Genomic DNA, 70,504 nt, shown 5'->3' on the forward strand with positions numbered 1-70,504 from the left:
AAATGGTACTTTATTTCGTTTCTGTGCAATACGCCAATACGGTAGATAGTTGAATCTGTCATGTGACTTCCATCACCACGTGACTAAAATGTAGGCATCGTCACTTCCAACACATGTTGAGCTAACAGGTGAAACAGTTGTGATTTTATACTGCACGAAATATTTGGGAAATTAAAATCTAATAAGTTGGTCACCCTCCCTTCAGTCGTACGGGAATTAAGATTACGTACTTACGGAACATAAATTATTTTTAGACTACCCTGCAGAATGACGATTCTGAAATTTCTTGAAACTTTTAATAGAGCAGGGATACAGGCGCGCCTTCTATCTGGTTAATGACGTCATAAAGGCGTGCGAAATTGACGATCTTTTCCGTTGAAAGACATGATTCGAGAAATGGCCTATAACTTGATAACTGTGTTCAACCGATGCTTGTTATTTTTTAGGGAATTGAAATCTAGAGTGTAATTCCGGAACGAGGCATAAGAGCAAAAGGCCTGTAAAAATATGATTTGCCAACTTTCCGCACAAAACATAAACAGTTAGGTTTGGGATAATTTCTTTTCAGATCTGATGAATGTATCAACACAGGTTGTTCGGTTACTAGAGGAATACGTTGTTATGTAAATTTCTGACTGTCGAGTTTTTGGATAGCGCTGCATGGTAAAATTTACCTTTAAAAGAATCAAAATTTATTTGCAACTGTTTGTGAAACATACTATAAATACTGTGTCAGGAGTTTTATCTACATTTAAAATTTATTACGCAAAAGATACTGACCGTCGGACTGAAAATCAACACACATAATAATAAAGTATACAACCTTATAAAAACCTGATGAAAAAGTTCAAATATATCAACAGTACACAATAATATAACTTAACATAAATAATTCATAACCCATCGATTTATTCAGTATTTAAAGTTCTAAAGTTTTCTTTTAATGACAGTTTTACGAAATCAAAGCTTTTAACTAATGTATAAGCTGCATTATAAAGGATGTCAAATGGTATACGTGATTTTATCTTTTAATACTGATAGTTTGGCAAGTTTATAAAACAACTGGTAGTATAGTTAATGTACGTCAATCCAAGGTAAGTTTTTACATAAAATTATATTTATAATGTTATAGGAGTGACTTCTTTTCTGATATTTTCTCATCAAATTTTGACAAAGATTATCCGGTTGTATAGAAATTATATAACTTATTTCCCTTCCAATTATCCTCAAACAGATGATTTTTTTTTACTTTCTTTTAAATGTTTGTATGTATGTAAATGTGTATGTTTATTTTTGTTCATCCATTGTTTCTAAAAGATTGTATTTGTAGACAAGGTACTTTTCCTCGTGTATAAGAAATTGTTGATATATATTTTTAAGACCGCGTTTGTTTATAACTATCTTGGACTACCTAGGATCGCAAGGGTAAAACCGTAGGCTTAACATGATCTTCTATTTTCAAGTTAAAATCATTCTACTCTATAGACTACGCGTAATGTTCAAGTATAGATGATAAATGTTTCCCACAGTAAATAACAATCTCACAATAAATATTTGACTGTTGTTGACAAAATAATACAAACAACTGTTGATCATAACGAACTCCGTCTATTTAGAATGTATGATTGATACTAATATATACAAGATTTCTGTAAATTAAGGTAACAGTATTTAACCGATGTTCACATCTCGTAAATAGATTAAAAAGAGTAAAATAAATTTTAAGGTAACAAACAAAGCAGTGTGTCTTGCAAAAAAAGTGAAACCGGGTGCGTCGATAGGATAAGCATGTCCTGTTTTGCATGGATCACCCAACTGGTCATTTCACAATCCCGTCAAAATGTCTCAATCGAGAATAGGACAAATTCGATAATAGTATACCAATTCGAGATGGTGACCGTAAAACTTATGTTATGTTGATTTTCAGTCGTTCTTTCTCATAACTCTGTATGAGCAGGGTTTTTTTTTGTGCAAGGAGCAAACTCATGTTTATAACGTTCTTAATAAATTTATTCCATTGCTATCATATATTGAATCATTGTAAGTACTGATATTGGTTTGAACACAAGTGTTCCTGAATAATAATCGTCTTGTGGTGTTGATAATGAATGCCAAGAACAGAATACTATAGCCTCAATGATTTTTTGCTTTTTTTGTATCCAGTGGGATGATAATGAGAGTAATTGAAAAATACAGACTGAAATATTTTAAAACAGATTTGACCGGCGTATTTTCAAGAATTATTTAGTTTAAACGAGAGGCAAATGATTTAGTTTAGATTGCATAAATATGCCATGCCAGGCGAGCACTTGTGAATAAAGAAAGAGAAACAACTGTAAATTAGTTACCTGAATTCAATTAAAAAAAAATGACATATAAAATCTTCAAAAATATTTCTAAAATTAAAATTTAAGTAAAGTTACAGAAAATTTAATTGATTGACTTTCTTTATTTTACCTGTTCTTTTAAACTTATTAGATTCAGAACGAAAAGTAATGACGTTGATATCAAAGTAAACACTGAAGAAGCTGACAATAAAACCATGTTTGATTACCCTTCTTGGTTTCATTTATTTGCATAAAGGAAATAAAGTAGAAATAAAAGGGAGGAAACAGTTCTAATACTGAAGAGGAAGTAAAGTTTGCTTGTCATTAAAGGTATATATATAACTTCTGTCGAGCATGGATTATATTCTTGTATGAAAAACTAATCCAAAATACAAAATAATGAAGAGTTTAAAATAGGCTGTAAAAAGTTCTTTTCATCCGATGTTTTCGTTTAATTTGTTATTTTATCTTTATTTTGGTAATTTTGGTAATAACGTTTTGAGAGCCCTTTAATATGCTTTCTTTGCTCACAAAATACATTAATGGCAACGTAAGCAGTTTGTTGACATCTTATGTCATAGATAAAGACTTCAATAATAACCAAGAGGGACATATGCTGGCAGACAAAATTAGATGAGATGATGTTTTACGTAACTGTTTTACTTGAATTATTCTTTCAGCATAATTTTTAATTGAAAGTCACATTAAACCCAATACCATTGAAATTTCTTACATTTGAAATAAACACTTCTGTGTTGCTAAGTTTTGAATTTCGGTAGAGAATACACTGTTAATATATTAATAGAAAATGATACGTTAATTCTGATAAATTACAAAGAAACGCTTTTTCAAAACTCATATTTATTTTATTTAAGTTTTTGTATGTTAAAATATATTTAAAAATTATAACATATTAGGTTGAATAAATGAACATTTATTGTCAATACGTTGATTATCATATGTTTCAGGGTTGCCTTTGATAATATTAATTGACGTTTCTTATTGTTTGTGAGGTAGAACTTTCACAGCATGCAGATTGTTCGTATGTTCATGTATACTTAGACCCGAGAACATAGTAACTAAGTACAGTATTTCTTTAAAACAAAAATGCAAATTAAAAAAATCTTGAGAACAGTGTACTCTAACTTTTAATATAAACAATTTTATGCAACGAAAGTCTATAATTCAGTTTGACAGCTTTAGACGTACTTATTGTTTACCTTTTTCATCTGGACTAAATCACTACAGTAAAGTCAATGATCCATTTTTTTTACATGTTAATTCATCCCTTACTTACTATTTTATGCATAATATATGAAAAAAAAAATAATTAAGGAAGGTGTATAAAACAATTGCAAGTTATACACTTTCAGCACTGGGGCGTATATTATGTACACAACAAAATATCAAAAAACGATAAATGTGTCCCAGACCATAAAGGGAAAATACATGTAGTACTATTACATTTTCCCAGCATTAGATTGGTCTTTTGTGTACCCAAGGCAGGTGAAGAAAGTCAACTTAGGAGCGCTGTGATTGGATGTAAGGGTACAATATATTTTTTTATTTATCAATGAATAACTGCATTGTGTATATTTACAATATAAATTTTGAAACCCATTGAAATACTTTCCAGAGAATTATTCGAAAAGACTTCTAAAATTTCATAAATTTGGTGTAAAATGACGGTGGGTAAGGACAACATAAACAAGCTCCGTTGGAAGTTGGTCATGATACTATTTGGCTTCAATTTTTAAAACAGAATAATAAACTACCAACACCACACATAACTGTTTTGTCCAGGTTTTTATTATAAAAGTGGTAAATTCAGAAAATATTAGTATTGTCGCCTATGGCAGAATAAATAGTACCGTTTTCCCTATAAGTTTGCATATATTCAAGATTTAGATTTTCCGAAAATGACTGTATGTTGATATTCATAATTTGCTAATGGAATAATGCATGATTTGTATAATTTAATGGTTTGTCCGGCTTACTTCTCCTACAGTTTTCAAGCCAGAACTTTTATATTATATAGATTCCTTGGAATTATATATGTTGGGTACATGGATTCTCTGGTGTACTCCTTTTCAAAGCTACATCGTTTATTGTGCCGATTGTTCGAACGTATATAAAGAGTTGTATTTTTTCGAGATTTGTTTTCCGTAAATTTTTGACAAATTGTAAAATAATGTATGCTGTGTAAATGATTTGTCTAGCTTCTACTAACTCCTCTTATAGTTTTAAACCCAAAATTTTAATATCAATTCTAAGAAATAACATATGCGGGGTTAATGATTTTGACCTAAGTTTGATTGGAAAAAATATTCTCATATATAACATTTTCATTTTTTTTGAGGGGCCTCGATCGCCCAGTGATCTAAGTAGTTATTACTGTAATCACTAGCCAGTCAACACTGAGGTTGTGAGTTCGAACCCCGTTCGTGCGGGTGCACTCGACTCTAATCTTAATTGATTAGGATTGTTATTTTTCCTATCGAAGGTCGGTGGTTTTCTCCGGGCACTCCGGCTTCCTCCACCAATACAAACTGGCCGCCACGAAATAGCCCAAAAGCGGTGCTAAAAAGTGGCGTTAAAACACCAAAAATCAAATCAAAATCAAATATTTTTTTAATTGTTTTGATTGATCAAAAGGCGATGACCAAGGTTTCATATGAATAATTCAAACATCCTTTCCGAATACGACAAAAGTATGTGGTCACGTTGAACGTTAGGGGTCTTATTTTATCTGATGGGTGACAATAAGAGCTGTTCGTTTTATCTAACATGCAATGTTATTTTAAATATTCAAATAATACACTAATGGATAATGGAATGAAATTGAACTTGAAATTTTCATTTAAGCTAATCTGTATGAAATACAAGAAATGCATAAATCATGTTCAGTCTATTATATTATCTTCAGAAATTTCAAATGTAGTATCTCCACTCCTAGTCCGACATTTTACTGGCGATCAATAATATGTGTTCAGTCTGTGTACGATAATTTGTGTATTGGTAAAAAACAGTTATCTTAATTTTAGGAATGTTACAACGCATATAGAAAATTTCTGTATCAAAATTGTTTCTGGAATATCAAACTGAAATAGGTGAGCTGGCGACCAATACATCCGAAAGGAAGCGTAGTACTATCATAGCATTTGCTAGCTTAAAATCAAAGGGACTTCAAAGGTCAACTTTAACATATGTAATTCTATATGCACGTGTACAACTACCGCATTTAAATAGGAAAATAACGGGGAAATGCATTTTTTTCACCATTTCAATTATGCCATCGATTTTGACTTTTGTGTCATTTATTTCGATGCGAAAAAAAAATCAAGGTAGATAGATACTTTTTGCAATATTACCACAACAAAAGTATAAGGTATCCAATTTTACTGTTGACTCTTTTAATAAAGCTCGATATAGAAATTAAAGAGAATACTCTATGATATTTGCATTTGCTTCTGTCCATTTATCTACTTGCTGGAATCGTTCAAATAAAAATTATGATTTGATATGACAAATTTTGGAAACATCATTTGCCCATCGATTTAAACGATATTTCAAAAGTGCCAATTTCAAAACATAACGGACTTTTATTATAATTTTTTTTATGTATTGTAAAAGATGTAAAATAGGCAGTTATGCATCTTTAATGATAGAAATTTTAAATGATAATAACACTTTATAAATAAATTTCATCAATCCGAGTCGCTTTTCATGATCAGGAACGTTCGAGCCTAATGACAACCAGAGATGTATGAAAACCGTACACACATTACGAGCTTTAATACCAAATTGACGGGAAAAGAATAGCCTAATTCATCTAAGGTCAACTTTGCCTGCGTGATTCAGAAAACTAGTTTATTAATTATTCTTTGTTTATCATAGGAAGTTTTAAATAGCTGTTAAAAAAACATGTCAATGATTCCGTAATGACTACAGAGATGAAGATTTGAGAGTTTAGAGACGTAAAAATCAATTGAAATCTTATAGATCGACTAACGGTACTGCAATAATAAGTTACTGTAACAATACGAAAATGCAAGTTAAGGTTATATACACCTAAGTAACTATACTATATTTTACAATGATGAATGATAAGGACTTTTGACCAATGAACATACGAATATTGTATTGTACTTGGTAAACATTTTAAAAAGTTATTTAGTGTATCTTATTCGATATTGAATTATTATAAACCATGAAAAAAAGGGAGAAGATAGTAAGTTTGCATCTTCGGTATTTGTTGTATCGCACAATTTTGACGACACTGAGACTTCCTTTGTGATTTTTCCTATCCCAATTTGAATATAATTATTTATTTATTTCATATTATAGCTAAAACAAGATTCAGTGGCATTAATGCTGAAAAAAGTGAAGTTTGTAGTATATTTTACTTCAAAACATTTCGCATCAATTAATGAAATAAAAAAAAAATTCTTTTGAATTTATAAGTATATATAGTCATTCTTAAACAATACTATTTATCATATTCATATCAAAAAGTTATAACACAGAATTGAACTTAAACAATGAAATATAACTAAACTTTAAAAGAGAGGCGAAAGATACCAAAGGGACATTCAAACTCATAAGTCGAAAGTAAACTGACAAAGCCATGGCTACAAAAGAAAAAAGACAAACAGACAAACACCAGTACACAAAACACAACATAGAAAACTAAAGACTCATCAACACGAACCCCATAAAAATACTGGGGTAATCTCAGGTGTTACGGAATGGTAAGCAGATACTGCTCCACATTTGGCACCCTTCGTGTTGATCATTTTAGTACAAACCCGGTGATAAGTCTAATTCGACAGGTCACATTCGGGGGAAAGGGGACAGGATTGTAGTTACTATAAATGGAACATATCCGTTTGTCATCTTTGAAACAGATATTCTATAACGGTCACCACATCGTGATGGTGTATGTAAAATTTACGAAGGGATGAATGCAACTTCACCACTTTGAACTCTTGGTTTAACAGCTTCCTTGTGAGCAGCAAACCTCTAATAAGGAAATCATGATCGGAAATACAAGCCCTAGAATATCGTATCAAAAGGGAGATATATGCTCAGTATGCAGGCGCTGCAGGAATGTTGCTACATAGAAATGGAAAGTTTATAATTGGGAAGCTAAAATCTTCTCTTTTGTCTTAAGTTTTGTTTTCAACCGACACTCATTGTCAATTTTTAGATGTAAGTCAAGATATGAGACAGACTTAACTGTATCTGTTGTATCCTATATCTCAAGTTCGATGGAATAGATGCGTTCAACATAGTCACCAAATTTTGAATTATTTAGTGAGAGAACATCATCTATATAGCAGCAGGTGGAGTTAAAAGATACTGCAAACTTCTAATCTTTCTTCTTAAGAATTTCCTGTGTGAATTCATCCGCATATGAATAAAGGTACAAGTCGACAAGAAGAGGAGCACAGTTGGTTTCCATGGGATTGTCAATTTTTTGTTGAAAAACACGTCCTCCAAACGTAACAAATATGTTGTCGATAAAAAAATCAAGCATCTTGATAATGTCAGTTTCAGAGTGTTTTTTTTTTTTACAAAGCAAGATTTATCCCTCCCTAAGACAAGATATTTGTATCTACGTTAGCCATTCTTTTTTATGAAACAAAGCAGGACCAATTCTTTCCAAAAGGTGATAAAGCCATTTAAAATGAACTTTGAACTGTTCTTTCTTTTTATTGCATTGTTGATATATATTGAACTTAGAAATGAATACGTAAAATTCTATAAACATAAACAAGTGTTAATCTTTCTTTTCTATGATACCGTGTCTCCAAAATCTATACTGTATTACACTGTATGATAACTTTTACTCGATTGAGAACTCACAAAATGTGACTTTTCCATGAATTATTGTTGCATTGTGTGACTAGACAAAAGAGAAAGAACTTCTTGTCCCTGGTTTTGATTAGTCTCGTGTTGGTCAATCTGTTGTTGTTTTGACAATGTTTGATCAGTTTTTTGGTTGGTATTGATGTTGTCAGTTTGTCTCCAACTACTGGTGTTTGATTGCCTCCTCTTAGGACAAAAGTTTGCATACTTTTGTTTCAGAAATCAAAATATTATCAAGAAAAAGCAGCGCTTTTTAGAACTAAATATAATATTTCGTATCGTAGAAGTAAACGTCCGACTTAACAAAAAGGTAATATTATGACAAGGAGCAATTCAAACCCTTAAATACACAATGGCAGAAGGACAAAAAAGACTAACAGAAAAACAGCATTCCACAAAAGACTACATAGACAATTAAAGATTCCCAACAACCAGAGATAATCTCATGTGCCCAAGAGGATAAGCAATAACCGTTTTATGGTATAATAGCAAATTTAAATTACTTAAACCTAATTTTGTCACTAATAACGTCAATAATTGCATTAATACAATATCGTTGAATAGTGTACGCTAACTGTTCGTTACATTCTGTGGGGAATATTATGTTGCTATACAATTATACCACTTCTTATTTATATTTATTAGTTAGCTCTAATTTATAAGTTCACATGTTCTATTGTTGAAAGCTGTTTATTAGTCAACATGTGCTATTGTTGAAAGCTACAATGTATTCTTCCACGTGTTCATTGTTGCAAACTGTTTTGTAAGATCCACCAGTGCTGTTTTTGAAGGTCTTCCTGTGTTATTGTTAAAAGCGTTGCATTAGTCCACGTATCTCTTTTTGAAGGATGTGTATTAGTCAACCTGTTTATTGTTGAAAGCTGTGTATTATTCAACCTGTCTAGTGTTGAAAGCTGTGTATTAGTCCACCTGTCTATTGTTGAAAGCTGTGTATATGTCCACATATTCATTGTTGAAAGCTGTGTAGAAATCCACGTGTCTATTGTTCAAAGCTGTGTATTTGTCCATCTGTTTATTGATTAAAGCTGTGTATTAGTCCATGTGTCTATTGTTGAAAGCTGTGTATAAGTCCACAAATTCATTGTTGAAAGCTGTGTATAAGTTCACAAATTCATTGTTGAAAGCTGTTTAGATGTTCACGTGTTTATTGTTAAAAACTCTGTATTAGTCAACCTCTCTATTGTTGGAATCTATGTATTTGTCCCCCTGCCTATATATGAAGGCTGTGTATTAGTCAACCTGTCTATTGTTGAAGGCTGTGTACTTTCCACCTGTTTATTGTTGAAAGATGTGTACAAGTTCACATGTCTATATTTGAAGGCTGTGTATTAGTCAATCTATCTATTGTTAAAAGCAGTATATTTGTTCACCTGTTTATTGTTGAAGGCTGTTTTTAAGTTCACCTTTGCTATTGTTGAGAGCTGTGTATATGTCCACATATTCATTGTTAAAAGATGTTTAGAAGTCCAGGTGTCTATTGTTGAAAACTGTGTATTTGTCAACCTCTCTATTGTTGGAATCTATGTATTTGTCCCCTGTCTATATTTAAAGGCTGTGTATTAGTCAACCTGTATTGTTGAAAGCAGTGTACTTTCCACCTTTTTATTGTTGAAAGATGTGTACAAGTCCACATGTCTATATTTAAAGTCTGTTTATTAGTCAACATGTCTATTGTTGAAAGACGTTTATTTATTTTACCTGTTTATTGTTGAAGGCTGTTTTGAGTTCACCTTTGCTATTGTTGACATCTGTTTATAAATCCACCTGTCTATTGTTGGAATCTGTGTACATGTCAACCTGTTTATTGTTGAAAACTGTGTATTAGTATACCTGTCTATTGTTGAAAGTTGTGCATTTGTCCAGCTGTCTATAGCTGAAGACTGTGTATTAGTCAACCTGTCTATAGTAAAAAAATATGTATTTAAGTCACCTTTGCTATTGTTAAAGGCTATGTTTAAGTTAACCTTTCTATTGTTGAAAGCTGTTTTTTTGTTCACCAGTCTAACAGACTAATGTTAAAAGATGTGTATAGGTAGATATGTCTATTGTTGAAAGCTGTGTATCATAACTATTGTTGAAGGCTGATAATTAGCCTCCTATGCTATTGTTGAAAGCTGTGTATTAGTCCAACCGTATTGTTGAAAGCTGTTTATTAGTTCACCTGTTTGTTGTTGAAAACTAATTTTACGACACTGAGATGTCTTTTGGTTTATGTAGTCTTTGTGTTCTTTCTCATTGACTTGTACTTTAAATCGCCTTTTACATATATTTATTTTATTACTATAAAAATCCATCACGTAATTTATGACATGTTTAAAGTATAGAGTCGTTTATTTCTTCAAAGTTTTTAATTCTAATTCCGTAAATAATATATGAAAAATTAAAACAAATTAGCATCCTTTTTTAAGTTTGTTAAATGTTACTTATATTTTGTATTTATGCTGTACTAAATACTTAAAGATGAATTCGTATTTATAACAGTATTATCATACTTAATGTCTATAGATTTTCTTTGTGAAATGTCAACTACATCAAATGTGTTTATCAATTTTAAGTTTTGTATATAATTGTATAAAAATCTAAGTATCATTGTCAAAAAATGTCCTTAATCATTGAGACTGAATGATTGATAATCTCAATTTTAACAATTAATTAATATAGGGGAGTCGTTTAGATATATTCTCACGCTTCGGTAACCAAGAATGAACATCCTTATCAACATTATGTTTGCATGTGTGAAAACATACCATATAGAAACGAGATTATATGCTCTTTTCATTGCATCATTTAAATAACTATATTGAAGTTGTATAACTTTTATGTCCTTTTTTAGCCTACAACTGATTATATAATCCGGTTAAATTTCAATGTGAAAGTTTAAGTTGTCTAAAACAGAGTCCATATCCTGATTTCGATAACCTTAAACGAAACAGCAATATGTGTGCATGGTTTTCTAATGTATAGTTCCAGATTGAAATTTCGGTTTAAGGAAGGTTTTTTCTTACTTAATCTCCATTATTTTTATTCTTAAAAATGCTGAGTTAACCCACGAGCTACAGTAGCAGGGACAAATAACAACGCATCCCAAATTAACGCGTTGTAATCCCGAAGATACTAATACTTGGTATCCAAATTTCGAAGAAAATAAAACTGACGTCATCAAATAGGTTGCGTGATTTTGAAAGCAGTTGAAAATATAAACTGACATGTTGTTTATCAAAGAATTGAGGTACTGTGAAGCATAGAGAAAAAAGGAAAATTGAGACTGGTTACTTTTCTATCATGAATAAGTTTATCCTGCAATCAGCCAACTATTCTATAAATAACAGGTAAACAAAAAATGTATACATATAATTGTGTGCTTTATTCATATTTGTTCAATTTGTACTTGTTCAAATAGGTCATCTAGATCAAACGGTTATGTTTTCGTTTTCGAAACAGTTCAATTTGGTGTCCTCACAAAAAACACGTATTCATTTAGTTCGGTGTTAAATTCGTTCACTCGCTGTATTGTGGTTCTTGGCTAAACTTATAGTGTATTGTTTGTCTTTTTTGTTGCATTTTTTCTGTCGTGGTCGCAATCGTCGACTTATGTTGTATGATTGCCCCTTGCAATCTGCTTCTCTTGTTTACCACCGATTGCACTGAAGCGAGAACATCTCAACTTGAGTACGGTTACTATAATAACAGTATATATAACGTCTAAATATGTGACAAAAGCTTGTAGTACACCTCATCTTCTGGATATACTTTGATCGTTTAAACGGGGTCTTTCTTATTAAATAAATAGTGTTAGAATATAATTTTGACAGTTGGTTCTAATTTATGAGACTAGAACAGCAATGGAATTATCATGTGTTATGAAACCCCAAATAAAAATAAGACTTCAATAGTCAAATGTCTCTCATGTGACATGTAACATGTAACATTTTGAAATCCACAAAAAAAAAACATTAGCAGCATGATGATCTCAAGTGGTTGCGTCTATTCAAATATAATTTTGTATAGTTTTGATAGCATATAAACCAGTTGTGTCCAACCTAATTATTCTAATGTAGGGACCTCAGCACATTGCTGGCTTACTTTCTTCTAAGCCTCTAATCTTATTGTTTGATCTTTCACTTAGACGGCATTTAAAAAGTTCAGTATTTAATTTTGTCATGATGACATAATGGTTACAAAAAATGGGACAGAAAACAGCGTATTAGTTTTGATATTTTCCTTTGTACAAATTTAAATGGATTTTATACAAAACTTTTATTAATTAGTATGACAGTTACTTTCAGTTGCCTTGTTTATTTTTTGTATGTTTACAGGCTTCGTGTGTAGCTGTCAAAGTTTCCATGTTAATGAATACATTTAAAGGTACGTTGAGATATATGTCAGTGCTATGCATTGTACCATTAAATATATGTGATAAGTGGACTTTCGTTTCATAATCCATAAGCTGAACTACTGGTTTATAAAAGCATTAGGAACTTCTTTTTCGTTATATCATACTCCCGGGCGACTTGGTTTGTTGTAATTAATGATTGAAATATAAATGTATAGTAAAGGCATATTTGTATACGTCTTACGTTTAAAATTATATTTCTAATTGGAAACTTATTGTCAGTAGAATTTGGTTGTTTTTAAACCATTTGGATCAAATGTGTACAACAGCTACCTAAAAGGTAAGACATTTTGCTGTATTTAAATTTCTCAGTTACAATTTCTCAAAGAAGCTGTCGATAATGAAAGTACCTTGCCACTGGTGAAGAATCTTGATTTTCTTAATATATTTTCGCTTATATCTTTGATTATTTCATCATATCTAATCTTCTCAAAATTTATGACATTGTTTCATAATTTACTAACATTTGCTGTTTCTACTCGATCTAAGCACGTGGTATTTATGGCTAAAAACAAAGACTGGTGGGCACGGAGTCATAATAATGTGTCTGGATACAGTAACATATTTTCCGGTGGACTTTCAATTTTGAGCGGGCACGTTAAAAATCAAACTCAGCGAGTCGGTTTAGAACAAAGCAGGGTTTATAGTCTGCTCATATAACATTAACATGTTGTCGTTCAAAATATTCCTTTAATTTGCCAACGGACATTAACCAGCCATCCATTATCATCTATAATTACAATTCTAATAAGTTCTTATTCATACTTTTGCATTTGATTTGTAAGTAAATCATTTTCACGATTCAGTAGTTGATTTTTTATTCGTAAGAATAAAAAGAAGAAAAACATATAAAACATCATTGTAGGAAATATTGATAGTCAAATCTAGTTGCAATTAAAAATTATATGAAAGAAAAATAATTATGGAAATATTAATATGCATACGTAGCTTTAAATATTTGACTGCTTTTTATAATGTGTACATGTGAATTTACTTTCTTTTCGGAATCTCGTATTCCCATTGCTCATTATATTGGAATATTGATAAACACTATATAAGTAAATACTAGTTAAATTCAAAAGTTTTCATACACACATCTACTGATGATGCATGTATGTTGATTTGTAAAGAATGCAATGAACGTTTCATAGGAGGAGAATGATTTTTCAAATTATTTAAGTGTGTAAATTTAAAAATGATTATATAAATCTACTCGTGTTGCATTTATGTTGATTTGTAAAGAATGCAATGAATTTTCATAGGAATATATTTATTTTTTAAATTATATTTTTATATTCAGTACTGGTAATTGATAAACAACAACGTATTTGAGATTTTATCATGTTTGTGATTGCATTGATCATATCTACCATCAGTGTTATAGCATCTGACAATAATACAAGGTAAGATTTTCCCCGTTGATCGGAAAGTCCATGTATCTATCTTACTTTGAATATACTTATTGTTACATCAAGAAAAATGAAAACGGACAGGAAATGTACTATGCTAAACCCAAAGAGTATCTAATTGGTCCTGTTGATATTGGCTGCTACTATGTTTGCCAGAAGTTTGTTAATACATGTAACAACCATAATTGTTTTGACAATATTTGTTCAGTTTTTTGGTTGGTATTGATGTTGTCAGTTTGTCTCCAACTACTGGTGTTCGATTGCCTCCTCTTAAGACAAAAGTTTACATACTTTGGTTTCAAAAATCAAAATATTATCAAGAAAAAGTAGTGCTTTTTAGAACTAAATATAATATTTCGTATCGTAGAAGTAAACGTCCGACTTAACAAAAAGGTAATATTATGACAAAGAGCAATTCAGACCCTTAAATACACAATGGCAGAAGGACAAAAAAGACTAACAGAAAAACAGCATTCCACAAAACACTACATAGACAGCTAAAGATTCCCAACAACCAGAGATAATCTCATGTGCCCCAGAAGGATAAGCAATAAGCGTTTTATGGTATAATAGCAAATTTAAATTACTTAAACCTAATTTTGTCACTAATAGCGTCAATAATTGCATTAATACAATATCGTTGAATAGTGTACGCTAACTGTTCGTTACATTCTGTTGGGAATATTATGTTGCTATACAATTATACCACTTCTTATTTATATTTATTAGTTACCTCTAATTTATAAGTTCATATGTTCTATTGTTGAAAGCTGTTTATTAGTCAACATGTGCTATTGTTGAAAGCTACAATGTATTCTTCCACGTGTTCATTGTTGCAAACTGTTTTGTAAGATCCACCAGTGCTGTTTTTGAAGGTCTTCCTGTGTTATTGTTAAAAGCGTTGCATTAGTCCACGTATCTCTTTTTGAAGGATGTGTATTAGTCAACCTGTTTATTGTTGAAAGCTGTGTATTAGTCCACCTGTCTATTGTTGAAAGCTGTGTATATGTCCACATATTCATTGTTGAAAGCTGTGAAGAAATCCACGTGTCTATTGTTCAAAGCTGTTAATTTGTCCATCTGACACCTGGACTTTTAAACATTGATTAAAGCTGTGTATTAGTACATGTGTCTATTGTTGAAAGCTGTGTATAAGTCCACAAATTCATTGTTGAAAGCTGTTTAGATGTTCACGTGTTTATTGTTAAAAACTCTGTATTAGTCAACCTCTCTATTGTTGGAATCTATGTATTTGTCCCCCTGCCTATATATGAAGGCTGTGTATTAGTCAACCTGTCTATTGTTGAAAGCTGTGTACTTTCCACCTGTTTATTGTTGAAAGATGTGTACAAGTTCACATGTCTATATTTGAAGGCTGTGTATTAGTCAATCTGTCTATTGTTAAAAGCAGTATGTTTGTTCACCTGTTTATTGCTGAAGGCTGTTTTTAAGTTCACATTTGCTATTGTTGAGAGCTGTGTTTATGTCCACATATTCATTGTTAAAAGATGTTGAGAAGTCCAGGTGTCTATTGTTGAAAACTGTGTATTTGTCAACCTCTCTATTGTTGGAATCTATGTATTTGTTCCCTGTCTATATTTAAAGGCTGTGTATTAGTCAACCTGTATTGTTAAAAGCTGTGTACTTTCCACCTTTTTATTGTTGAAAGATGTGTACAAGTCCACATGTCTATATTTAAAGTCTGTCTATTAGTCAACCTGTCTATTGTTGAAAGCTGTATATTTATTTTACCTGTTTATTGTTGAAGGCTTTTTTTAAGTTCACCTTTGCTATTGTTGACATCTGTTTATAAGTCCACCTGTCTATTGTTGGAATCTGTGTACATGTCAACCTGTTTATTGTTGAAAACTGTGTATTAGTATACCTGTCTATTGTAAAAAATTATGTATTTAAGTCACCTTTGCTATTGTTGAAGGCTATGTTTAAGTTAACCTTTCTATTGTTGAAAGCGGTATATTTGTTCACCAGTCTCACAGACTTATGTTAAAAGATGTGTATAAGTACATCTGTCTTTTTTTGAAAGCTGTGTATTTGTTCACCTGGTTTTTTTTTTGTTGGAATCTGTGTATTTGTCCACCAGTCTATTGTTGAAAACTGTGTATTAGTCAATCTGTATTTTGTTAGAAGCTGTGTATATGTCCACATATTCATTGTTGAAAGCTGTTTAAAAGTCCACATGTCTATTGTTATAAACTGTGTATTAGTCAACCACCTGTCTATTGTTGAAATCTATGTAATTAAGTCACCTTTGCTATTGTTGAAGACTGTGTTTGAGTTCACCTTTCTATTGTCACCTTTCTATTGTTGAAAGCTGTGTATTTGTTCACCAGTCTAACAGACTAATGTTAAAAGATGTGTATAAGTAGATCTGTCTATTGTTGAAAGCTGTGTATCATAACTATTGTTGAAGGCTGATAATTAGCCTCCTATGCTATTGTTGAAAGCTGTGTATTAGTCCAACTGTATTGTTGAAAGCTGTTTATTAGTTCACCTGTTTGTTGTTGAAAACTAATTTTACGACACTGAGATGTCTTTTGGTTTATGTAGTCTTTGTGTTCTTTCTCATTTACTTGTACTTTAAATCGACTTTAACATATATTTATTTTATTATTATAGATATCCATCACGTAATTTATGACATGTTTAAAGTATAGAGTCGTTTATTTCTTCAAAGTTTTTAATTCTAATTCCGTAAATAATATATGAAAAATTAAAACAAATAAACATCCTTTTTTAAGTTTGTTAAATGTTACTTATATTTTGTATTTATGCTGTACTAAATACTTTAAGATGAATTCGTATTTATAACAGTATTATCATACTTAATGTCTATAGATTTTCTTTTTGAAATGTCAATACATCATATGTGTTTATTAATTTTAAGTTTTGTATATAATTGTATAAAAATTTAAGTATCATTGTCAAAAAATGTCCTTAATCATTGAGACTGAATGATTGATAATCTCAATTTTAACAATTAATTAATATAGGGGAGTCGTTTAGATATATTCCCACGCTTCAATAACCAAGAATAAACATCCTTATCAACAGTATGTCTACATGTATGAAAACATACCATATAGAAACGAGATTATATGCTCTTTTCATTGCATCATTTAAATAACTATATTGAAGTTGTATAACTTTTATGTCCTTTTTTAGCCTACACCTGATGATATAATCGGGTTAAATTTTAATGTGAAAGTTTAAGTTGTCTAAAACAGAGTAGATATCCTGATTTCGATAACCTAAAACGAAACAGCAATACGTGTTTTGTATTGTTCAAGAGTGAAATTGCGGTTTCCTTAGTTTTTTCTTACTTAATCTCCATTATTTTTCTTCTGAAAAATGTTGAGTTAACCCGCGAGTTACAGTAGCAGGGACAAATAACAACGCATCTCAAATTAACGCGTTGTAATCCCAAAGATATTAGTACTTGGTATCCAAATTTCGAAGTAATAAACTGACGTCATCAAATAGGTTGCGTGATTTTGAAAGCAGTTGAAAATATAAACTGACATGTTGTTTATCAAAGAATTGAGGTACTGTGGAGCATAGAGGAAAAGGAACATTGAGACTGGTTACTTTTCTATCATGAATACGTTTATCCTGCAATCAGCATTCTATAAATAACATGTAAAAAGGTAAAAAATAATGTATACATATAATTGTGTGCTTTATTCATATTTGTACAACTTGTACTTGTTAAAATAGGCCATCTAGATCAAATGGTAATGTTTTCGTTTTCGAAACAGTTCAATTTGGTGTCCTCACAACTAACACGTATTCATTTAGTTCGGTGTTAAATTTGTTCACTCGCTGTATTGTGGTTCTTGGCTTAATTTATAGTGTATTGTTTGTCTTTTTTGTTGTATTTTTTTAACGTCTAAATATGTGACAAAGCTTGTAGTACACCTCATCTTCTGGATATACTTTGATCGTTACTCTGAACAACGGGGTCTTTCTAATTAAATAAATAGTGTTAGAATTAAATTTTAACAGTTGGCTCTCATTTATGAGACTAGAACAGCAATGGAATTATCACGTGTTATGAAACCCCAAATAAAAATAAGACTTCAATAGTCAAATGTCTCTCATGTGACATGTAACATGTAACATTTTGAAATCCACAAAAAAAACATTAGCAGCATGATGATATCAGGTGGTTGCGTCTATTAAAATATAATTTTATATAGTTTTGATAGCATATAAGCCAGTTGTGACCAACCTAATTATTCTAATGTAGGGACCTGGGCACATTGCTGGCTTGCTTTCTTCTAAGCCTCTAATCTTATTGTTTGACCTTTCACTTAAACGGCATTTAAATAGTTCAGTATTTGATTTTGTCATGATGACATAATGGTTACAGAAATAGGACAGAAAACAGCGTATTAGTTTTGATATTTTCTTTTGTACAAATTTAAATGGATTTTATACAAAATTTTATTAATTAGTATGAAAGTTACTTTCAGTTGCCTTGTATATTTTTTGTATGTCTACAGGCTTCGTGTGTAGCTGTCAAAGTTTCCATGTTAATGAATACATTTAAAGGTACTTTATGATATATGCCAGTGCTATGCATTGTACCATAAAATATATGTGATAAGTGGACTTTCGTTTCATAATTAATAAGCTAAACTACTGGTTTATAAAAGCATTAGGAACTTCATTTTCGTTATATCATACTCCCGGGCGACTTAGTTTGTTGTAATTAATGATTGAATTATAAGTGTATAGTAAAGGCATATATGTAAACGTCTTACGTTGAAATTATATTTCTAATTGGAAACTTATTGAAAGTAGAATTTGGTTGTTTCTAAACTATTTGGATCAAATGTGTACAACGGCTACCTAAAGGGTAAGACATTTTGCTGTATTTATGTTTCTCAGTTACAATTTCTCAAAAAAACTGTTGATAATGAAAGTACCTTGCCACTGGTGAAGAATCTTGATTTTCTTAATATATTTTCACTTATATCTTTGATCATTTCATCATATCTAATCTTCTCAAAATTTATAACATTGTTTCATAATTTACTAATATTTGCTGTGTCTACTCGATTTAAGCACGTGGTATTTATGGGTAAAAACAAAGATTGGTGGGCACGGAGTCATAATAATGTGTCTGGATACAGTAACATATTTTCCGGTGGACTTTTAATTTTGAACGGACACGTTGAAAATCAAACTCAGCGAGTCGGTTTAGTACAAAGCAGGGTTTATAGTCTGCTCATATAACATTGACATATTGTCGTTCAGAATATTCCTTTAATTTGCCAACGGACATTAACAAGCCATCGATTATCATCTATAATTACAAGTCTAATACGTTCTTATTCATACTTTTGCATTTGATTTGTAAGTAAATCTTTTTCACGCTTTGGTAGTTGATTTTTTATCCGTAAGAATAAAAAGAAGAAAAACACATAAAACGTCATTTTAGGAAATATTGATAGTCAAATCTAGTTGCAATTAATAATTATATGAAAGAAAAATAATTATAGAAATATCAATAGGCATACGTAGCTTTAAATATTTGACTGCTTTTTATAATGTGTACATGTGAATTTACTTTCTTTTCGGAATCTCGTATTCCCATTGCTCATTATATTGGAATATTGATAAACACTATATAAGTAAATACTAGTTAAATTCAAAAGTTTTCATACATAAATCTACTGATGATGCATGTATGTTGATTTGTAAAGAATGCAATGAACGTTTTATAGGAGGAGGTTTATATCTTAAATTATTTTCAGTGTGTAAATTTTAAAATGATTATATACATCTACTCGTGTTGCGTTTATGTTGATTTGTAAGGAATGCAATGAACATTTCATAGGAATATATTTATATTTTAAATTATATTTTTATATTCAGTACTGGTAATTGATCAACGACAAAGTATTTGAGATTTAATCATGTTTGTGATTGCATTGATCATATCTACCATCAGTGTTAAAGCATCTGACAATAATACAAGGTAAGATTTTCCCCGTTTATCGGAAAGTCCATGTATCTATCTTACTTTGAATATACTTATTGTTACAACAAGAAAAATGAAAATGGACAGGAAATGTACTATGATAAACCCAAAGAGTATCTAATTGGTCCTGTTGATATTGGCTGCTACTATGTTTGCCAGAAGTTTGATAATACATGTAACAACCATAATTGTTTTGACAATGTTTGTTCAGTTTTTTGGTTGGTATTGATGTTGTCAGTTTGTCTCCAACTACTGGTGTTCGATTGCCTCCTCTTAAGACAAAAGTTTACATACTTTTGTTTCAAAAATCAAAATATTATCAAGAAAAAGCAGTGCTTTTTAGAACTAAATATAATATTTCGTATCGTAGAAGTAAACGTCCGACTTAACAAAAAGGTAATATTATGACAAGGAGCAGTTCAAACCCTTAAATACACAATGGCAAAAAGACAAAAAAGACTAACAGAAAACCGTAGACAGCAAAAGATTCCCAACAACCAGAGATAATTTCATGTGCCCCAGAAGGATAAACAATAACCGTTTTATGACATAATAGCAAATTTAAATTACTTAAACCTAATTTTGTCACTTATAACGTCAATAATTGCATTAATACAATATCGTTGAATAGTGTACGCTAACTGTTCGTTACATTCTGTGGGGAATATTATGTTGCTATACAATTATACCACTTCTTATTTATATTTATTAGTTACCTCTAATTTATAAGTTCACATGTTCTATTGTTGAAAGCTGTTTATTAGTCAACATGTGCTATTGTTGAAAGCTACAATGTATTCTTCCACGTGTTCATTGTTGCAAACTGTTTTATAAGATCCACCAGTGCTGTTTTTGAAGGTCTTCCTGTGTTATTGTTAAAAGCGTTGCATTAGTCCACGTATCTCTTTTTGAAGGATGTGTATTAGTCAACCTGTTTATTGTTGAAAGCTGTGTATTAGTCAACCTGTCTAGTGTTGAAAGCTGTGTATATGTCCACATATTCATTGTTGAAAGCTGTGTAGAAATCCACGTGTCTCTTGTTCAAAGCTGTGTATTTGTCCATCTGTTTATTGATTAAAGCTGTGTATTAGTCCATGTGTCTATTGTTGAAAGCTGTGTATAAGTCCACAAATTCATTGTTGAAAGCTGTTTAGATGTTCACGTGTTTATTGTTAAAAACTCTGTATTAGCCACCCTCTCTACTGTTGGAATCCATGTATTTGTCCCCCTGCCTATATATGAAGGATGTGTATAAGTATTAGTCAACCTGTCTATTGTTGAAAGCTGTGTACTTTCCACCTGTTTATTGTTAAAAGATGTGAACAAGTTCACATGTCTATATTTGAAGGCTGTGTATTAGTCAATCTGTCTATTGTTAAAAGCAGTATATTTGTTCACCTGTTTATTGTTGAAGGCTGTTTTTAAGTTCACCTTTGCTATTGTTGAGAGCTGTGTATATGTCCACATATTCATTGATAAAAGATGTTTAGAAGTCCAGGTGTCTATTGTTGAAAACTGTGTACATGTCAACCTTTTTATTGTTGAAATATGTGTACAAGTCCACATGTCTATATTTAAAGTATGTCTATTAGTCAACCTGTCTATTGTTGAAAGCTGTATATTTATTTTACCTGTTTATTGTTGAAGGTTGTTTTTAAGTTCACCTTTGCTATTGTTGACATCTGTTTATAAGTCCACCTGTCTTTTGTTGGAATCTGTGTACATGTCAACCTGTTTATTGTCGAAAACTGTGTATTAGTATACCTGTCTATTGTAACAAATTATGTATTTAAGTCACCTTTCTATTGTTGAAAGCGGTTTATTTGTTCACCAGTCTCACAGACTAATGTTAAAAGATGTGTATTGGTACATCTGTCTATTTTTGAAAGCTGTGTATTTGTTCACCTGGTTTTTTGTTGTTGGAATCTGTGTATTTGTCCACCAGTCTATTGTTGTAAACTGTGTATTAGTCAATCTGTGTTTCGTTGGGAGCTGTGTATATGTCCACATATTCATTGTTGAAAGCTGTTTAAAAGTCCACATGTCTATTGTTATAAACTGTGTATTAGTCAACCACCTGTCTATTGTTGGAATCTATGTATTTAAGTCACCTTTGCTATTGTTGAAGAATGTGTTTGAGTTCACCTTTCTATTGTTGAAAGCTGTGTATCATAAATATTGTTGAAGGCTGATAATTAGCCTCCTATGCTATTGATGAAGGCTGTGAATAAGTCCAACTGTATTGTTGAAAGCTGTTTATAAGTCCACCTGTCTATTGTTGGAATCTGTGTACATGTCAACCTGTTTATTGTTGAAAACTATGTATTAGTATACCTGTCTATTGTAACAAATTATTTATTTAAGTCACCTTTGCTATTGTTGAAGGCTATGTTTAAGTTAACCTTTCTATTGTTGAAAGCGGTTTATTTGTTCACCAATCTCACAGACTAATGTTAAAAGATGTGTATAAGTACATCTGTCTATTTTTGAAAGCTGTGTATTTGTTCACCTGGTTTTTTGTTGTTCGAATCTGTGTATTTGTCCACCAGTCTATTGTTGTAAACTGTGTATTAGTCAATCTGTGTTTTATTGGGAGCTGTGTATATGTCCACATATTCATTGTTGAAAGCTGTTTAAAAGTCCACATGTCTATTGTTATAAACTGTGTATTAGTCAACCACCTGTCTATTGTTGAAATCTATGTATTTAAGTCACCTTTGCTATTGTTGAAGACTGTGTTTGAGTTCACCTTTCTATTGTCACCTTTCTATTGTTGAAAGCTGTGTATTTGTTCACCAGTCTAACAGACTTATGTTAAAAGATGTGTATAAGTAGATCTGTCTATTGCTGAAAGCTGTGTATCATAACTATTGTTGAAGGCTGATAATTAGCCTCCTATGCTATTGGTGAAGGCTGTGTATTAGTCCAACAGTATTGTTGAAAGCTGATTATAAGTCCACCTGTCTATTGTTGGAATCTGTGTACATGTCAACCTGTTTATTGTTGAAAACTGTGTATTAGTATACCTGTCTATTGTAACAAATTATTTATTTAAGTTACCTTTGCTATTGTTGAAGGCTATGTTTAAGTTAACCTGTCTATTGTTGAAAGCGGTTTATTTGTTCACCAATCTCACAGACTAATGTTAAAAGATGTGTATAAGTACATCTGTCTATTTTTGAAAGCTGTGTATTTGTTCACCTGGTTTTTTGTTGTTCGAATCTGTGTATTTGTCCATCAGTCAATTCTTGTAAACTGTGTATTAGTCAATCTGTCTTTTCTTGGGAGCTGTGTATATGTCCACATATTCATTGTTGAAAGCTGTTTAAAAGTCCACATGTCTATTGTTATAAACTGTGTATTAGTCAACCACCTGTCTATTGTTGAAAGCTGTGTATTTGTTCACCAGTCTAACAGACTAATGTTAAAAGATGTGTATAAGTAGATCTGTCTATTGTTGGAATCTGTGTACATGTCAACCTGTTTATTGTTGAAAACTGTGTATTAGTATACCTGTCTATTGTAAAAAATTATGTATTTAAGTCACCTTTGCTATTGTTGAAGGCTATGTTTAAGTTAACCTTTCTATTGTTGAAAGCGGTTTATTTGTTCACCAGTCTCACAGACTAATATTAAAAGATGTGTATAAGTACATCTGTCTATTTTTGAAAGCTGTGTATTTGTTCACCTGTTTTTTTTTTGTTGGAATCTGTGTATTTGTCCACCAGTCTATTGTTGTAAACTGTGTATTAGTCAATCTGTGTTTCGTTGGGAGCTGTGTATATGTCCACATATTCATTGTTGAAAGCTGTTTAAAAGTCCACATGTCTATTGTTATAAACTGTGTATTAGTCAACCACCTATCTATTGTTGTAAACTGTGTATTAGTCAACCACCTGTCTATTGTTGGAATCTATGTATTTATGTCACCTTTCTATTGTCACCTTTCTGTTGTTGAAAGCTGTGTATTTGTTCACCAGTCTAACAGACTAATGTTAAAAGATGTGTATAAGTAGATCTGTCTATTGCTGAAAGCTGTGTATCATAACTATTGTTGAAGGCTGATAATTAGCCTCCAATGCTTTTCGTGAAGGCTGTGTATTAGTCCAACTGTATTGTTGAAAGCTGTTTATAAGTCCACCTGTCTATTGTTGAAATCTATGTATTTAAGTCACCTTTGCTATTGTTGAAGACTGTGTTTGAGTTCACCTTTCTATTGTCACCTTTCTATTGTTGAAAGCTGTGTGTTTGTTCACCAGTTTAACAGACTAATGTTAAAAGATGTGTATAAGTAGATCTGTCTATTGTTGAAAGCTGTGTATTTGTTCACCAGTCTAACAGACTAATGTTAAAAGATGTGTATAAGTAGATCTGTCTATTGTTGAAAGCTGTGTATCATAACTATTCTTGAAGGCTGATAATTAGCCTCCTATGCTATTGTTGAATGCTGTGTATTAGTCCAACTGTATTGTTGAAAGCTGTTTATTAGTTCACCTGTTTGTTGTTGAAAACTAATTTTACGACACTGAGATGTCTTTTGGTTTATGTAGTCTTTGTGCTCTTTCTTATTGACTTGTACTTTAAATCGCCTTTTACATATATTTATTTTATTATTATAAAAATCCATCACGTAATGTATGACATGTTTAAAGTATAGAGTCGTTTATTTCTTCAAAGTTTTTAATTCTAATTCCGTAAATAATATATGAAAAATTAAAACAAATTAACATCCTTTTTTAAGTTTGTTTAATGTTACTTATATTTTGTATTTATGCTGTACTAAATACTCAAAGATGAATTCGTATTTATAACAGTTTTATCATACTTAATGTCTATAGATTTTCTTTTTGAAATGTCAACTACATCAAATGTATTTATTAATTTTAAGTTTTGTATATAATTGTATAAAAATCTAAGTATCATTGTCAAAAAATGTCCTTAATCATTGAGACTGAATGATTGATAATCTCAATTTTAACAATTAATTAATATAGGGGAGTCGTTTAGATATATTCTCACGCTTCGGTAACCAAGAATGAACATCCTTATCAACATTATGTTTTCATGTGTGAAAACATACCATATAGAAACGAGATTATATGCTCTTTTCATTGCATCATTAAATAACTATATTGCAGTTATATAACTTTTATGTCATTTTCTATCTTACGCCTGATAATATAATCCGGTAAAATTTCAATGTGAAAGTTTAAGCAGTCTTTATGGCATTTCATAAAACAAAGTCCATATTCTGATTTCGATAACCTAAAACAAAACAGCAATATTTGTGCATGGTTTTCTAAGGTGTAGTTCCAGAGTGAAATTGCGGTTTTAGGAAGGTTTTTTCTTACTTAATCTCCATTATTTTTCTTCTGGAAACTGTTGAGTTAACCCGCGAGTTACAGTAGCAGGGACAAATAACAGCGTATCTCAAATTAACGCGTTGTAATCCCAAAGATATTAGTACTTGGTATCCAAATTTCGATGAGAAAAAACTGACGTCATCAAATAGGTTGCGTGATTTTGAAAGCAGTTGAAAATATAAACTGACATGTTGTTTATCAAAGAATGTGATGTACTGTGGAAAAAGAAAATTGAGACTGGTTATTTATCTATCATGAATAAGTTTGTCCTACAATCAGCCAACTATTCTATAAATAACAGGTAAACAAAAAATGTATACAGATAGTTGTGTGCTTTATTCATATTTGTACAATTTGTACTTGTTCAAATAGGTCATCTAGATCAAACGGTAATGTTTTCGTTTTAGAAACAGTTCAATTTGGTGTCCTCACAAAAACGCGTATTCGTTTAGTTCGGTGTTAAATTCGTTCACTCGCTGTATTGTGGTTCTTGGCTTAACTTATAGTGCATTGTTCGTCTTTTTTGTTGTATTTTTTTCTATCGTGATCTGAATCTTCGACTTATGTTATTTGATTGCCCCTCGGAATCTTCAACCCCTTATTTACAACCGATGGCACTGAAGCGTGAACATCTCAACTTGGAGTACGGTTACTATAATAACAGTATATATATAACATCTAAATATGTGACAACGTTTTTTTTTAATTAAATAAATAGTGTTAGAATTAGATTTTAACAGCTGGCTCTAATTCATGAGACTAGAATATCAACGGAATTATCACGTGTTAACCCTAATAAAAGTAAGTCTTCATGAGTCAAGTGTCTCTCATGTGACATGTAACATGTAACATTTTGAAATCCATAAAAAAAACATTAGCAGCGTGATGATCTCACGTGGTTGCGTCTACTCAAATATAATTTTGTATAGTTTTGATGGCATATAAGACAGTTGTGTCCAACCTAATTATTCAAATGTACGGACCTGAGCACATAGACGGCTTACTTTTTTCTAAGTCTCTAATCTTATTGTTTGACCTTTCGTTTAAACGGCATTTAATTAGTTCAGTATTTAATTTTGTCATGATGACATAATGGTTAGAAAAACTGGGACAGAAAACAGCGTATTCGTTTTGATATTTTCTTTTGTACAAATTTAAATGGATTTTATACAAAACTTTTATTAGTTACTATGAAAGTTACTTTCAGATGCCTTGTTTATTTTTTGTTTGTCTACAGGTTTCATGTGTAGCTGTCAAAGTTTCCATGTTAATGAATACATTTAAAGGTACGTTATGATATATGCCAGTGCTATGCACTGTACCATAAAATACATGTGATAAGTGGACTTGCTTTTCATAATCAATAAGCTAAACTATATATCGTTATATCATACTCCCGGGCGACTTGGTTTGTTGTAATTAATGATTGAAATATAAGTGTCTAGTAAAGGCATATATGTATACGTCTTACGTTGAAATTATATTTCTAATTGGAAACTTAATTGAAAGTAGTATTTGGTTGTTTCTAAACCATTTGGATCAAATTTGTAAAACAGATACCTAAAGGGTAAGACATTTTACTGTATTTAAGTTCCTCAGTAATAATTTCTCAAAGAAACTGTCGATAATGAAAGTACCTTGACACTGATGATGAATCTTGATTTTCTTAATATATTTTCACTTATATCTTTGCTCATTTCATCATATCTAATCTTCTCAAAATTTATGACATTGTTTCATAATTTACTAACATTTGCTGTTTCTACTCTAAGCACGTGGTATTTATGGGTAAAAACAAAGACTGGTTGGGTCGGAGTCATAATAATGTGACAGGATTCGGTAACATATCTTCCTGTGGACTTTTGATTTTGAACGGGCACGTTTAAAATCCAACTCAGCGAGTCGGTCTAGTAGAAAGCAGGTTCATAGTCTGCTCATATCACATTGACATATTGTCGTTCAGAATATTCCTTTAATTTGCCAACGGACGTTAACCAGCCATCCATTATCATCTATAATTACAAGTCTAATAAGTTCTTATTCATGTTTTTGCATTTGATTTGTAAGTAAATCATGTTCACGCTTTGGTAGTTGATTTTTTATCATTATGAATAAAAGTAGAAAAACACGTAAAACATCATTGTAGGAAATATTGATAGTCAAATCTAGTTGCAATTAAAAATTAAATGAAAGAAAAATAATTATGGAGAGGTCAATATGCATACATAGCTTTAAATATTTGACTGCTTTTTATAATGTGTACATTTGAATTTACTTTCTTTTCGGAATCTCGTATTCCCATTGCTCATTATATTGAAATATTGATAAACACTACATAAGTAAATACTAGTTAAATTCAAAAGTTTTCAGTATGTAAAATGATTATATTATATAAATCTACTGGTGTTGCATGTATGTTGATTTGTAAAGAATGCAATGAACATTTCATTGGAGGAGATTTATATTTTAAATTATTTACAGTGTGTAAATTTTGAAATAATTATATACATCTACATTGATTTGTAAAGAATGCAATGAAATTTTATAGGAATATGTTCATATTTTATATTCAGTGCTGGTAATTGATCAACAACAAAGTATTTGAGATTTTATCATGTTTGCGATTGCATTAATCATATCAACCATCAGTGTGATAGCATCTGACAATAATACAAGGTAAGATTTTCACCGTTTATCAGAACGTCCTTTGCATGTATCTATCTTATTTTGAATATACTTATTGTTACAACAAGAAAAATAAAAACTGATATGAAATGTACTATGCTAAACCAAAAGAGTATCTAATTGGTCCTGTTGATATTGGTTGCTACTATGTTTGCCAGAAGTTTGTAAATACATGTAACAACCATAATTCAGTAGAAATGAAATTTAGATAAAAACAATGCATTAGTTATAATAATAGATGTTTATTGTAAAAGATTTCTCTAACTCATTTTCAAAGTAGACGTGAGTCACTACTCCATTGTTACATATACATATTTTTTATTTGTTTGTTTTTGTTTTTTTGTTTTTTGTTTTGTTTTTTGTTTTTTTGTTTTTTGTTTTTTTTTTCTCAACTTTATGTCCAAATCTTGACTGGTCGGTCGCAAATATTCAATTAACTGCGTCGTCACTAAACAAGCATTTGTATCCTTTGAAACCCTAAATTGACGTCGGCAACTCTACAAACACAATATAATTATTGCACCCTCAACGGAGTTGGGGTGACATATTGTTATGCTACGTTTCTTTTTTTCTTCTTTTTATTTTTTTTCCCACTTTTTTGTCCAGCTTATATCTCGAATTGTATGAACCTACTGCAATGGAACTATACCATAATGTTAACCAGCATGTGCAAACGGGGTATGGCATTTTCAAAATGGCTATCGTTGCCATGGAAACTGCTAAAATGCGAAAAAAAAATTAAATCAAAAATTATTTATTATAAGACCTAACTGGATGAAACTTTATTAAAATGTTACCTGGAATGACTAGATGTGCAAACAGTATATTGAAATTCCTAAATGGCCGCCATTGTCATGGAAACAGGGAGAAAGTTTAACATTGGCTCTATGGTAAAATACAATAAAGCTGCATTTTCTTAAAGAATATTTCATCAAACTCAATAAAACTATATTGTTATGTAACATGGCATGTGCCAATGTGGCATTTGTGTTTGAAATTTTGGAAATGATCACCGTAACCATGGAAACAGCAAAAATTTCAAAATGCTCCAAATCTAAAAAAAAATTGTAATATGCATGCGTGGATGCGCTGTTTGGGGTTTACATAATGGCTGCCGATACCCTGGCAATTGGGGGACGAGGGTGCCATATCCGCTATTGCTAGCAATTGCAAATCTTGTTGATATTCTTTTTGATCAATTTATAGATTGGTGTTTAGTTATTTAGCGTGCAGTCGGATAAGTACATGCATATCTTTGGGATGCATGAATATTAATAGAGAAAAGTTAAGCGAAAATCTTGGTAGGCACAATTAGCATGGAGATATTAGATATAAAGAAAAAAAAAAAAATTAAAATGTGATATATACAGTTCAGATAAGTTCAGATAAAAAGGCTTTAGTTTTCTCATTTGAATTATTTTACATTTGTCAATTCGGGGTCTTTTATAGCTGACTATGCGGTATGGGTTTTGCTCATTGTTGAAGGCCGTACGGTAACCTATAGTTGTTAAATTATATGTCAGTTGTTCTGGTGGAGAGTTGTCTTATTGGCAATAATACCACATCTACTTATTTTCATATTTACAATTAATGGAACATAAATATACTGCATAATGTGTGTGGGTATATATATCTTAGGAAGTTCCATTATTCGTTTATTTTTAATTTACATTTTAATTTCAGAGAAAATGTTCTCAGAACCTTATTTGATGGCTATGACCCAAAATTAACACCAGCATTTTTTCAAGGTATGTAGTTCACTTACACAGTACCTGCATGGATATATGGTAATGAGGCTTTTTTGTTTCTGGTGCAGCATCAAATCAATCTTTTTTAAAAGACTCTATTACATGTAACGTGAAAGAATGCAATATTTGCAAAAGTTATTTTTGAAAACGAACAACCAATGATTACTGTCAAACAGCCTCTAAGCAATTTATACTTTTTAGCTCACCTGGCTTCCGTCGCCGTTGTCCTTTGTCGTCGTCCTTCGTCGTCGCCGTCGTAAACTTTTATAAAAATCAACTACTCCAAAACCACCGGACAAATTTTAACCAAACTTTTACTGAATGATTTTTAGTGTATCTGGTATACAATTTGTGTTTTTATTCCAGCCAAAGCAAGATGGACACTATGGCTAAAAATGGAACATAAGGATAAAATGCATGTATTGTATAATACCTTGAATACCATAATAGACTGAGGAAATTTTACTAGGGCAAAAAATGTTCAGATAGTCAAGAAATACCTCCTTCTTTTTGCAATAAAATTGTCCTTAAAGAATTATTGCCCTTAAATAACGATTTTGGAATAATTATCAAGTGTTTGCCTATTGTCTTGAAAACTTTAATAGATATGTAGAAACTATAAACAACAAAAATTATCAGCAATACAAGATCATCAAACATGCTAATTTGACACGAAACCATGGGATTACTCCTTATAGGAATTATTGTTTTTGACTTTTATATTGAAAGTTAAAATAGATAGGTAGAAATTTTGAAAATCAAGAATGATCTGTTGTATAAAATCTCTAAAATATTCGTATGACCGAAACCATTGGAAGACTCCTAGTTGGAATTATCGCCCTTAAATGATGATTTTATTTATTTTTTTCGAGTTTTTTGCCAATTATTTTACATTTTCGGGAGGTGAGCTATTCGGGTGTTTAGGAGCCTCTTGTTTTCTATACAAATATAAGTTCATGTTTAACAAAGTAAACGCTTATAGTGAAATTAATTCAGAGAAAATTGTGTTTTTACAAAAGCCATCGCTAACTTCAGTGCGTACGCATACTTCATCAGATTATAATCAGATGCTGTTGTCTAATTGGAAACTGTTTTCAATCTATATCCTTCATATATGGAATATTCCTCATCACATTTTTATTTACAAATATATAATATGCAACTGCAAATACTTGAGCATTTTCTCTTTATAGTTTAGTTTTGCCATATTCTCTGAGTTGTTTCTATACCCCAGTATTTCTTCTTTTGAATGAACCTGCCTTTACAAATTGAATTTTCGATTATCAATGTTTCACACTTTACTTATATTCTAACAATAATACCGAGATATTAATAATGAAAAGTATAGACTATTAAAAATACTTTGTGGCTTTATTTGTTTTTATATCAATATTATTCAACAGTTAGTTAGTCTTAACTAACGAGAGTAATTGATAAAGTTGACAAATTGAATAGAGTAGATTGTTTGAAAATATGTACGTTAAACTGCAATTAGAGGATTCCTTTATTTAGCAATACCATTACACTATAAATCATTAGTTGTCTTAAGTAATAAAGAAATATGATCAAAGCAATACCTAAAGAATTAAACCTGAAATCAATGTCGTATAAAAATTATTTTTGAATCCGCGCGACGCTTTGTAGTAACAATTAGCATGGTACATTTCTCGCAGTTCAAAATCAGCATGGCTATAAAATAGGCTATAAATTCCTTACAATAGTTACCGATAAAAGTATGAACATTTTGTCTATGAAGATAATGAAGTAATGGTATAAAATTTTCAATCTTACTTAATTAATGATTAAAGATTTTTGTATATGCTTGCTATATGTATAGTTGTTTGTCTGTCTACAAATGTACCTTCTATGAATTTAAAATGGATAATGTATCCAATATTTAGACAAATGTACAAGAATACAACATTTAAAAAGTGTTGTTTTTTCCCTGAATTATTTTTTGCTTCATTTAGAATTAAGTACGGTTCCTGGACACTGCTACTTACTTGGTTCACTGAAAAGATACAGTAAGAGGCAGAAATTCAATACTAATTTGTATGCGATATTTGTTTTCACAGAAATTAAGATATCAGAGTTTTTTTAATATAATTAATAAATCTCACTGCAAATATTGATCATGAATTTCTATTAGTAGAGAATGCTGAAATGTTACTTCGAACTCTAGCTACTGCTCTTCGTTTCAGCGAACCACTACAAATTGCTAGAAAACAAAAACCTTTATAAAATCAAATCTTTATACATAATGCAATTCGTTTGTAGCCACAATTTTGATTAGACGAGGAGGTAAAATGGTAAAATCGACCTTTTAATTGAGTCTAACAAAGGACAGTCGCCATTTTGAACTCCAGACATCATTTGTATATGATTTCTTTATTGACAAACAAAATAGTCAAATGTTCAAAGAGTCAAATCGGGGCGGGCTATACTGCTGAAGGGGAATTTACTTCGTATATGGTGTATCCTATCTCCTGCTGTTATATAATGTAGTTACAAGTAACAGCACTCGTAATGTACGTTAATCGTATAAACATATTTGATGCATTTCTTATACGCATCAAAATAGACTTCCATTCATTAAAAGCGGGAATATAAATATTTATCAGTCTACATGTTTTTAAAATTCTAATCAAAATTGAAATTGTCTAAAGCAACAGGTATGTTTATTTTCTAAGAAAGACAGCAGCCAAATAAAACAACAACCTTCTGATTTGAGCGCCAGTCGTTTTAAAGTTTAAATTATAAATGGTGAATTGTTCCTGCAAATCCACAATTCTTAAGGTAAACATTCACTTAAATTGAAAGATTTTGTTGCAGATGGTCCGGTTAACGATGAAGTACAGATATATATATCTAGCATCGCATCAATCAGTGAATCTACAATGGTAAGATCGTAAGTTTTCAAATAGTGAACTTCCCACCAGAAAGAAGTAGTAATCAGTGCTTATGCTGCAGTTTTGTCTTTTAATTGCTTATAAAAAAAAAAGGGATAGAATACCTTATACATATAGCTTGTATTATGCTAGGTTAGTAAATGCTCCACATTTTGTTGGTTATAGGTGGTCCCGTGGTCAGTGAAGTTCAGATATTCATATCTGATATGGCGTCAATAAGTGACTCTACCATGGTAATGTAGATAATGTAGAACCAGCACTGCTTTTAACATTGTTTCCCAATAAATCAAGATATCTATATATCTCAAAGTAATCTTGTTACTTTTAAAAAACATTTATACGTTATACTAAATATATAAATATCTTGACTACGGCATTTGCACTAGTTTAATCATTCTTATTACTTCATTTTGCAGTTCTACTTTTTATGTTGTGTAATTGGTCCACTTTTATTATAGTATTGAGTGATAGCATACATGTATCTATGGACAAATACATAAATGTGCTTTAAATGTGAAGTAAGCAATCACGGTGATCATAGATCTTTAGAAAGTTGTGCTTTAACAAACTAATTTAATAGTAACACTTATTTCAATTCGTATTTTTTTATAACACAAAACAAACAAACAAACAAATACTGAATTGCCAATCACGGCGCCCAAACATAATTTCGAAACAATATAAAAGTAAATTAAAAATAGGTTAAACAAAGTAAATAACATTAGTTTTGATTTAATTGATTATATGTTATATCAAAGTAAATAAAATAAGAAATTTGTAATAATGAACATATATAATGACCCAAGTGGTCAAGATTGTTTAAAGTTTTTTTGGATTTAAGACTTACACCAATTAGAACAATTAAAAGATGAAAATAACACTTAGTCCATAAATCACTTTTCTGGATTTATTTTCACCTGGAACGCTTAATAAAAAAGGAAATCTCGGGATTTATAAACCATAAACGCTTATCTTTAAACTGGTTAAGAAATTCTATATTTAATTAGTATTATATGTTAATTGAAAAGTACACAACGTTTTATTTTTATATTGTCGAAAGGTGAAGTCTAGTGCTTTGGTTGACTGTCATTCCAATGTTGTACAATTGATTGCTTTTCTTTATATGTATTTCACTGTACGTTTTTTAAATTGATTGCGAAAAGAATTCACGAGACATGCGCCTTGTAAGTGAATAATAAAATATGATTTTTATTCTCGAAAGATGAATTCTTGTAATTTGTTCGTGCAGCTTTATTTTGTCGTCTGCCATTCCAATGTTATAGAAGTTATTGCTTTTCTTGATTAATTTTTGATTGCATGTTTTCAATCTGATAGGGATGAGTACCCACAAATCTCGTGTATTCATTAGCCTTGTCTTTGTCATGAATCTAGATCGTGGTTGTCTCTGTCTGTTGTTTATGGTTATTTCTGTTTAGGATCTACGGAAGATAATATTGATGTCAGTTGATGGTAGCTGATCTTATTTATTCAGAACTTCTCAGAGATATCTAACGATTAACGCCAAGATACAGTAAATCGGTCATGTCACAGATTTTTGTCAATATTGCACACAGCTGCGGTATGTTAAACCTCAACTAAAAATCGAAAAAAAATGATTTATTTATCTCCTCATCTCCTGAAATATTTCTGAATTAATTCTTTCAAAATTGGTGAACAATTGTATAAAAAGCATATATATATATATAAAATCGTCGAAAAACCTTCTTTTTTTTGGGGGGGGGGGGGGGGGGGGGAGATAAGGAGATGTTATTTTATTGCCAATGGTGTGTTCACGTCTCCCCAACATTTGATAATTAGACTAAAACAACATAAAGGATTAGGGGGTCCTCTTAAGGACTGGCATCTTGATATTTACCTGTAATTCACCTGTTTCAGTTCTTAACTAAAATATTGTCAAAAGGGATATTTTTGAATGATTTATTGTAAAATATTAACAAAACATTTTTTTTTTTAATTTTTTACAAGAATTGGTTTTTCATATTTTTTTTTTTTTTTGAATAGTTTCCCAAAGATTTTAAAAGTCGATATAATATAGCACAGTGATTGAAATTTTAATTTTACTTTGTTTTTATATTTTTTTCTCTATTTTCCATAAAAGTGTATCAATGATTACAATGTTGCGATCTTGAATGAAAATAAACATTTTATATTCTGAGAGCTTTTAAGAATTTATAATAGCTTGAGTCATTAGGCTAATATAAAAGTATCAAACGCTGCTTATTATCAAAGATGTACTATATTTTAATTTCTTAGTCAGCTTGCATTAATTTCCAAAGCTTACGTGACAAATCGAGAATACTTGTAGCTCACAATTCAACAAGCCAGTTCCCACAGTTAAACACCCTACAGTTCATGTCGTGATGTACCTAAATTGTCTTCTGAGACTCCCTTTCTCGTAGAAAAGGTGAATATACGACTGACTCGATCTGGTATAAAGCTGAATCGTTTTGATAAATTTTTATGAAATTTTCACAGTTGAAGGAGAAAATGTTTGAATTTTCCTTGTTTGTTTATGGATTTTTTTTGTTGAATAACATTTTAATTTTGTAGTACAAACACGGATAAGAATAATTACGTATAATTTTCTGGTTATATTCAATCAAAAATATATGAAAACCCAATTGTAAAAAAAAAATAGGTATGCTTTGTTAATTTTTTAACTCATATAATCTTTATACAATACCCCTTTTACAATATTTCAGTTGACTAATAAAGGTGAATTAACCCATACCGTATAGTCAGTTATAAAAGCTATAGAGTTTATATTTCAAATTGACGTACAATGAAGTATAACAACCAATCCTTTTCCCATGCATTTACTAGGAATCAGCTGGTATATAAATTTGTATTTATTCTTATTGCAAGTATATGAATAATTGAGTGCTAAATATTTAGGCACAGGTCGATATGAAATATATCACCTTAGAGATCTTGAAAAACGCCACTCATCGATTTCATCCTCATTTGCCACCATATTTCTAAACATGTTTAAATTCTAAACAACAGTCTTGTGAATCATCCTAAACATGTATAGATTTGACATATATAGCCATAGAAATTTCTTACTTCTGTTTAAATTCTACACACAATGATGCCGATTTACCCTTTATAATATTATATACTCATTCATATTTCTTTTTCCATGTAGTAAATTCACTTAATACCTATTTCTATCCACTGAGTGAAGTTACTAAAGTAGTCAAAGTATTAAATAAATAAATCAAACATTGATTATGTAGACTAGGTACACTCCCCCTCCCCCGCATCACATGGATAAAGGAATTTGAAGAACAACAAATGATTTGTGAGTTGCACATATACTAGTATATAATCTTTCTGTGTCTGTAAAAAACATAAATTAACCCGCATGTAATTTGAATTATATGACGATGTTTTAACAAAGTTAACATGCATTACAAAGGTGAGAAAAATATCTGTGTCAACAATTTATTTATTTGATAAGTATTTTTTCGAGGTGAGGATGTATTGATGTTTTTCAAACAGAATAATAAATTGCAACCATTAGTTGCAATCAAATCCTACTAACATTATTTTACAATTTATTTGAGTTTTATTTGGTAAGACTAATAATTCAGATTCCATCCATTTTTTTCCTTTCGGATAACTTGGTGTTACGCGTAATAGATGGTAGCTGTTGTTTCTGTTAAAATTATACACAACCTTTGTAGATTCAGGGCGACTTTCTTACATGTAACATATGGTAAAGGCACTGCAAGTTGTATAATGTAAAAAAGGGCATTTAGAGGTTATTTCTGTGTGTCATAGCGTTGCTTTATCATTGACGTATTACCCATATCCTGTTTTAAATCATTTGCATTGAAAATGCAGGGTTCTGAGTCTTCAATTATACTTCATTTAGCGATTGTTAATGTGTTTACATGTATGAGGGTTTTTTTATACATGAATATGATTTAGACAATTTTGAAAATGTAAGAGGATATTTTATTTAGTTTCAAATAAAATCTGTATTGATTTTTATGTTGAAAAGAGGAGATACGAATTTAAACATTTAACCTTAACAAAATATCAATTCTTATTATAGGATTATTCAATGACGATGTTTCTGCGACAAAGATGGATAGACACACGACTGAAGTATGACCCTATTCCTGGAGTTAGCTCTCTTGAGCTAGATACAAAAGCTTTGGCCGATGTATGGATTCCTGATCTGTTCATCGTGAACGAAAAGAAAGCTAATTTTCATGATGTTACAACTCCAAATAAACTGATGCATATTTATAGTAACGGGAAAATCTTTTATAGTTTAAGGTAAAAGAGATCTCAGAGCTTATACACGTAGTGTAATTTACGTAAGATGCTTTCTTTGATATAGTTTTTAATTCCTATACTTATTTTCTAAAGCATTTTCTTATATATTTTTTTTACAATTTCGCTAGTTTAAAGAAGAACCTAAATTATCGACGCGGATGGGACGTTAAGCAATCAAAAGTCAATCAAATAATCTAATCAAAGATACATACAAAAGAAGGTTTCCAAACACATCCATAATCATGTTGATTCAAATATTGTATAATCACAACACATGGTATAACATTTTGATTAACTTTTTCACTGCAATGAAACCAAAAATATTTTTGTAATCAAGGATAATTAATACTTTTCTCTCTTTTCAACTTTCTGTGATCTTTGCAATATGTAAGATCTGTCAAAGGTTTGATTGGAAAATTATTCCTCAGACAATATGAATAGAAAGTCATTTTCCTCATTGATAATCATCTCAAGATTATGTGTTGCGGTCTGTTCGTTAGTCCGTCCTTCTATCGGTTAGTACATCCGTCTGTCCGTTAGTCTGTCCCGTTGCATGTTAAAGGTTTGGTTTCAGTATATTTACTATGAATTTGTGGTCACACCAAATTAAAACTTATAGTACGCTTGTTTAATTTGATATGAGGTTTTTTAATATATTATATATGCCAAATTAGGGTTTGAACCCATATTTTGCAGTTCAGTGATCGTAAAAAGATGTGAAAGTCTGAGCGGGGCATGACGTCCTATTGATCAATATTTTTGTTTCAAAAATGATCCACTGATAAAGAAGAATTTCGTAGAAGAAACTAATTGAAAAAAAAAAGCCCGAGCTTATACAATATAGTGATATCGAATATAAAAATTGCACTAACTAAAAAAAAACTTATTATATTTAGACCATCTCTTTATCTTAAATAACTCGTTGTATGATTCCTGTTCTTGCTGGAGTCCTGTATGGTAGTCTTCACTTAAATCAGAAAATAAAAATCACTCATCTCTAAAGTAACTTACATTGTAGATTATCAGGAACATTTTCTTGTAAGATGAACCTTCTTAAATATCCGATGGATTATCAAGTATGTCTCTTCGTTATGGAGAGTTGTAAGTATTGTGTAAAATCTATCTGGGTAACACGAATAACCAATGCAATACAAACATTACCAAAAAAGGCATATAAATGTGAAGATAAAACACCGTACCACTAAAAAAGATATTCTTGTGAATTTGTGAAAAGAACCATAATATAAAAGACAAAATACATACATGTATTAATCAAAATAGAATTCTGATTACGTGACAAGCAAAAATCGAACTGCTACATTTGTTTAAAATTGTATATGCAAACTTCCTATAAACCGCTAAACTGGTTACAACCAACGTATCCCTTCATATTAACATATGTTATTTATTACTAGCACGTCCGTATATATCAATACTTGATGAAAACAAAGTTATTTTTGTATTTCATGTATATTCAACATCTTCTTAATTTTACATCCTTTGTCAAGTGGACGACAAGACATACATGTATATCCTGTCATTTTAAGGCATTGTTACAATGAAGTTGAATACATATAGATTACATGGACATCCCTTAGTGGACACTGTCTGCAAGAGTTATATTTCGACCTACATTTTGGATTGATTGGAATTCGTTTATGCTTGTTCATATAAAATGTTATTTCTTATTTCCGTGTTGTGTTTTTCTTTCACTACGTGTATGTGTGTTATCAAATTATGTATGATATAAAAATAAGAAGATGTGGTATGATTGACAATTTGACAACTAGTTGATGTAAGCTTTATTACCTTCATGAGAAACTTATAAGCTAAACACTCTTTTTCATTCAGTTTGGATTTAAACACTTTTTAGTTTCAAGTTTATTATCCACCCAACTCTTATTTGTTTGCATCTTTTATGTGTGGTTTTATTCCTTACACTATTTTGTTTTGTTTCACAAGCACAAGGGCGTCAGCCAAACTTAGAATTTGTATAATAAATAACTCCGTTACGTAGAAATGAGGCAATCAAGAAATGTTTTTTATGGCCCGGCCGACTTAGGTCGGGGCCATATAGTGTTACCCTTATCCGTTATTCCGTCATTCCGTCATTCAGCAACGAACAGTTATACGGACTTTTTTCTAAACGCCTGTACATATTGAGCTGATTTTTAGTATATGAGTCTACTATGATGAGTTACAGATCGAGTTTACGTTTGGTTCCGCTCCGCCGTTTTTATTAAAATTACAGGCTTTTGACTGGCAATTTAGTGAAAATAACCGTTCTACAGACTTTGTTTACAAACGCCTGGACATATTGAGTCTGAATTGTTTGACGACAATATGGGCTTTGGACTTTGAAAATTTCCACTCCTAAAAATGGCTTCAAGCTTTTTTTGCAAGCGGGGCCATTTGTCTCGATCCGACACATCTAGTTTTTCCATTATTGATTAATTAAAGAAAAGGTTTAGTTCCAAGTCAATGCAAAAGTTAACAGGGTTAATCAGAACTTAAACTATGTATTGACGTGTCTACATTTGTATTGAGAGAATATCCAATCTGAACACTGTACTCACTGCTATGGGTATTTTAAATATTCGATGTTCATTTATTTCGTCTTCTTTAATTTTATCTTTTTAGCTTATAACACATACCACTTTTACTTGATACAGCTAAGCCGATCAAAAAAGACCCAAATAGATTTTGCTTTGCTTTATATTAATTTAACATGTTTTATTCTTATACTTTTTTTATTTTTTTTATATTTTGAAGACGGTCAGAGCACAGAATTGCTTGAAATAGTATGGAATGCAGTACCAGTACAACGACAGGAAAATTTGACATTACCGGAATTTTTGCTTGGTGATATTGAAACATTTCAGTGTGATAAAGCATATGTCGGCAGTACGTAAGGTTTACACAAATATATTATTTAAATGTATTACCAACATTGGTTTTTTTGTTAACAAATCGTTACTCATACGAGGTACCTGTAAATGTCTAGCATCAGCTAAACGTATAATTGGACAAAAGAACCGCTACCTATAACAGAAACGCATATAAACGCAGATAATCAATGAGTATCTAAGATCTGAACAGCGACGTAAAACGCAATTAATGAATAAGTGTACTTTTACATGTAAATAAGTTAAAAGTAACATACTTGTGTTGAAAGCTGCTTTACACTCATAGATGCGTTTAGAATTGTATCTGTGATCTTAGCTTCTATGTAAACTAAAACATAGTCAATGTAACTACCAGTAAATTTTGTGAGATGCTGCTATATTCCACAAGAAACATCTTTTCGTTCAGATTTTTGTAATTATAAGTCACTCACTATTTTCGTTCTGCACTCAGAACAATAGCAATAAAGCATGAAATGCAGGTCCGAGTAACCAACTTTTTATGGGAGGCTGCAATACTCCTAATGATGCAGTACACACTATATTTAATCATTATAGGTCACGTTTTATGATGAAACTATATGTCAATAAAGCGTCAAATAGACGTCAGTTGACCTACTTTTTGTGATATACAATCATATTCCTCCATATACATTATACACTAATGAAATATGACTCATATGACCGTCTTTTGATACATACGATACATGTACATGATTCCAGACTATCCAAAATGCATCTGCACATCAAATTGTATGCCTGTACATGAAAACTGGTTGCGGAAGCTATGGCGCACAAAGACATGGACGCCGCGAGTACTCAAATAGTCACTCAATGTTTTGGGGATCATTGTATTAGTCATGAGACCCTGATATTAATGAAACAGACAATTAATTTCTCCAAACTGGGTACAAGTATAGCCAGATGAATTATATGTATTTATTCAAATACAATATTGCTTACATATTTGTCATATTTAGTTTCATTGTCGAATAAAACTAAAATATACACCAGAAACGTTTACTTTTAGTAAAATATCGAATTTAAATAAATGGTTTAAAGGATTTAATCAATGACAATGTGTGATAACAGGGATTCCTAAAAGAAACTGTCATTTGTCAAAAGTATGGATCAAGCAATATACAGTAACCAGTAGTTTGGCCTGAAAATTATTATTAAGGATAAATATCATCTAGCATGTCTAGCAAAGGACATCATAATTAGTAGTATTTTGACCTTTTCTGCAGAAATGTCTTACAAAAAGAAACATTAAATTATTTTTTCTTAAATTTTCACATGTTTGCTCTTCTTTCAGTTACGTATACATGCATAGGGATGAACATCCATTTAAGTCGTAGCTATGGTTACCATCTTATTCAGATTTATATACCGAGTGCTCTCATTGTTTGTCTATCATGGGTGTCATTCTGGCTTAACATTGACGCAACACCAGCTAGAATATCACTTGGCCTATTGACTGTCCTCACCATGACAACACAAAGTTCCGGTGCACGTGCAAACTTGCCAAAAGTTTCTTATATAAAAGCAATTGACGTTTGGATGGCTATGTGTTTGTTTTTTGTGTTCGCAGCCTTGATTGAATTTGCATGGGTTAATGTCCTTGCAAGAGTGCAACAAAGACGACAAACTACATACTTACACGAGATACAAAATGGTACTCCAAAACGGGTACGTAAAATTCTTTCTGGTCTGTCTAAAACTTCAAATTTTGATCTTAAGATAAATTAATTAATTAATTAGTATCTCATATATTATTTGAGCTCTGTACATATGAAAGGTTGCGCTGGTTTGTAATAAGTAAAGATGTTTCAATGTTAACATATATCTCAGGTTTTCAGATAAAATTAAGAAAATACAAAAAATATTGTTTGTTAATAGATTTTTTTTTAATTATAGCGTTCGCGGTCATCTTCTACACACACAGATTGTTCTGATACGAATAAAGAAACTTGTTGTTTTTGTTTTGAGACATCAACAGACCGTGACAAAGCTCGACTGGTTGATAAAGGAGCCCGAATCTTGTTCCCTTTAGCATTCGTTGCCTTTAATCTAGCCTACTGGTGTATATATCTGTTATGGGAACCAGTGGACTCAAAAGTATGACAGATTTATATTGACATTTTTTTCAAAATCTCATTTGATGGTACATATAATTGGTAATTTCATAGCTAATGTTTGTACACACTTGTTATTTTTTGTAAAGTTTTAAGAAAGCTTTCCATGATCACTGCTGCGCTAATATATTCTAGGTAAATATGAATAGATGGTACTTCCGAACCCATGCTTTGGAATTGACTTATTTTGTTTGTTAGTACAATATATTACTTTACAAGCACCACGATACTTCCATAAATAACTTACAATCTTATAAATCTTAAAACTTATAACTCACCAAGAGACTTTTCAAGTTTGAATACAAATATAGTTATGCGTTAAATTATTAAAATCTTGTTCAATTATACATGTTAAAATAACTTCAGATTTGGCAGTACACTTTATGTTAAATTTGTACTATAAATAAACTCACAGTTACTTCACTGTAAACATAGCTGAATAACTCACTCAAGAACCTAAGATCGTTTGTATAAGACTAAATTATTCAGAAACAAGTTTGTGCTGATTTAACATAACAGATACTTTTAATATATTACTACATGTTCATATTTTTTGCAACAAACATCATTTTAGGACGAATCCTAACTAAAGCTGTAACAAAATTGTATACGTTGAGACATAATACACAAACATGTTATGAATTAAGACGAAATTTTACAAGTGTGAGTTGTCTAACTTGAACCATGAAAACATCACCTTGATGGTATTTGTCTCAAAAAAGTTATTTCGAATACCTTTATAAATGCATGTATGTGACATTCGTAAAAGGATTTAGAAATCCTCTACTGTGACACAAGTGAGTTTTCCTTTTTAACGAAACTAATATTAAATATATTAAGGAAGCATTTTCAATCAATTTCAAGGTCAGAATACCACATAGACATAATGATAAAATCATGGGAAAAAGTTGTAGGCCCTTTACTTTAACAGCTCCTGTATTTGATATTTATTTGTTAACTTCCGGATGATTTAAGGTCAGGACACAAAAAGGTCAAAAGACAGCATTATGCAGGGGAAAAAAGCAAGAAGTTTTTAGCTTAATTTTCATCTTAAATCCAAACTTGAAAAAAATTGTCGTTTGTGAAGACAAATAGATCCTATTTTCACAATTAAGTTTATATGTCAAATGGATGGGTTTTCAAAATCAAACATTATACTTGTGCGGAATTGCAAATCAATGCTATGCAATGTGGTGCTCTAATCGAAATCAAAGTTATGAATTACAATCAGAACGTACGCATATTTAAAAAAAAAATTATAATTGACAATGTCTGAAATGTAAACAGAATAATTGAAAAAGTATACACATAATACGATTCATTGTGACTTGCCAAAACGTTGTTGTAATGTGATGTATATTATTTTTTATTTAAAATTAAAATGCAACGTTTGATATGTTTTTGGTCATATTTCCTCCTTTGTGTATACGTAGTAACTGTCAGTACTCTCAGATCTGTACTTTGTGTATACGTAGTAACTGCCAGTACTCTCAGACCTGTACTTTGTGTATACGTAGTAACTGCCAGTACTCTCAGATCTGTACTTTGTGTATACGTAGTAACTGCCAGTACTCGCAGATCTGTACTTAGTGTCTGTTTTGCTGTGAGGGATGTGTTAATATCCTGCCACGTACGGTCTGTGTTTCTGTTAGATGTTTTTCTGCTTTGTATCGATCTGATGAGTAAAGCCCTTTTCAACTGATTTTCATAGTTTGTTCTTAGGTTGAACTGTCACACCACTGTCCAATGTTAGTGGAGGGTTGGCGCCGTCAAACATGTTTAACCCCGCCTCATTCCTTATGTGCCTGTCCCAAGTCAGGAGCCTGTAGTTCAGTTGTTGTCGTTGATTCATGTCTGTCATATTTGTTTTTCGTATATTGTGTTTAGTTATTTAAATATATACTATGCTGCCTATGCGGTATGGGTTTTGCTCATTGTTGAAGGACGTGCAGTGACTTATAATTGTTAATTTCTGTGTCATTTGGTCTCTTAGGGACAGTTGTCTCATTGACAATCATACCACATCTTCTTATTTTTATATTCTCGAAAAATACAGCCGTAAATGAAAATAACACTTTATACATTTCGCGCGACCGAAGCGCCTTTCTAGATATACCTTCATCAAGAACGCTCAGACTTAAACATTTTAAAGCCAGGGCCAGGTGTATAAATAAGTAGAAACGTTATGAGCGTTATATGACCAAAAGAAACTTAATAAGATAAAAGCAAATTTCAACTAAGGTCAACTTTGGCTGAGGGCGTTGGAACCTTAGTATCTTAGTACTTTCTTAATTTCATAACTAATAAACAAAGGTATAGGATATATAGCCTGGAAATGACGATGCAAAATAAAAAGAACAACAAATATACTTAGTCTAAATATTTGTGCATTGATACAAATATAATATATTTATTGAAACGATTAGTCTAAGAAATTTGTTGCTAGTAGGGGTTAAGTGTCTTTATTCATTTCAGTGTTGATTTTATATTGTTCTATGAAGTTCAACAGTTTCAATATGAAAAAGTTAATGACCTTATTATTTAATGGGTATATCTATATTGTACAAGGAACTAGAAACGTGATAGAAACGGTTAACACCTTCATTGACTGTCCTCTATAGTATGTTTTGAGATTTGTCTTTGATTTAATCAGTCTTTGTAATTTTTTATTGATTTGTATACAATTGAAAGAAATTTAAAGGATATATGAAGCATATCAACTCATTAAAAATTAACCCAACACGGACTCACAGAACCGTTTTGTTGTTGCTGAATAATCTTTATTTCAAAGTCCCTTTAAGGTTTTAAACATGGATCAAAAGCCAACACCTTATTGATATATAAGGATCAGCAGCCCCTAGCGTAGGTTTTAGTGGAATTCTTCGGTAGAATGTAGATCTTTGGTGAATTTAAAAACACGACTACGTATAACATAAAAAGGATATAACCTATAACGGACAAGAAAGTCTACAAATTCTGACATAATTGCAAAATAATCTCATGGCATAAAAACAGAAATACAATCATAGGGCAGATCTTGATATTTGTTAGGCGACTTTGCAGGACTAATGTAAAAAAAATATGAGCCGATAATTCGTCTGGTCTGCAAAAAACGTGTATGTGTGTTTTATTGGGTATTATCCATTTGATTTAGTCTAGGTTATATCCTGATATTATTTCCACTTGTTTACAAATATTTGATACATGTATAAGATTAACTCAAATTTCCGGAATGGTCCTTTTCTCTCAATGGTTGATACTGTTATTTATCTCTCTCACCGTTTCCAGTAAACTATTTTTAGTAAAGGTGAAAAATATGCATGAATAAACGATGCAATATTACCACTAATAGAAGAGCATTAGAACAAAATAAAATCATAGCAACAGAGGTACCTAGAATTGTGTATACTGTCTTGGAAATTGACAGACGCATTGACAGGTGTTTCTGGGTAGATAGTCATATACATACGTTTAGTACCTAAGTTTACCTTTGTGATTGTCAACACATAAAGAACTTAAACCGAATGGCAGATAGCATCTGTTGTCAACTTTGATTTATTGTTTTTTTACACGTTTTTATAAATTCACAAGGGACATCGTATATCAAATTTGTATTATAACTAAAATCAGCTGCCTAACCACCTTCTTTTATGAAAATTTTTTTATTGGCATTGCTGTCTTTAATTCGGGAACAGCTACACCCTAAATATTACTTTGAACTCACCAGAATGATTTCCCTGTAGTTTATATAATATTTAAAATTGAGAATGGAAATGGTGAATGTGTCAAAGAGACAACAACCCGACCATAGAACAGACAACAGCAGAAGGTCACCAACAGGTCTTCAATGCAGCGAGAAATTCCCGCACCCGGAGGCGTCCTTCAGCTGGCCCCTAAACAATTATATATACTAGTTCAGTGATAATGAACGCCATACTAAACTCCAAATTGTACACAAGAAACTAAAATTAAAAATAATACAAGACTAACAAAGGCTAGAGGCTCCTGACTTGGGATAGGCGCAAAAATGCGGCGGGGTTAAACATGTTTATGAGATCTCAACCCTCCCCCTATACCTCTAGCCAATGTAGAAAAGTAAACGCATAACAATACGCACATTAAAATTCAGTTCAAGAGAAATCCGAGTCTGATGTCAGAAGATGTAACCAAAGAAAATAAACAAAATGACAATAATACATAAATAACAACAGACTACTAGCAGTTAACTGACATGCCAGCTCCAGACTTCAATTAAACTGATTGAAAGATTATGTCTTCATCATATGAATATCAGGCACAATCCTTCCCGTTAGGGGTTTAGTATCATACCATCATAACATATATGAGAAGAACATAACCCGTGTCATGCCAACAACTGTTTTTTTAATAAATGTGTTTAGTACCGATGCAAAGACCCTATAAGTGAATCAATATTAACGCCAAAATATGCAATCTTTAATGACCTGACAACAGTATCGTAACTATATCCCTTCTTAATAAGTCTATTTAAAGGTTTTGTTAGCTTCAGAGGTGAATACTGACATTTTTGTGCTTTATAAAGAATATTTCCATAAAAAATTGGATGTGAAATACCTGAACGTATAAGAAGTCTGCATGTTGAGCTATATTTACGAATGATGTCCTTATACCGATGATAAAATTTAGTAAATGATTTGACTAGTTTGTGATATCGAAAACCCTGGTGTAATAATTTTTCAGTAATACATAAATTTCTCTCGTTAAAATCTAAAACATTGTTACATACACGAGCGAATCGTACAAGTTGAGATATATAAACACCGTAAGATGGTGACAAGGGAACGTCACCATCTAAAAATGGATAATTAACGATAGGAAATGAAAAATCATCTCTTTTATCATATATTTTAGTATTAAGCTTTCCATTAATGATATAGATATCAAGATCGAGGAAAGGGCAGTGGTCATTGTTAGTATTAGCTTTATTTAAAGTAAGTTCAACAGGATACATTTCTTTAGTATACATACTGAAGTCGTCATTATTGAGAGCCAAAATATCATCCAAATATCTAAAAGTATTATTAAATTTGTGTATCAGATGTTGTTTCGATGGGTCTTTGCTGATTTTTGTCATAAATTGTAACTCATAGCAATACAAAAAAAGGTCCGCAATAAGTGGTGCACAGTTAGTCCCCATTGGAATTCCGATAACCTGACGATATACGGAATCTCCAAAGCGAACAAAAATGTTATCTAGTAAAAATTCAAGGGCATATATAGTATCAAAGCATGTCCAATTGACATAGTTTTTTGTTTTTTGCTACTAAAAAATGACCTAAAAAAGTTTGAACATATATATTCACATTCTGACTTTTTAAATGCCCATTTAATTAGGTGTGTGAATTTTTTCTTAATGAGAATGTGAGGCAATGTGGTATATAGGGTAGAAAAATCAAAACTTTGTCTATATATATAAGCAAATTTATGAACATCAATGGCCATGGCGTTGTGTGCTTTTTGAGTTTTGGAATCGTTTTGTAGGTTTTGTTGTTTTAATTTCGTAATTTTTCATGTGTATTCCTTTCATAGATATGAGAAGATGTGGTATGAGTGCCAATGAGACAACTCTTCATGCGAGTCACAATTTGTAAAAGTAAACCATTATAGGTCAAAGTACGGCCTTCAACACGGAGCCTTGGCTCACACCGAACAGCAAGCATGTCTACCGTTAAGTATCTTCTCGGAAATCTACATATTTCAATACAAGCTGTCTCTATAAGGCATTTGAAAACAAATCAGAAGCTACGAAACACCAACCGCATTAATTTCATTAACTACACTACTCATAACATTTATTTATAAGAACCAGTTAACAAGAATGGGATAAAACAAGATAATAGCAACAATCAAAATAATCCCTGTCTTTAACGAAAACAATGTTATAGTGTCTATATCAACTAGGAAACCGACAAACCTTTGTAAATAATTGTCATTCTTTTGTGATCGAAGTTTAGAAACGACATCTGACATGATTAAAGAACTTAAATTAAGATTGACTTCGCTTTTCACCATTTCCCCATTTGAAGCATAAATAAGTGTTTCCGTACAAAATGTTTCAACAAATTTAATACTATCCTCTGTCAAATCGGTGACTTTACTTGGAGCAGCTGCTAAGGCTATACATTGGAAACGCATATTAGAAATATCTTTGAAATGACCGATAAAAAATAATTTTTTAATTTCCTTTTTGACGTATCGAAAGGTTTAATTCTCCAGCAAATCTTATACTGTGTTGATCGGTTACCTTTAACGTCAGTACAAATACCTTGTACCTCAAATTGCAAAACAAAAAGTAGAGAAGGAATTTCCTCAGGATACTCTGAATGTTCAAAGTGTGTATACATCAGAGGATCGTCAATGATACCCATGTTTGCGGCACACATAACGTAAACTTGATTGGACCTGCCAATGCAAATGAAAATATCATAGTCTGCTTTGGATTCCCTTGAAAATAGTTCTTCTAATTTCATCTTGTCACGTTCCATGTATGCCATTACTAGCTCCTTATTAAAATCGGAAACATCATTTCCAATAAACAATAAAGAATTATTCTCTATTTTGCCTATGTCCGCTATATTGCAACTGTTTCACATAAATATCGTGGACATGAATTTAAATAAACCAGGTGGTTTTAATCACAAATAATTGCGTCAATCCTAAATAAAAGAAAGAAGGTATGAACTTCCTTGTCCTAGATATTAGAAATGGTGACTTGATATCTTGTCCCAGTATCTTTAAAGTTATCAATAGATATTCATGCAATGATTAATCAACTTAGCTCATCAGAAATGTATTGTCTTCGATTCCATAGTGTTTCCATTTGTTAAATTACTGGTGAGCCTTATATATATTTGAGTATTTTGATCACTCATGTTACATGTGTGTATATGTTTCAAAACAAATTACTACACAGAACTATTTATTGTGTTCTACAGTAAATAAAGCGTATACAAATTCTTTCCATTATTTGATTGTGCAATTTCATGTTTACCTTGTTTAAAATCTACTCAGACTGTTTAACATTCATTATTTTTGTGCGCAAAAAAATGCTTTAGCTACACGAATACTTTCAGTTTATCTATGTTGTATACTTTTCCTATAAAATGAGTGTCTCTGGCAATCGTAATATGCTCAAGACCACAAGTATCGGTGAACAGAATCTAGAGACACCACAACCAAAATGTAAAATGTTGTTATCAACTTTATCTATTTTTTTTCTTTAGTAAATTTACATTATGTGTCAGCTGTAATAAAGGTACCAATTTGAATGCACTAGATACATATTACGATAGTTAATGTCGCTTGAGTGATGCACGAGACCAAAATATTTGAAAATCCAAAATCTTTTATACATTTTAAAGAGCGGATAAAACCATAAAATGACAAAAAGCAAAGCCAAAACCAAAACCAAAACCAAAACCAAACAAGGAATCAGAGCTATGCATGAAAGAGATGCATTCCTTAACTTAAAATGATTTCGAAATATATAACAGAAAATTTGAATAAAACAATATTCGTATTTTCATGCCAGTACCTACTGTTTTAATGATACCCTTTCGGACTAACAGTCCACCAGCAGAGGTATCAATCCAATGAAATTCTCAGTAAACTGTTTAGTTCATTCATTTGTCTATAGAAAAACTGACGACTAAATGTTGGTCAGACATGTGTTAAGCCTTAAACAAAGAGATAATAACTTTTTTCTGTATACCCAACCCACTTAGAGTTAGATTATTAGTTTTCAATCTTATGATTGTGTTAGGTACTTTGTTTTGCTTTATTTACATTCGAACTGGAGATGCAAATTTACCGACTTGCAAGATCACCACAATCTTAGAGGTAATTAGTGATTACTGTTCCCTTAAGTATTATTATAATTTTTTTCAAATAAGAAAGGTTTGTATGAGGCCTGCAAAACAAGATTTATGATAACATAACGGGCATTAAAAATAGTAAATCGAGACGGGACATGGTTAAAAACAAACAACAGTCCCTCAATAACTACCCGGAAATTTAAAATAGTTAGCAACATGATCCGTACAAGGCCTATGGAATCACATGCTCTAGGAGCGTAAAAAGCTACTATTTCAAATCATTGCAACCGTATGTCAGGGATAAGATGTTTGAAAAAAATATCCCCATGTAGTAAATATACAAATATTTTATATTATTCGCATAATTCCTATAAAATTTCAGAAATCTTAATTTCTTATAAAGAAGCTTAATTTTCATCCCATCTTTTTCATATTGCTATACAAACTATTTCTTCAATTTAAACTAAATACTAACCACATACAACATCGTTTGTGTATAGAAATCCTATTAAATGAACTGCTTGATAAAGGAATAAAGTACTGGCATTTCACTTAAAACTCAATATAAATCCCAACAACACTTACCAAACAGGAAATCCTGAATTATCATAAGGTTGTTCTAAGTTCCTTTGTAATTTCAACCAAAGATGCAGAACTGATCCACAAAACCTTTCCAAACTATTAACATCAATTTTATAAGCATTGAAAGCCGGTTTCAGTTAATGTGAAACTATTTTATGTAGGGGCTGTGTGAATCAGATGTGGAAACAAAACAATTGCAAAGATTTGTTCGAGTACAAACAATCTTTGTCTCTTTCATCTAACAATAGTATATACTTTTCTACCCTTTACAAAGGACAGTATGGATGTAAAGAAAAAAACAAACAATCTGATTCATACAAACAAATTCTCTGAAATGGACAATGTCGAGATGCTTGATATTTTCATTCATAAGGTATATGCTATGTTTGGAGGACATACTTATGCTGTTATTATCCTTTAACTTTACGTTCCGCTATATGGATGATATCCTCTTTCTAAATAATAAATTTGGTGACTATGTAGAACGCATCTACCCCCTCGAACTTGAAATAAAGAAAACAACGGATACAGGTAATTATGATTCTTATCTTGACTTCCATCTAAAAATTGACAATATGAGTCGGTTGAGAACTCAAATTTACGACTGAGAGATGATTTCAGCTTTCCAATTATGAATTTTTCATTTCTATGTAGCAACATCTCTTCCGTACAATTATATATTTTATCAACACCATTGCCTGAACAAATCTTTAGACATGCAAATATTCATACCTTTGGATTTGATTTTCTTCTATGAGGGGGGAATGTCGTCCGTCCTACAAGTATTAAGGTGAAGAGGTCGGTCAACGTTATTTAAGGGTTAAAACGTTTACTTTGTTTTTGTATTGAATTGGTTTCTAGTTGTTCTTTCTATCAGGCTTTGACATAAAGGTTGTGTTGCACTTAGAAAAACAAAAGAAAAGGAACAGCGCTTTTATTGTTCTTCATTATTTCAAAGTCACAATTAGGCCTTGATAGGCTTCACGATGGGATTGCATTTGATAAATGTTCTTGTAATGACCGATAAAAATTAAATTATTGTTTAACTTCTGTTTTCACTTTACGAAATAGTACTATTCTCCAGGAAATCTTATACCTTGTTGACCGGTAAAACTCATTACAAATACCTTATAGCTCAAAATGCTAAACAAACAGTAAAGAATGATTTCCACGGGATAATCTATAATTGTTGATAATGTATATGTTGCGGAACATATGAGTATAGGGATCATTCGCGTAATTGTTTTAACGGGTTGGACGATATGAGTATTTAGACCATATAGGTATTTTTCAAATACACTTCGCAGAAACAGCCGAAGGCCACCAACGGGTCTTCAATGCAGCGAGAAAATCCCGTACCCGGAGGTGGTCCTCAGCTGGCCCCTTAATAAAATTGTGTGCTAGTTCAGTGAAAATGGACGTCACACTAAACTTCAAAACATATAAATGCACTAAAATTAAAAAACATACAAGACTAACAAAGGCCAGAGGCTCCTGACTTGGGACAGGCGCAAAAATGCGGCGGGGTTAAACACGTTTTGTGAGATCTCAACCCCCCCCCTATACATCTAGTCAATGTAGAAAAAAGAAACACATAGCAATACGCACAGTAAAACTCAGTTTACAAGAAGTCCGAGTCCGATGTCAGAATAGGTAACAAAAGAAACTAAGCAAAATGACAATGATACATAAATGAACAAAGGACTACTAGCAGTTACTGACATGTCAGCTCCAAACCTAAATTAAACTTTTTTTAAAACTGGTTTAAGAATAAATGTGTTTATTACCGATGCAAAGACCCTATGAGTGAATCAATATTAATACCAAAATATGCAATCCTTAATGACTTGATAACAGAATCGTAACTATATCCTTTCCGAATAAGTCTGTTTAAAGGTTTGGTTAGCTTTTGAGGTGAATGCCGACATTGTTGTGCTTTGTAAAGAATATTACCATAAAATATTGGATGTGAAATACCTGAACGTATAAGATGTCTGCATGTTGATTTATATTTACGAATGATGTCCTTGTACCGATGATAACATTTAGTAAATATATACATACAGTATCTCAATTAATACGTTACGGTAGTGCATGCTCATAAACAGGGGTGTGTTCCTGACAGAAAAACAGCTTAAACAGACTTATGAGGAAAATCGAAAGCAATTGATATAAAAACAAGAAGGTGTGGTATTATTTCGAATGAGACAAGTAACCAGAAGAGTTTAGATTACGTTGATATAAGCATTTTTATGTCACCGTAAGGCCTACAACAACGAGAAAAACATCTATAAAAGGCCCCGACATGAACAATGTGAAACAAGCATCTATTTTTTTCTTATATGCCATCACCAGCTCCTTTATAAAACCAGATATCTCATTTTATTTGAATAATGACCGACACGATGTAAGTGGTAAACATACATTTCGTGGAAATTAATATCTTTAAATTTATCATTGACCTTGTTCTCAAATAAAAATGTTTCATTCTTATATATTAAAGAAAGTATGTACTTCCTGGTCCCAGATATATAAAATGCTGACCCATTTTTCTTTTTCATTGTCAAAATTACTATCAATTTAATCATTGATATGAATGTTATGTAATAATTAATTAACTAATCTGGTTACAAATTACTTAGCATTAAATTCCTTTTCTTATTGAGAAATTACTGGTGAGCCTTATAAGTTTTTGTATTGTTTTATTACCCGTCTGCTGATTGACTGTTAATATGTTTTGATATTGACTTAACAAAACTATTGATTGGTGTTCTACAGTTTCTTTTACCACCGTCATTTTTCCTATCACTTCACGACACGTTTTTATTTTGTACACTCATGTGAATTGCTTGAAACGAGGTAATGATAGGAGGCATTATTGGGTCCCTGAAATTGCAAAAATGGTAATATTTTTCAATCGTTTCCAGTTTACCTCAGTTTAATCGCTACAGAAATGCCAGATATTACTGTGAAATAATAAGATGTTGTTGTGAAGTATTACTTCTGGACGTCCTTCGAAAATGCTTTAAGGCTTATAATGTATTAATTGTTGCTTGAAGCATTTTTAAAAGATAAGATGTTTAAAAAAGTATCTACATTTGGTTAATGAACAAAAATATGTATTTAAAAACAGACTTATTGCTACATGCTACGTCATTCTACGTCATTTGGTATATGATGGAGAGTTGTCTCATTGGAAATCACACCACATCTCCTTATTTTATATTATATTAAACTTATGCGTTACAAACAAGGGGATATGAGATAACTAGTATATCCAGTAGTGAAAGAACTTGTATACGGACAATGATATTAATTATGAATTATTACTTTCATTTTTCGAAACATTCATAGAAATAAAGATTTACCGAGTAATTGTCAGACTTTATTTTAGTTCATTAAAGAGATGCGAAAGATAGGAATAATCAAACTAATAAGAAGGAAACAAACTGTCAATGTCATGGCAAAAAAACGAAAAACGAAAAACGACCAAAAGACACATAACAATATACAAAACATAACATATAAAACTAAAGATTAAGCAACATGCTCTCCACATGTGACACCCGTTGCTCGTGTAAGCATCCACATCAACCTTCTATCATTTTTTTCAAGGAAATCAGGATAGGAGATGCAAGCTCTTAAATATTGAATGAACTAGGATAGATATACTTCGTATGAATACGGACAGATATTGGTCCATGTCTAGGTCTCTAAAATTTCATCCTTTTAGGGCCATTCAAAGATAATCTCGACGGTTTGTTTAAACATAATTCGAACTTTATTTACAAATTGATTTATCTTTGTTTAATCAAAATATAAAATTTTATATCTGACTGCACTGCCATTTTAAGTCCGAAATGATTCAAACTTGTATACATCACCACAATTAATATGAGTTACGCCTGTTCAAATACGTTAAGGTTTTTCTCTATTTACGTGACATCAACAAAGTAACAACGATGGGATAAACAATAATCAAAATTACTGCAAAAAGTTTTCCTTTTCTGCTGGCTACAAATGTTGAAATGTCAGAACCTCCTAGAAATGAATTCATCCAATACCCAGAACTTTGAATTTCCCTAGAAAGTTTCTCTGCAGTAAAGCCTGATGCTGTTGCGTTACTGATCTCCTTTTCAACTTCAGTTCTGATCACATTTCCATTTGAAGCATACTTCAGCAGCTCCTTACAGAACCTTTTGGAAAATTCAACACAATCATCTAGAAGAACACTATAAACGTTCGGAGAAGCTTGTAATGCGGCACATTGGAATGCAACTTCAGAAACATCATGGAAAATACCGATTGAGTACGCCTTTTTAATGTTATCTTTTATATTTACGAACGCTTCTACCTTCCGACGAATTTTATACATTCTCGCTTTCTCGTCTTCAAAACATAGTTCGATTCTCGTTACATCTTGAAGTGTATCCGACATAGTTGTGTCGCTGTAATATCGTGTACACAAAATGAAAGCATGATATGAATTGTTTACACATATATATACCTTGTGAGCTGATTTCTCGGCAAAAGATAGTTTACAGTTCAAAGATGACTTGTCTTCGTTTTTGTAAGCTCTCACAACACCTACATCTAAGTCAGAAACATTGTTCACCCGATAAGCAAAGGGATCGTAGCTCCGTAAGACTTTTTCCACCATATTTGTGTAAATATGGGAACAATGCTAATAATATACCTGAATAATGCGCAACGTGGAAAGGGATACATTAAAAATAGATACTGTGTAATTTGGTAAATTGTTTGACTTCAAGGACAAATATTAAATCAGGTTGTTTACGTCGGATAGGAACATAGTTAGAGTTATTAATAGTTCATAGATTTAATCAAATATACATGAAAAGGTACACCAAAAAAGGTTATTTTGTACATAAATCAGGCCTTTAAATAGTTTAACATTTGTTATTTCACTTATGTCAACAAATGTAAAACGATAAAATGACAAACAATAGTATTCAAAACACAACATACAAAACTTAAGAGTGAGCAACACGAATTTACCAAAACCGGGGGATGATCACATGTGCTCCGGAAGGGTTAGCAGATCTGCTCACATATGGCTACTGTCGTGTTACTAATGAAAGTACAAACCCCGTGACAAGTGTAAAGAAGACAGGAATGAGGTTACGACAATTGGAATATATCCGTCGTCATCAGTCAAGGAAATTATGATAGGAAAAACAAGCCCTGGAATATCGTATTAATTGGGAGATATATACGTCATATGCAGACGCTGCTGTAATATTGCTACATAGAAATGAAAATTTAACAATTGCAAGGTGAAATCATCTCTTTTATCGTAAAGTTTTGTTTTCAACCGACACTCATTGCCAATTTTTAAATGTAAATTAAGATATGAGGCAGACTAAACTACATCTGTTGTATTCTTTATTTCACGTTCGATGGGATAGATGCGTTCAACATAGTCACCAAACTTTGAATTAATTAGTGAGAGGACATCATCTATATAGCGGAACATGAATTTAAAGGATAAAGATAGTTTAGCGAAATGGACGTCACACTAAACTCCGAAACATATAAATGAACCAAAATTAAAACACATACAAGACTAACAAAGACCAGAGGTTCTTGACTTGGGACAGGCGTAGAAATGCGAAAGGAGAACATCATAACCCGTATCATGCCATCAACTGGTAATAAAATAATAGTGTTTATTTCCGATGCAAGGACCATATGAGTGAATCAATATTAATTCCAAAAAATGCCACCTTTAATGACTTGACAACAGTATCGTAACTATATCTCTTCTTCTTAAACAATAACACTACCTTATTTCATATCTAAATTATATATATATATATTTATAAGTCTAAATTGAAAACAACGTTCAAACCTATGATTGCGTTGGATAAAAACCGCAATTTTTATACGTGTGCATGCAAAATAAATTTCTTGGTAAAGGAGTCTAAATACAGCACAAACAACATTTTCCAAAAGACCAAAAAAGTGAAAAAGTATATTTTAACAAAACGCATTTTACTAACAGGTCGAACAACGGATGTTCTTAAACCCTGCTGACTGCCATTGGCGATTGCCAAATAAACGGATCATAAGATGTAACAAAATGGATCTTTATCATTAATTTCATACCAAACAGAAAACAATAAACTTGCGGAAAAGATGGTATACCGCAAACATGAGGTGCAAAAATTTGTACACCAGATCCGGATTTCGACAATTAATGTCTCTTCAGTGATGTTAGGAATCGAAACGGTATTTGGAAGGCCATATAATTTACCTCAATTTAGGATAGACTCTTGAATTTTGAAGAGTTGAAATAGGATGAACGGATCATATAAACCCGTAGGCAAATATAATACAAAGCCCAAACGAAAAAATATAAATAAGTCTAAATTGAAAACAACGTTCAAACCTATGATTGCGTTGGATAAAAACCGCAATTTGTATACGTGTGCATGCAAAATAAATTTCTTGGTAAAGGAGTCTAAATACAGCACAAACAACATTTTCCAAAAGACCAAAAAAGTGAAAAAGTATATTTTAACAAAGCGCATTTGACTAACAGGTCGAACAACGGATGTTCTTAAACCCCAATATATATATATCTCATTATTGTTGCAACGATACTTATAAAAGATGATATTCTAACCCGATGAAATTATATCGAAAAAGAAAGGCGAAAGATACCAAGGGGACATTCAAACTCATAATCGTGTCAATGTTTTTCCTTTCAAAATGCAATAATATATTTGAGTTCTTTGTGTGTTAAAAGAGCTCACTTGTACTCGCTATACTGGCACTTCATTTACAAAATAAGTTGGCGGTGTTAAAATTTACTAGGCGTTATGTCAGTGAATCCTCTGTTCAGTCACTAAAACTTTAATGCATTTAAAGTTCTTTATACTGTCTTGGCCATGGGCAATCAACAGACGTCCATTTGTCAATCTCTAAATCGGCCTATGATATAGTATATAAACATTATTTTTAAATACCAAATTGGGTTCTCATGACAGATGTTTAAGTCGTATAATCACTTAAAGTTTCCGTTTGTGAGTGTTAACAGAAAAAGGACCTGAACCGAACGGAAAATATTGTCAGAAGATAGCTTTGCGTATGATAATTTAATATGACGCTGCTGTTTGATGGTACGGTAGATCGAATAGATCTTTGGCTTTCCTAACGTTTTTCGAACAACAACGATTATCAATTTGTGTGTGCTACCTATTTTCCCCTTTTCCTGGTATCTTTTATTGGTTCGTTTTATATAACAGTTTAACAACATTAAATTCCAAATCAGAACTAGTTCACAGCGATTGGATCAGCAAAAGTATAGAAACAGTTTAAGTAGCCCTCTCTTTAAAGAAAATAATGTAGCAGTGTCTGTATAACTTACGAAAACGACATTTGTTTGTAAATACATGTAATTGTCATTCTTCTGACATCTGACATCTTTAAAGACCTTTAGTGATTGACTTTGCTTTACAAAGTTTGTCTATTGAAAAAAAGAATACATAGGTATCTCCGTACACATTTTGTCAACAAATGTAATAATACAAAGTATTATCTTCTGTCAAAACGGTTCAAGGGGCCTCCGTGGCCGAGTGGTCTAAGGAGTCAAACTATTGTAACACTAGCCTGTCAACACTGAGGTGGTGATTCCGAATTTGACACATGGCAGGTCGTTCGACTCCAATCTTAATTGACTAGGATTGTCAGTTTTCCTACCGAAGGTCGGTGGTTCTCTCCGATTACACTTTCTTTTACTACTATAATTTCATAAGCGGTTTCCCCGCTTTTATTTGAAATAAAATTGCATGCTTTTCGTGATTTGTTCACTGCGTGATTTGAACTGACGGAACACAAAAACCAACCCTATCCCGCCCTTGAGAATATTTGTTCTGCTGTTTGTTGTATATTTTCAGATATTGTCAAAAGAGGCGTCGTGGATTGGGCAGAATATGAACTTAATACTTAATTTTTGCTGAATTTATCACAGTTGGCGTCTGGTAGCCCAGTTGCCATTTGGAGAAAACGATAGATGATGGCCTTCAATGTTTTTATCTTGGACATTAATGAGACATTGTCGATTAATGCAAATTCGTTGGCCGGTTGATTTATAGTTGAACTGTCCTAAAAATCCATGACAAAAAAATTGCCAAAATTCAAATTTACTATTTGTTGTTTTTTATTATGATTATTAAATAGTTTGTCTTACAATTTGTCTAAAACGAAGGTAATCTGGAATCTTTGGAATTATTACAAGTGATTTCAATGAATTTGGGTTATCTTTTATCATGTTTTTTGAATCCCTAAATTTACATCTGTTGGTTTCTTTCGAATATTCAATAAATTACTGCTGAGCCTTATAAATGTTCTGTGGTCTATATTACTCCTCTGTTGGTTGTGTAATGATATGTTTTAATAGTCACTAAACAGAACTACGTACTGATTGGTGTTTTACTGTTCCCTATATCACAGTCATTTTTCCTATCACTTGACGAGATGTTTTTCTTTTATACTTCAACGTTAATTTGCTTGAAAGAAAATTGCAAAAATGAAAAAAATCATCATTCCTTTCCAGTATATGTCAGTTGAGTCGCTACATAAATTGCAGTTGTGATATCCCTGCGAAGTCATAAACAGGTTAAGATTAATACCTAAAATAGCCATTTCTCAAAAACCTTTTTTTTTTCTTTTAAGCGAAGGCCTTCCCTAAAATATATTTTATCGATTATAACATATGTGTATAAAACATCGTTTAGTATAATATCTTTATTATGATTGCTTGACACTGAATATGAGGTTATTTTGGCAGTTTTTTTAGTTAAAGATAAAAGCAGCAAGTTTCAAGCTCTCATGCAAATATTTCAAAAATATGAAAACTGATATCTGACATGATCTTGACAGGGCAAACATTAAGTCCGACAATTTCAAATTCCTTATTTACATGTGTAGATTAGTACTATATTAACTACATGTCATTGAGTGTTCATTTTTTTACCATTTTACCCTGTTGTTTACTTTTCCATTGTAAAAGGTGTTTTTAATTTGAATTCATAGAAAAAGTTTGGGTGTACTAAAATGATTTCAAAACACCAGAACGAAACTGTAAAGTGGTTAAAAAAAATTTAACTAAAAAAGTAAAAAAAAAAATAATAAATAGTTTTAGTAAAATTACAATGGAAAAATGTACCTCTTAGGCTAATTATATGGTGAATCATTTTTACTGCACTTTATTGAACCATGCCTAAAAGCTTATAATATAGTGATACGAAAATGGTTGCTTTTATATATCCAACCCATTATAGCCCAGAACAAGGTTTAATTAATTTTTGAAATCATTATCAATTCTTTTTATCATTATGATGATTGTCAAATCTTTGTTTTAGCAGGTCTTTATGTATTTTATACTTTAATGACATATATGTGTCACTGCAGATCCACCGACCTGTAAGATCACCACAATCTTATAAATAATAAGTCATTACTTTTCCCTAGAACATGATAAAATATAGAAAGAGGGAAAAATGTTCTGAGAGGTCTGCAAAGAAGAAAAAACAGTAAATTAGCAACTCCGTGGAAAACGAAAAGATTGAGCAACCACACTAAAACATGGTACGAAGATTCTACTACCATTTCCATTAGTGGCACCGGTATTTAAAAGATTAGATGTATAAAAGATCCTCATGTGGTTAATACACATAAATATTTTGTATTTATGACATGACTTATATTAAACTTGTGAATATACATACAAGGAGATATGAGATAACTATTCACAAGTGACCACACTTTTAAATGGACAATGAAATTAATTACGGATTATTACGTTATTTTTTTTTTGTTCATTGAAATGAAGTTTTACCAAAAAATCTCCAGACTTTCTTGTTTTTTTTATGAATACGGTTAAATACATGACCATGTCTATGTCTTTTAGATCCAATTCAAATTTTAAAGGATGAAGTTTCTTTCAAAAGATATATTTATATCTGCAAATAATCAATTCCTTCAAATTCAATACGTCTAGATCGTACATTATTTTTGATTCAGTATATTATTTCCAAATTAAGTTATGTTCGTATAATCAAAGTGGATCAAGTATAGAATACGTATTTGTAGTTCTGTCGAATTATTATAAATTTTCATAGAAGCTAAATTGGTTCTTATGTATTTATAAGGGAGTTTTTTTTCAGTTATTTGGTTTTCATTTTTATAAAACAATTGTAGTTCCTTTCAATTTTAAATGAGTTCTATGCATTTAAAATATTGTAAAGATTAAATTGTCAACAGGTCAGCAGGTTAAATAGTCGACAGGTAAGCTGGTCGACAGGTCCTGCTGACTCAATAATTCGATTGTTGGACCTCAATTATTTAAATGCTAGCCTGTCGACCTGCTGGCTTGTTGAACTGTCGACTTGCTGCCCTGTAGACCCGCTGACTAAATAAATGGCTGCGGCTTTTAAAAAATTTCTAAGTGAGGAAATTTTATCGACCTGCTGACTTGTCGACCTGTCAACCTGCTCACCTGCTCACCTGTCGACCTGCTTATCTGTCGACCTGCGCACCTGTCGACATGTAGACCTGCTGAATCAATATTTCAATTGATGGAGACCAATTATTTATATGCTGACCTGTCGACCTGCTGACTTGTCGACCTGTCGACTTGCTGCCTTATAGACTCGCTGACTAAATAAATGGCTGCGGGTTTAAAATAGTTTCTAAGTGAGGACATTTTATCGACCTGCTGACTTGTCGACCTGTCAACCTGCTGACCTGTCGACCTGCTTATCTGTCGACCTGCTGACCTGTCGACATGTAGACCTGCTGACTCAATATTTCAATTGTTGGAGACCAATTATTTATATGCTGGCCTGTCGACCTGCTTACTTGTCGACCCGTCGACTTGCTGCCTTGTAGACCCGCTGACTAAATAAATGGCTGCGGTTTTAAAAAAGTTCCTAAGTGAGGATATTTTATCGACCTGTTGACTTGTCGACCTGTCGACCTGCTGACTTGCTGACCTGTCGACCTGCTGTCTGTCGACATGTAGACCTGCTGACTCAATAATCAAATTCTTGGAGACCAATTATTTATATGCTGACCTGTCGACTTGCTGCCATGTAGGGTTAGGGTTAGTTTTAGGGTTAGGGCTAGGGTTATCGTTAAGGTTATTTGTGGACCTGTTAGTATATTGTTTAAACCTCCCCAAGGACTCAGCGTATGAATATTATGCAAACCAGCGAAGGAATTTAGCCGGAACTACTTAAACATATACTATACTTGGGCCCAAAGTTCCATATCTAACAAAACTGCTTTTTAATTCTAAAACTATTTGAAATTGACTTCATCAACACGATGAATATGAATATGTAAAGGTTCTCTATCATCAACAAAGTTACAACGTTGGAATAAACAATGATCAAAATTACTACTTTTCCTTTTCTGCTGGCTACAACTGTTGAAATTTCTGATCTTCTAGAAATGAATTCATCCAATACGCAGAACTTTGAATTTTCCTAGAAAGCTTTTCAGCAGTGAATCCTGATGCAGTTGCGTATCTGATTTCTTTTTCAACTCCAGTTCTGATCTAATTTCCATTTGAAGCATACTTCAGTAGCTCATTACAGAACCTTTTTGAAAATTCAACACAATCATCTAGAATACACTTTAAACGTTCGGAGAAGCTTGTAAGACGGCACACTGGAAAGCAACTTCTGTCCTAAGTTATGAACCTGTTGTTTAGCGGTTATCGTTTGTTGATGTGGTTCATAATGTTTCTCTTTTATCGTTTTTTATATAGACTAGATCGTTGGTTTTCCTGTTTGAATTGTTTTACACTAGTCATTTTAGGGCCCTTTATAGCTTGCTGTTCAGTGTGAGCCAAGGCTCTGTGTTGAAGGCCGTACTTTGACCTATAGTTGTTTACTTTTTACACATTGTGACTTGGATGGAGAGTTGTCTCATTGGCACTCATACCACATCTTATTATTTCTATTTAGAGTTATGCAATGTGGGATTTTATGATTTAAAAATAGCATCTGTTTAAATTGTTTGACTTTAGGGACAACTATTTAAAAAAGTTGTTTTCGTCGGATAGGAACATAGTTAGAGTTACTAATAGTTAATAGTCTAAATCAGATACACATGAAAAGGCACACCAAACATGGTTATTTTGTACATCAATCAGGTCGTTTAAATTGTTTTCCATTCAGCGGGATTTTTTTAATGTTAAGGGTGTTTCTATTGATTGATTGGGTGATTGGTGTTCAACACGGTCAGTTTTTATTGGTTGAGGAAGCCGGGGTGCCCGGATAGAACCACCGACCTTCGGTAGAAAAACTTCTAGTTAATTGAGATTGGAGTCGAACGCACCTGCAACGTGCGGGATTCGAACTCACAACCTCAGTGCTGACAGGATAGTGATACAGTAGTTCGAATTATGCGAAAAATTAGTATACACAGAATCTTACACATTCATCCACATATTCTCACACAAGCATGAACCTTCATCATTATTTATAGTCTTTTTTAGAAACAAAATTAATCATCTTGTCCATTCTGTCTTGTACTTCATCTGACATCAGATTAGTTTGACGAACGTCCTTGAAATCATCAGTCACTATTTTATTATATATTTCAAGTACGATCTATCACCTTCTAAAAGAACTTCAGACGTTTTGCGATATGTACAAAACAATATAACACGGCTATCTCGTATCTTTCCAATTAGTTAATCGAATGCAGCATGGTTTTGTTTTAGTACAACTTTGCTAAATACACCATCAACTTTATTCACATTAATATTTTCTGAACATGATTCTCAACGTTTTTCTATCGAATAAATAGGTTTATTAACACACTCCGTGTTGTTTACTCATTTCTCAGGTAAATTGTCACCTGTAACATCAATACACTGTTCTCTATGCACGTATTCGACAGTTTCAAAATCAGCTGTATCATCTATTATTGAGGTAACGTTTTATCTATGTCTATATCATCATATTTTTTTTTCGGTATATTTAAAATGGTTTCTTCAATATCAAACGAATTAGAATCCACGGAAACAATTTCATCCTGATTTAAACTATTATTTTGAAAACTGTTATAATATTCTGACATTCTATTAGTGTTTCGTTTAACTGTAGAGTTTGATTTTGATCGACTACTAAGACCACTCAGCCATCGAGGTCCCACATTGTGTAAATACAACTTTTCCTCCTTATAGACACAGATGAACTACTTCAAACTACAATAAATAACAAATTTGAGGATTTGTTTAACTTTCCCATTGTCAACTTCCCATTTCTCAGCAGTAACATATCCTTTTGTCCCATCGTATGACGTTAACATATCTAAATTAATTCGTTTACGCTAGTGTTTGTGGTATTTTGACTGGTTGTGGAATTACAAGATGGGGTGCGCAATGCATAGCAAGAAACGCAAATCCTTTCGACGCACCGATCTCGCTCGTTTTTGAGTTCATCGATTCCCTCAGTTTTGTTTTTAACTTGATTTTTCTTCTTTGGTTTTTTTTATGGACTAGAGTTAGCTACGGTTGCCTCTTATCTATTTTATATGCAATTACTAGTTCATTATTGAAATCGGAAATACCATTTCTATTAAATACTGCAATTTGTCTTTTGTTTTGTTTTTTTTTTTTTGTGCCATGGCGTTGTCAGTTTATTTTCGACTAATGAGTTTGGATGTCCCTTTGGTATCTTTCTTCTCTCTGTGTCAACAAAAACTGGTAAACTTTAAATTCCATGAGAGTGGATATCTTTAAATTTAATAGTGACCATGGTGACTATTATTCCAGTTATGTAAACTTCTGAACAAATTCGAAAGTTTTTTTTTAATTGCTAATTTACCGGTGAAAGTTATTTTCTATGCTTTTCAATCACCATTTTGGTGAATGTGTACTAATGTTGTTTAATAATGACTACCCAATACTATTATTTGGCATACCACAGTCATTTTCCTATCACTTGTCCACATCTCGACATCTTTTTATTGTGTACTTTAATATTAAGCTTCTTTACAGAAGGGATTTGCTAGAAGATATTACCTGGCCCTAAAATATGCAAACAAAACCGTAAAATTCCTCAATCCTTTCCGGTTATTGTCAGTTTAATTGATAAATGAATAAGCTAATATAATCTGGACTTAACAGAAATGTCAGTTGTGGTATCACTGTTATTGTATAAACATGTTGAAATTTTTACCTTAAGTTGCCATTTTAAACATAAGGTTTTGGAAATATTAGATATAAGCCCAGGCTGACCTAAAACGGTGTTATAACACAAATGACATCTCTGTATAAGACATCATGCAGCAAATTATTTATGATAAATCATATGCCCTGAAAATGGGACTGTCTTAGCGTACGATAAAGAAAAAAGGTTTCACGTTAATTTTTCCTTAAAATTTTGACCCAAAAAACGTTTAGTATACACGATCGCGCTATATGCAAAGACAAATATACCTTTATGACCTAATTTTTTAGATACTTCCGTTTGAAATTTGCATGTTTCATGAAAAAAAAAGTTAAAATTTTGAATACTTGTCCGAAAAAGATAACACAACTTTCAAACAGAAAGTGATATGTTTACCCGTTTTTTCCAAAGTTTAATTTACTTTATAGAACTTTACGGAAGCCCCTCTACATGAATACTGTTTGCTATAATCTTATTTTGAAATCATATAATAATTGTTGATAAAAGCTGTAAACATTTTTCTCACACATACAAATACATATAGAAAAAATTCTCTAGTTAATTGTGTAACAATTTCGATACAATAGTCGTTTGCAGAATAGACAAAATGGGGTCTATGTGCTCCTTCCTTTGGCTAGAAACAAAACTCGCAGTTTTATAAATGCGAGAGATCTCAATTCCCCTTTTTTCGTGGAACTGTATTTTCAAAGCGCAACTTCGTTATGCAGTTATTCCCACCGTACAAAAAAAAATGTTTTAAAAATTACTGACATATTCGGATATACTGACGATAAAAATGCACAGAGTCTTCATTTTGTATAAAACATCGTTTAGTATAATATCTTTATTATGATTGCTTGACACTGAATATGAGGTTATTTTGGCAGTTTTTTTAGTTAAAGATAAAAGCAGCAAGTTTCAAGCTCTCATGCAAATATTTCAAAAATATGAAAACTGATATCTGACATGATCTTGACAGGGCAAACATTAAGTCCGACAATTTCAAATTCCTTATTTACATGTGTAGATTAGTACTATATTAACTACATGTCATTGAGTGTTCATTTTTTTACCATTTTACCCTGTTGTTTACTTTTCCATTGTAAAAGGTGTTTTTAATTTGAATTCATAGAAAAAGTTTGGGTGTACTAAAATGATTTCAAAACACCAGAACGAAACTGTAAAGTGGTTAAAAAAAATTTAACTAAAAAAGTAAAAAAAAAAAAAAATAAATAGTTTTAGTAAAATTACAATGGAAAAATGTACCTCTTAGGCTAATTATATGGTGAATCATTTTTACTGCACTTTATTGAACCATGCCTAAAGGCTTATAATATAGTGATACGAAAATGGTTGCTTTTATATATCCAACCCATTATAGCCCAGAACAAGGTTTAATTAATTTTTGAAATCATTATCAATTTTTTTTATCATTATGATGATTGTCAAATCTTTGTTTTAGCAGGTCTTTATGTATTTTATACTTTAATGACATATATGTGTCACTGCAGATCCACCGACCTGTAAGATCACCACAATCTTATAAATAATAAGTCATTACTTTTCCCTAGAACATGATAAAATATAGAAAGAGGGAAAAATGTTCTGAGAGGTCTGCAAAGAAGGAAAAACAGTAAATTAGCAACTGCGTGGAAAACGAAAAGATTGAGCAACCACACTAAAACATGGTACGAAGATTCTACCATTTCCATTAGTGGCACCGGTATTTAAAAGATAAGATGTATAAAAGATCCTCATGTGGTTAATAAACATAAATATTTTGTATTTATGACATGACTTATATTAAACTTGTGAATATACATACAAGGAGATATGAGATAACTATTCACAAGTGACCACACTTTTAAATGGACAATGAAATTAATTACGGATTATTACGTTATTTTTTTTTTGTTCATTGAAATGAAGTTTTACCAAAAAATCTCCAGACTTTCTTGTTTTTTTTATGAATACGGTTAAATACATGACCATGTCTATGTCTTTTAGATCCAATTCAAATTTTAAAGGATGAAGTTTCTTTCAAAAGATATATTTATATCTGCAAATAATCAATTCCTTCAAATTCAATACGTCTAGATCGTACATTATTTTTGATTCAGTATATTATTTCCAAATTAAGTTATGTTCGTATAATCAAAGTGGATCAAGTATAGAATACGTATTTGTAGTTCTGTCGAATTATTATAAATTTTCATAGAAGCTAAATTGGTTCTTATGTATTTATAAGGGAGTTTTTTTTCAGTTATTTGGTTTTCATTTTTATAAAACAATTGTAGTTCCTTTCAATTTTAAATGAGTTCTATGCATTTAAAATATTGTAAAGATTAAATTGTCAACAGGTCAGCAGGTTAAATAGTCGACAGGTAAGCTGGTCGACAGGTCCTGCTGACTCAATAATTCGATTGTTGGACCTCAATTATTTAAATGCTAGCCTGTCGACCTGCTGGCTTGTTGAACTGTCGACTTGCTGCCCTGTAGACCCGCTGACTAAATAAATGGCTGCGGCTTTTAAAAAATTTCTAAGTGAGGAAATTTTATCGACCTGCTGACTTGTCGACCTGTCAACCTGCTCACCTGCTCACCTGTCGACCTGCTTATCTGTCGACCTGCGCACCTGTCGACATGTAGACCTGCTGAATCAATATTTCAATTGATGGAGACCAATTATTTATATGCTGACCTGTCGACCTGCTGACTTGTCGACCTGTCGACTTGCTGCCTTATAGACTCGCTGACTAAATAAATGGCTGCGGGTTTAAAATAGTTTCTAAGTGAGGACATTTTATCGACCTGCTGACTTGTCGACCTGTCAACCTGCTGACCTGTCGACCTGCTTATCTGTCGACCTGCTGACCTGTCGACATGTAGACCTGCTGACTCAATATTTCAATTGTTGGAGACCAATTATTTATATGCTGGCCTGTCGACCTGCTTACTTGTCGACCCGTCGACTTGCTGCCTTGTAGACCCGCTGACTAAATAAATGGCTGCGGTTTTAAAAAAGTTCCTAAGTGAGGATATTTTATCGACCTGTTGACTTGTCGACCTGTCGACCTGCTGACTTGCTGACCTGTCGACCTGCTGTCTGTCGACATGTAGACCTGCTGACTCAATAATCAAATTCTTGGAGACCAATTATTTATATGCTGACCTGTCGACTTGCTGCCATGTAGGGTTAGGGTTAGTTTTAGGGTTAGGGCTAGGGTTATCGTTAAGGTTATTTGTGGACCTGTTAGTATATTGTTTAAACCTCCCCAAGGACTCAGCGTATGAATATTATGCAAACCAGCGAAGGAATTTAGCCGGAACTACTTAAACATATACTATACTTGGGCCCAAAGTTCCATATCTAACAAAACTGCTTTTTAATTCTAAAACTATTTGAAATTGACTTCATCAACACGATGAATATGAATATGTAAAGGTTCTCTATCATCAACAAAGTTACAACGTTGGAATAAACAATGATCAAAATTACTACTTTTCCTTTTCTGCTGGCTACAACTGTTGAAATTTCTGATCTTCTAGAAATGAATTCATCCAATACGCAGAACTTTGAATTTTCCTAGAAAGCTTTTCAGCAGTGAATCCTGATGCAGTTGCGTATCTGATTTCTTTTTCAACTCCAGTTCTGATCTAATTTCCATTTGAAGCATACTTCAGTAGCTCATTACAGAACCTTTTTGAAAATTCAACACAATCATCTAGAATACACTTTAAACGTTCGGAGAAGCTTGTAAGACGGCACACTGGAAAGCAACTTCTGTCCTAAGTTATGAACCTGTTGTTTAGCGGTTATCGTTTGTTGATGTGGTTCATAATGTTTCTCTTTTATCGTTTTTTATATAGACTAGATCGTTGGTTTTCCTGTTTGAATTGTTTTACACTAGTCATTTTAGGGCCCTTTATAGCTTGCTGTTCAGTGTGAGCCAAGGCTCTGTGTTGAAGGCCGTACTTTGACCTATAGTTGTTTACTTTTTACACATTGTGACTTGGATGGAGAGTTGTCTCATTGGCACTCATACCACATCTTATTATTTCTATTTAGAGTTATGCAATGTGGGATTTTATGATTTAAAAATAGCATCTGTTTAAATTGTTTGACTTTAGGGACAACTATTTAAAAAAGTTGTTTTCGTCGGATAGGAACATAGTTAGAGTTACTAATAGTTAATAGTCTAAATCAGATACACATGAAAAGGCACACCAAACATGGTTATTTTGTACATCAATCAGGTCGTTTAAATTGTTTTCCATTCAGCGGGATTTTTTTAATGTTAAGGGTGTTTCTATTGATTGATTGGGTGATTGGTGTTCAACACGGTCAGTTTTTATTGGTTGAGGAAGCCGGGGTGCCCGGATAGAACCACCGACCTTCGGTAGAAAAACTTCTAGTTAATTGAGATTGGAGTCGAACGCACCTGCAACGTGCGGGATTCGAACTCACAACCTCAGTGCTGACAGGATAGTGATACAGTAGTTCGAATTATGCGAAAAATTAGTATACACAGAATCTTACACATTCATCCACATATTCTCACACAAGCATGAACCTTCATCATTATTTATAGTCTTTTTTAGAAACAAAATTAATCATCTTGTCCATTCTGTCTTGTACTTCATCTGACATCAGATTAGTTTGACGAACGTCCTTGAAATCATCAGTCACTATTTTATTATATATTTCAAGTACGATCTATCACCTTCTAAAAGAACTTCAGACGTTTTGCGATATGTACAAAACAATATAACACGGCTATCTCGTATCTTTCCAATTAGTTAATCGAATGCAGCATGGTTTTGTTTTAGTACAACTTTGCTAAATACACCATCAACTTTATTCACATTAATATTTTCTGAACATGATTCTCAACGTTTTTCTATCGAATAAATAGGTTTATTAACACACTCCGTGTTGTTTACTCATTTCTCAGGTAAATTGTCACCTGTAACATCAATACACTGTTCTCTATGCACGTATTCGACAGTTTCAAAATCAGCTGTATCATCTATTATTGAGGTAACGTTTTATCTATGTCTATATCATCATATTTTTTTTTCGGTATATTTAAAATGGTTTCTTCAATATCAAACGAATTAGAATCCACGGAAACAATTTCATCCTGATTTAAACTATTATTTTGAAAACTGTTATAATATTCTGACATTCTATTAGTGTTTCGTTTAACTGTAGAGTTTGATTTTGATCGACTACTAAGACCACTCAGCCATCGAGGTCCCACATTGTGTAAATACAACTTTTCCTCCTTATAGACACAGATGAACTACTTCAAACTACAATAAATAACAAATTTGAGGATTTGTTTAACTTTCCCATTGTCAACTTCCCATTTCTCAGCAGTAACATATCCTTTTGTCCCATCGTATGACGTTAACATATCTAAATTAATTCGTTTACGCTAGTGTTTGTGGTATTTTGACTGGTTGTGGAATTACAAGATGGGGTGCGCAATGCATAGCAAGAAACGCAAATCCTTTCGACGCACCGATCTCGCTCGTTTTTGAGTTCATCGATTCCCTCAGTTTTGTTTTTAACTTGATTTTTCTTCTTTGGTTTTTTTTATGGACTAGAGTTAGCTACGGTTGCCTCTTATCTATTTTATATGCAATTACTAGTTCATTATTGAAATCGGAAATACCATTTCTATTAAATACTGCAATTTGTCTTTTGTTTTGTTTTTTTTTTTTGTGCCATGGCGTTGTCAGTTTATTTTCGACTAATGAGTTTGGAT

At 31.8% G+C, this 70,504-nt stretch overlaps 1 protein-coding gene and 1 long non-coding RNA gene across 17 annotated transcripts; one reads left to right on the plus strand and one right to left on the minus strand.

The window, feature by feature from the left end:
- Positions 1 to 946: 946 nt before the first annotated feature.
- LOC127714225 (glycine receptor subunit alpha-3-like) lies at positions 947 to 43,476 on the plus strand. 15 transcript variants are annotated; one of them, XM_052220248.1, is made up of 14 exons: positions 948 to 1,094; positions 12,536 to 12,584; positions 13,913 to 14,015; positions 18,545 to 18,593; positions 19,923 to 20,025; positions 26,629 to 26,677; positions 27,965 to 28,067; positions 29,760 to 29,824; positions 32,657 to 32,724; positions 36,818 to 37,044; positions 38,063 to 38,145; positions 39,817 to 39,948; positions 41,263 to 41,636; positions 41,865 to 43,476. In XM_052220248.1, the coding sequence occupies exons 7-14, from the start codon at positions 28,006 to 28,008 to the stop codon at positions 42,069 to 42,071; spliced, it is 1,218 nt and encodes a 405-aa protein (XP_052076208.1). In that variant the 5' UTR covers positions 948 to 1,094; positions 12,536 to 12,584; positions 13,913 to 14,015; positions 18,545 to 18,593; positions 19,923 to 20,025; positions 26,629 to 26,677; positions 27,965 to 28,005; the 3' UTR covers positions 42,072 to 43,476. The 15 variants fall into 15 exon arrangements, with proteins under 15 accessions (XP_052076213.1, XP_052076222.1, XP_052076208.1 ...); XM_052220249.1 differs by lacking the exons at positions 19,923 to 20,025; positions 26,629 to 26,677; XM_052220251.1 differs by lacking the exons at positions 18,545 to 18,593; positions 19,923 to 20,025.
- A 10,799-nt stretch (positions 43,477 to 54,275) lies between these two features.
- On the minus strand, positions 54,276 to 68,461 carry LOC127716562 (uncharacterized). Of its 2 annotated transcripts, none has more exons than XR_007989006.1 (2): positions 68,431 to 68,461; positions 54,276 to 54,713 (listed from the first exon to the last, which is right to left on the minus strand). It is a non-coding gene; the product is annotated as an uncharacterized LOC127716562 (long non-coding RNA). The 2 variants fall into 2 exon arrangements; XR_007989005.1 differs by lacking the exon at positions 68,431 to 68,461 and adding an exon at positions 62,148 to 62,196.
- Between the last annotated feature and the right edge of the window lie 2,043 nt (positions 68,462 to 70,504).

This window comes from Mytilus californianus, unplaced genomic scaffold (assembly GCF_021869535.1).
Source record: "Mytilus californianus isolate M0D057914Y unplaced genomic scaffold, xbMytCali1.0.p SCAF_9, whole genome shotgun sequence".
NCBI classification, from domain to species: domain Eukaryota; kingdom Metazoa; phylum Mollusca; class Bivalvia; order Mytilida; family Mytilidae; genus Mytilus; species Mytilus californianus.

Bases quoted from the DNA above. Each gene is read 5' to 3' on its own strand.
- LOC127714225 (XM_052220253.1), top strand. From the start codon at position 13,954: ATGTTTGTGATTGCATTGATCATATCTACCATCAGTGTTATAGCATCT. The intron at 14,016-29,759 runs GTAAGATTTTCC...TTTTAATTTCAG, and splicing joins GCATCTGACAATAATACAAG to AGAAAATGTTCTCAGAACCT. The intron at 39,949-41,262 runs GTACGTAAGGTT...CTCTTCTTTCAG, and splicing joins TGATAAAGCATATGTCGGCA to TTACGTATACATGCATAGGG.